A 72,089-nucleotide genomic window follows, 5' to 3' on the forward strand; every position below is an offset into this window, starting at 1 on the left:
CCAGCCTCTCCTTGTAACTCAGACCATCAAGTCCTGGTAGCATCCTCATAAATCTCTTCTGCACTCTTTCTAGTTTAACAATATAATAGGGTGACCAGAACTGAACACAGTATTCCATGTGTGGTCTTACCAATGTCTTGTACAACATCAACAAGAATTCCCAGCTCCTGTATTCACTATTATGGCCAATAAAACCTAGCATGCCGAATGCCTTTGACACCAACCTGTCCACCTGCGACTCCACCTTCAAGGAGCTATGAACCGGTACTCCTAAATCTTTTTGTTCTGTAACTCTCCCCATCTCCCTACCATTAACTGAGTAACTGACATAGTAGAACAGCTGACGATGGATGCAAGTTGTAAATATAAGTCTCGTACAGCGCTAAATGTATCAGGGCTTGGTAAAGTGCCTGAATTTCAGGTTCAAATACTGATTGACACATTGGTAGTAGATTGTGATGGGGTGTAAAGAACTGAATGGGTGAGGCTTTTTGGTGCCGCTTCATGCTCTCGTCTGGACCTTGAAAAATTCATCAACTTTGCTTCCAGTTTCCATCCCTCCATCACTTTCTCCTGGTCCATCTCAGACACTTCCCTTCCCTTCCTTGATCTTTCTGTCTCCATTTCCAGCAATAGACTATCTACTAATACCCACTACAAGCCCACTGACCCCCACAGCTATCTGGACTACAGCTCTTCGCACCCCACACCCTGTAATGACTCCATCCCTTTTTCTCAGCTCCTTCGCCTCCGTCGCATTTGTTCCGATGATTCCACTTTCTAAAATGGTGCTTCGAAAATGTGTTCCTTCTTCCTCAACCGTGATTTCCCACCTACAGTTGCTGACAGGGCCCTCAACAGTGTGCAGTCCATTCCCCGCGCCACGACCCTCACCCCCTCCCCTCCCTCCCAGAACAAGGATAGAGTCCCCCTCGTCCTCACATTTCATCCCACCAGCCTCCTTATGCAAAGCCATGTTCACCAACTCCAGCGTGATGCCACCACCAAACACATCTTCCCTTCACTCCCTCTGTCAGCATTGCGCAGAGACCGTTCCCTCTGAGATAATCTAGTCCACTCCTCCACCTTACCTGACACCTTTCCCATCACCCATGGCACCTTCCCATGCAATCGCAAAAGGTGTAACACCTGCACCTTTACCTCTTCCATGCTTAACATCCCAGGCCCACAACACACATTCCAGGTTAAGCAGCGTTTCACTTGCACCACTTCCAATTTGGTCTATTGCATTGCTGCTCCCAATGTGGTCTCTATCGGAGAGACCAAACGCAGAATGAGTGATCGCTTTGCTGAGCACCTTCGGTCTGTGCGCATTCAAGTCTCTGACCATCCCGTTGTTTGCCATTTTAACACAAGACCCTACTCCCATGCCCACATGTCTGTCCTTGGCCCGCTGCAATGTTCCAGTGAAGCTCAACGCAAACTGGAGGAACAACATCTCATCTTCCGGTGAGGCACGCTACAGCCTTCCGGTCCCAACATCGAATTCAACAACTTCAGATGATGAGCTCTACCCCACCTCGACCCATTTGTTTTCATCCCATTTCATTTTAACTGTTTTTTTTACCATTTCTTTCTCTCTTGTCTTTCTTTATATATATTCACCCCACCCATCGTATCCACTCCTCCAACATACCCAACACCTTTCCCATCATTTTCCCACATTTTGTTACCCTTTCTCCCCTTTGCCTCCCCCTTTGCTTCCCCCTTCCCCTGCCCCACATCTTCATCAGTCACAGTTTACCCTCTGATGTTAGCTTCTCTGCAGTTTGGCCTTTCACACCTTTTGTTCTCTCTGGGGACTGCCATTAACACTCTTTCCCCTTGCTTTCTGTGGCTATTAGAATAAAGAACAAAGAAAAGTACAGCACAGGGACAGGCCCTACGGCCCTCCAAGCCTGCACCGACCATGCTGCCCATCTAAACTAAAATCTTCTACACTTCCGGGGTCCGTATCTCTCTATTCCCATCCTATTCATGTATTTGTCAAGATGCCCCTTAAACGTCACTATCGTCCCTGCTTCCACCACCTCCTCCGGCAGCAAGTTCCAGGCACCCACTACCCTCTGTGTAAAAAACTTGCCTCATACATCTCCTCTAAACCTTGCCCCTCACACCTTAAACCTATGCCCCCCAATAATTGACCCCTCTATCCTGGTAAAAAGTCTCTGACTATCCACTCTGTCTTTGCCCCTCATAATTTTGGAAAGCTCTATCAGGTCGCCCATCAACCATCGTCGTACCAGTGAGAACAAACCAAGTTTATTCAACCTCTCCTCATAGCTAATGCCCTCCATACCAGGCAACATCCTAGTAAATCTCTTCTGCACCCTCTCTAAAGCCTCCACATCCTTCTGGTAGTGTGGCGACCAGAATTGAACACTATACTCCAAGTGTAGTCTAACTAAGGTTCTATACAGCTGCAACATTGCCAATTTTTATACTCAATGCCCCGGCCAATGAAGGCAAGCAAGCCATATGCCTTCTTGACTACCTTCTCCACCTATGTTGCTCCTTTCAGTGACCTGTGGACCTGTACACCTAGATCTCTCTTACTGTCAATGCACTTGAGGGTTCTACCATTCACTGTATATTCCCTATTTGTCTTAGACCTTCCAAAATGCATTATCTCACATTTGTCCGGATTAAACTCCATCTGCCATCTCTCCGCCCAAGTCTCCAAACGATCTAAATCCTGCTGTATCCTCTGACAGTCCTCATCGCTATCCGCAATTCCACCAAGCTTTGTGTTGTCCGCAAATTTACTAATCAGATTAGGTACATTTTCCTCCAAATCATTTATATATACTATGAACAGCAAAGGTCCCAGCACTGATCCCTGTAGAACACCACTAGTCACAGCCCTCCAATTAGAAAAGCACCCTTCCATTGCTACTTCTGCCTTCGATGACCTAGCCAGTTCTGTATCCACCTTGCCAGCTCACCTCTGATCCTGTGTGATTTCACCTTTTGTACCAGTCTGCCATGAGGGACTTTGTCAAAGACCTTACTGAAGTCCATATAGACAACATCCACTGCCCTTCCTGCATCAACCAACTTTGTGACCTCCCATAAAAACTCAAGTTAGTGAGACACGACCTCTCCTTCACGAAACTGTGCTGCCAAATGGGAGTAGATCCTGTCTCAAAGAATTCTCTCCAGTAATTTCCCTACCACTGCCGTAAGGTTCACTGACCTGTAGTTCCCTGGATTATCCTTCCTACCTTTATAAACAAAGGAACAACATTGGCTATTCTCCAGTCTGCTGGGACATCACCGGAAGATAGTGAGGATCCAAAGATTTCTGTCAAGGCCTCAGCAATTTCCTCTCTTGCCTCCTTCAGTATTCTGGGGTAGATCCTATCAGGCCCTGGGGACTTATCCACCTTAATATTTTTCAAGACTCCCAACACCTCATCTTTTTGGATCTCAATGTGACCCAGGCTATCTACACACCCTTCTCCATACTCAACATTCACCAATTCCTTCTCTTTGGTGAATGCTGATGTAAAGTATTCATTTAGTACTTTGCCCATTTCCTCTGGCTCCACACATAGATCCCCTCCCTTGTCCTTCAGTGGGCCAACCCTTTGCCTGGCTACCCCTTTCCCTGGGTTTCTGTGGCTATGATTCATCTTTCATTCTTACTCTACAATATAAATATCTCCCACTTTCTCTGTCTTTAGCTTTGACAAAGGGTCATCTGGAGTAGAAACATTAGCTCTTTTCTCTCGCTACAGATGCTGCCAGACCTGCTGAGATTTTCCAGCATGTTCTTTTTGGTTTCAGATTCCAGCATCCGCAGTAATTTGCTTTTTTCCAGGTTGAGGCTATTGGTCCAGTTGGTAGAGTGTGCCATTTAAAGATGAATTCATATGAGGTCGTTAAAATTTTGCCTGCACTATTTCCATTTTCTTTCACCATTACCAGTAAGTAAAAACAACAGGGTTGTGGTGATGGGAGACTTCAACTTCCCCAATATTGACTGGGACTCACTTAGTGCCAGGGGCTTAGACGGGGCGGAGTTTGTAAGGAGCATCCAGGAGGGCTTCTTAAAACAATATGTAAACAGTCCAATTAGGGAAGGGGCGGTACTGGACCTGGTATTGGGGAATGAGCCCGGCCAGGTGGTAGATGTTTCAATAGGGGAGCATTTCGGTAACAGTGACCACAATTCAGTAAGTTTTAAAGTACTGGTGGACAAGGATAAGAGTGGTCCGAGGATGAATGTGCTAAATTGGGGGAAGGCTAATTATAACAATATTAGGTGGGAACTGAAGAACATAGATTGGGGGCGGATGTTTGAGGGCAAATCAACATCTGACATGTGGGAGGCTTTCAAGTGTCAGTTGAAAGGAATACAGGACAGGCATGTTCCTGTGAGGAAGAAAGATAAATACGGCAATTTCCGGGAACCTTGGATGACGAGTGATATTGTAGGCCTCGTCAAAAAGAAAAAGGAGGCATTTGTCAGGGCTAAAAGGCTGGGAACAGACGAAGCCTGTGTGGCATATAAGGAAAGTAGGAAGGAACTTAAGCAAGGAGTCAGGAGGGCTAGAAGGGGTCATGAAAAGTCATTGGCAAATAGGGTTAAGGAAAATCCCAAGGCTTTTTACACGTACATAAAAAGCAAGAGGGTAGCCAGGGAAAGGGTTGGCCCACTGAAGGATAGGCAAGGGAATCTATGTGTGGAGCCAGAGGAAATGGGCGAGGTACTAAATGAATACTTTGCATCAGTATTCACCAAAGAGAAGGAATTGGTAGATGTTGAGTCTGGAGAAGGGGGTGTAGATAGCCTGGGTCACATTGTGATCCAAAAAGACGAGGTGTTGGGTGTCTTAAAAAATATTAAGGTAGATAAGTCCCCAGGGCCTGATGGGATCTACCCCAGAATACTGAAGGAGGCTGGAGAGGAAATTGCTGAGGCCTTGACAGAAATCTTTGGATCCTCGCTGTCTTCAGGGGATGTCCCGGAGGACTGGAGAATAGCCAATGTTGTTCCTTTGTTTAAGAAGGGTAGCAAGGATAATCCCGGGAACTACAGGCCGGTGAGCCTTACTTCAGTGGTAGGGAAATTACTGGAGAGAATTCTTCGAGACAGGATCTACTCCCATTTGGAAGCAAATGGACGTATTAGTGAGAGGCAGCACGGTTTTGTGAAGGGGAGGTCGTGTCTCACTAACTTGATAGAGTTTTTCGAGGAGGTCACTAAGATGATTGATGCAGGTAGGGCAGTAGATGTTGTCTATATGGACTTCAGTAAGGCCTTTGACAAGGTCCCTCATGGTAGACTAGTACAAAAGGTGAAGTCACACGGGATGAGGGGTGAACTGGCAAGGTGGATACAGAACTGGCTAGGCCATAGAAGGCAGAGGGTAGCAATGGAGGGGTGCTTTTCTAATTGGAGGGCTGTGACCAGTGGTGTTCCACAGGGATCAGTGCTGGGACCTTTGCTCTTTGTAGTATATATAAATGATTTGGAGGAAAATGTAACTGGTCTGATTAGTAAGTTTGCAGACGACACAAAGGTTGGTGGAATTGCGGATAGCGATGAGGACTGTCTGAGGATACAGCAGGATTTAGATTGTCTGGAGACTTGGGCGGAGAGATGGCAGATGGAGTTTAATCCAGACAAATGTGAGGTAATGCATTTTGGAAGGGCTAATGCAGGTAGGGAATATACAGTGAATGGTAGAACCCTCAAGAGTATTGAAAGTCAAAGAGATCTAGGAGTACAGGTCCACAGTTCATTGAAAGGGGCAACACAGGTGGAGAAGGTAGTCAAGAAGGCATACGGCATGCTTGCCTTCATTGGCCGGGGCATTGAGTATAAGAATTGGCAAGTCATGTTGCAGCTGTATAGAACCTTAGTTAGGCCACACTTGGAGTATAGTGTTCAATTCTGGTCGCCACACTACCAGAAGGATGTGGAGGCTTTAGAGAGGGTGCAGAAGAGATTTACCAGAATGTTGCCTGGTATGGAGGGCATAAGCTATGAGGAGCGATTGAATAAACTCGGTTTGTTCTCACTGGAACGAAGGAGGTTGAGGGGCGACCTGATAGAGGTATACAAAATTATGAGGGGCATAGACAGAGTGGATAGTCAGAGGCTTCTCCCCAGGGTAGAGGGGTCAATTACTAGGGGGCATAGGTTTAAGGTGAGAGGGGCAAGGTTTAGAGTAGATGTACGAGGCAAGTTTTTTACGCAGAGGGTAGTGGGTGCCTGGAACTCACTACCGGAGGAGGTAGTGGAAGCAGGGACGATAGGGACATTTAAGGGGCATCTTGACAAATATATGAATAGGATGGGAATAGAAGGATACGGACCCAGGAAGTGTAGAAGATTGTAGTTTAGTCGGGCAGTATGGTCGGCACGGGCTTGGAGGGCCGAAGGGCCTGTTCCTGTGCTGTACATTTCTTTGTTCTTTGTTGTTCTTTGTACTCCTCCCATTAACCTCCAGTGCTACTTGTTACTGAGCATTTAACTAGGGAGGCCTCCTACCCTCCTGTGGGCATAGATCAACTCTCCTTATTGCTACATTACAAATATGACCTCCTGTGAGCATCTCAGAATCTTAGTCCATGCTCTGTCACATATTCAGTCAATGCTCCACATAGATTCAGGTTTCAAATGCACTTCTCCTTTAAGAGATTTCAGCTGTCTGTAAGTAACACAAACTTTCGATATTGGGCTGAGGTTTGCAGCCAATGAATGGTACAGGGAGCACTGACGTCATGTAACAATAATGCAAGGCAGCAGGCAGTGCATATTTACCATGCTACTTGCAATGTTAATCCTTCACCATGGTCCTTATTCATGTTTCAGAGGGTTAGTTGCAGATGCACCTCAATTTACAACATTTGTAACGAGAGTACGCATGTCCTTTGTCGCTCAACGCAACTCCTGACACATCAATGACACATAAACACTCAGCGTTACATCCTGATCCATTTCAAAACTGTAAGCATTTAAGAACTCCAATAATGCGGGTTTTTGATATAAGTGTCTGATGCCTGGAATTATAGACCCAAAAAATTCACATGGCGCAGGTAATTCACAAATTCACATGGCATACACATGACAGAGTATTTAAAGCACCAAAACGGCCCATGTATTCAAATAGATCCATGCCTGGTGTTATTGCTCCACACAAACCTCCTCCCACCATTTTTTATCCGACCCAATTAACATATCCTTCTAGTTCTTTGTCCCTCAGTTATTATTGAGCTTCCACTTAAACCACATTTAAGCTTATCACCTCAGTTGTTTCTTGTGGTAATGGGTTTCGTATTCTAAACACTCTGGGTAAAAATTTATCGATTGGTAAACCCCAGATTTGTATTCATTCACAGAAGGCATGGCTAGCATTTATTGCTTCTCTGTAATTACCTTTGCGAAGATAGAGGTGGGACACATTCTTGAACTACTGCGGTCTGTGTGTTAAGTAATTGGTTAAGAGACATTGCAATTAGTTGTCTCATTTATGTTAAGTATCCATTAATTGACACTGATATGTAAAGGGGCTTCAGGTGGCCTCTGTCAGGTGGTGTGTTGTTTTGTGCAGAGGCTATGGAAGTGAAATAAATGGTGTTTGGTGAAAAGGAACAAGAACTTTAGACTCTTCATTTCACAGCAACTAAAACGTCTAACAATGGTAGCAGAGGATGGTTGCTGTGCAAATGCGAAGGTTTGAACGATACAACTTTTCCTGATCAAACCAAGGAATGAGTGAGAAGAGGAAAAAAAAGATACATGGCTGAACCCAGGATAAAAATGGCTGGATATGACTATCCTCCCTTATTTTCTGGAAGGGAACCGTACGACCAATGGAGAAGTGCAGTAGTTATGTGGACTAAAGTAACTGCTTTGGGAAAGAGAAAACAAGGTATGGCATTGGCTCTTTCTCTATCATATCGCAGTAAAATCCGAAACAAAGTGCTTTCTGAGCTGGAATTGGAAGAGTTAGACTCAGAAGAAGGTCTGGAGACTTTATTACATTATATGGATAAGATTTATCAGAAGGATGACTTGTTAAGTGCGTATTAAGCATGGTCGGATTTTGATAAGTTCTGGAAAATGGAAGATGTCTCCATGGAAGATTATATAATGGAATTTGGCAGACTATATAAAAGACTGCAGAAACACAATCTGGAATTTCCACAGTCTGTGTTGGCCTTTAAATTACTTGACTGTGCTAGAGTGAGCAACATGGATAGGCTCCTGGTTTTGACAGGAATTCAGTTTCCTGATAAGGATACCTTATTCGAACAGATGACAAAAGCTTTACAAACATTTCTGGGGAAACATTCGATTCCGATGGCTCTGATGACCCAAATAGGTCAGCCTGCAATAAGGCAGAATATGGAAGATACACTAGTAACAGGATGGCGAAATCGTATGGCTACGAACAGGGCTCAAGACAATAGACGGAGACCGAGACAAGGAAGTTATGAAGACAGAAACCCAGTTAGAACCTACAATAGGAAGATGAACCCCAGAAATGCACGGGGCATGATAAATCGATGTTTTCGATGTGACTCTTAATACCATTATGCTTTCAACTGTCCAACTCATTACGATAGAGTGTTTGAAGCGACACATGACACGGAAGAGTCAGAAGGGGAAAAAGATAGTGACCAGAAAGAAGTCATTGTCCTATTGACAAGCAGTTTTACGCCGGTAATGAGGGTGTTGGTTGCAGAATCCTTCAACTGTGCTGTATTGGACAGTGGCTGCACATCTACTGTGTGTGGAATTGACTGGTTAAAATGTTACCTGGACTCTTTGAATGCTAAAAATCGTAACAAGGTTAAGGAATTTGAAAGTCCCACAAGTTTCAGGTTTGGGGATGATAATACTCTGAAGTCGCTGAAAAGAGTGGTGATCCCTTGCAATATTGCCAGAGTGAATCATTTCATTAGCACGGATGTTGTATCAAGTGAGATACCTTTGCTTCTGAGCAGATGAAGAAAGCATGCATGAAACTGGATATGGCACAGGATAAGGCAACAGTTTTTGGAAAGACTGTGGACTTACAATTTACACAGTCGGGACACTATTGTATTCCATTACTGACAAATAATTTTTCAAGTAGAGTGGTTAAGGATGTGTTAATGCCAGTTGAAAATGGGACTTTACTGATAAAAAGCTTGTGGTATTAAAACTGCATAGGCAATTTGCACATCCGTCTCCTCGGAGGCTGAGAAATGTATTAAAGGATGCAGGGGTAAGGGATGACGACTATACTAAACTGATAGAACAGGTTAGTGACCGCTGTGAAGTTTGTAGGAAGTACAGAAGGACACCAGCACAACCAATAGTAACCCTACCTTTGGCCAGGGATTTTAACGACATTGTGGCCATGGACCATAAGATCTGGGAAAAAGCAAATAATATATTTATTTTGCATTTTGTAGATTTAGCAACCAGATTTAGTCAATCAACGATTGTACGAAGTAAAGAAAAGAGAGTAATTCTGGATCAAATCGTGGAAAAATGGATAGGGACAGGAATGGGTCCACCGGCAAAATTCCTTACGGACAATGGGGGAGAATTTGCTGATGATGAATTTAGGGATATGTGTGAAAACATGAATATCAGAGTTCTGAATACGGCTGCCGAAAGCCCATTTAGTGATGGTGTCTGTGAAAGAAATCATGCTGTCATCGATGACATGCTTCGGAAAATTTTGGCAGATCGACCAAATTGCAGGCTAAATTCAGCTTTAGCATGGGCAGTACATGCAAACAATTCATTGCAAATGGTTGGGGGCTATAGCCATTATCAATTAGTGTTGGGTAGAAATCCTAAAATACCATCCATTTTGGATGACCAGCCTCCAGCTTGGGAGGGGACTACAATTGGCTCTGGTTTTGCTGAACATTTAAATGCATTACATAGCAGTAGAAAAGCTTTTTTGGAAGCAGAAGTCTCTGAAAGAATTCGCAGAGCTTTAAGACATAACGTACGGCCATCAGATGCTGTTTTTCAGCAAGGAGACATGGTATACTATAAGATATTCCAGACACGCAAAGTAGGCAGCTCGGTAGCATTGTGGTTAGCACAATTGCTTCACAGCTCCAGGGTCCCAGGTTCGATTCCGGCTTGGGTCACTGTCTGTGCGGAGTCTGCACATCCTCCCCGTGTCTGCATGGGTTTCCTCTGGGTGCTCCAGTTTCCTCCCACAGTCCAAAGATGTGCAGGTTAGGTGGATTGGCCATGCTAAATTGCCCTTAGTGTCCAAAATTGCCCTTAGTGTTGGGTTGGGTTACTGGGTTATGGGGATAGGGTGGAGGTGTTGACCTTGGGTAGGTTGCTCTTTCCAAGAGCTGGTGCAGACTCGCTGGGCCGAACGGCCTTCTTCTGCACTGTAAATTCTATGATAATGCTCTTTGGACCCCGGTTCGAATCCCACCATTCCAATGGTGAAATTTGTTGATAGCTGCAAAAACCCATCTGATTCACGAAGGACCTTACCCGGTCTGGCCTACATGTGACTCCAGATCATGTGGGCAGCACGGTAGTACAGTGGTTAGCACTGTTGCTTCACAGTTCCAGAGTCCCAGGTTCGATTCCCGGCTTTGGTCACTGTCTGTGTGGAGTCTGCACGTTCTCCCCGTGTCTGCGTGGGTTTCCTCCGGGTGCTCCAGTTTCCTCCTCCAAGTCCCGAAAGACGTGCTGTTAGGTAATTTGGACATTATGAATTCGCCCTCCGTGTACCCGAACAGGCGGCGGAATGTGGCGACTAGGGGCTTTTCACAATAACTTCAATGCAGTGTTAATGTAAGCCTACTTGTGACAATAAAGACATTATTATTATTAGATCCACAGCAATGTGGTTAATTCTTAAAATGCCACTCATTTTGAGGGCTATTAGGGAAGGGCAACAAATGCTGGCCTTGCCTGTGACACCCACATCCCATGAAAGAATTAAAAGAAAAGACAAGTGTGCGGTGAGTGGGGGTTGGTGGTGTCACAGTGGGATCTGAGAAGGAGGATTGTGTATGAGAATACTGTCATCTTCAGCTTCACCACTGGTTACAGCCTTGGCAATGGCCATCCCAATAATGACCGATTACGTCTGCTCCATGGGATAGGGACAGCAGGTGTGTAAACTTCTTCTGCCTCCTGTTGTACACCACCTTGTTCTGCAAGAGAGAGGAGAGAGTGTTAGTTAATTTGGTTTGTACGTTTGCATGATGTGGGTGTTCTGATTGAGTAGCTGGCAGCGTTTGGAAACTGTGAGATGTGTGTGTGTGCAGCAATGCTAATTGTGTGAAGGCGAGATAAAGAATATGTTTGGAATGAGGCCTAATTGAAAGAGATTGTTTTGCAGGTGAGTAATAGGGTGATTGGATAAGTGGATGAGGCCGCTGCTGCAGTTATTTTCGGATGCATTCACTGACGTTGACTACTCATGTGAGGCCAGTGAACCCCTTGTGGAGCCACTTCCAGGTCATCAGATTTTGAATCCAGGCATTGGCCTCCATGGTAATCTGCTCCCACTACCATTTGACCATGTGTAGAGGGCCTCATTTCCACCCTATCCTCCCCTGATCATAAACCCCTCCATTGAGGATACAAAACGGCTTTCTTGTTTTCCACCTCCTCCATCAAGACCTGGATTGCTGGGCCTGGAACCTTGGAACCTGCTCTTTGCTACGTTTTCGCAGAATAGGTTTTTTGATTATGATGTCCAGCACCTAGTCCAACCACACTGCATCTCCCCTTTAATACGTGCAGGCTGGATTTAAGTTGTGTAGGCTAGCTTTAAGTGTTACAGCTTTTCTTGGTAAAAATCTCTGATGATGCTGGCCCCTGGCTGATGTGTCCAACCAATGAACAGCATGGTTAGCACCACTTGGACGCAGACATTATTCAAATAAACAAGCAGCAACGAGTTAGTATGGTCCCTGTATTTCAGTGAACAGATGAACGTATTTTGGAGTCTGCAATTTTGCATTATATCTGTCTTTATCTGACAATAATAATCTTTATTAGTTTCACTAGTCGCCACATTCCGGCACGTGTTCGGGTACACAGAGGGAGAATCCAGAATGTCCAATCCAACTAACAACAACGTCTTTCGGGAGGAAACCGGAGCACCCGGAGGAAACCCACGCAGACACGGGGAGAACATATGAATTAAGAACAGGATTAGCCATTTGGCCACTTGAATCTATTCCACCATTTAATAAGGTCATGGCTGATCAGATTGTATCCTCGACTCCGCATCTCCATTCACCTTACAGCCTTTCACCCTCTTGTTTATCAAGAATCTATTTACCTCTGTCTTTAAACCATTCAAAGATTCTGCTCCAACTGTTTTTTGAGGAAGAAAGTTCCCGAGACTCACGACCCTCTGAGAGAAAGCATCTCTCCTCATCTCGATGTTCAATGAGTTTAAACAGTGACCCCTATTTGTAGATTCCCCCACAAGAAGAAACATCCCCTTCACATCCATCACTCTTTCACAACAGCGCAGGAGTCATAGGTTGTGTCTGCAACACGGCAAGTTGCAGCAGAAGGCAGCACAGGAAAAAGAACTTCCAAGTGAAACTGACAAGCTCAGAAGGCCTTGAGGAGTTACGCTGAGGAACTGAGGAGTTACACTGTGGAGTTTCACTGAGGAACTGAGGAGTTACACTGAGGAACTGAGGAGTTACACTGAGGAGTTACACTGAGGAGTTACACTGAGGAACAGAAGAGTTACATTGAGGAGCTACACTGAGGAACAAGGAGTTACACTGAGGACTTACACTGAGGAGTTACACTGAGGAGTTACACTGAGGAGTTACACTGAGGAACAGAAGAGTTACATTGAGGAGTTACACTGAGGAACAAGGAGTTAGACTGAGGAGTTACACTGAGGAACTGAGGAATTACACTGAGGAGTTACACTGAGGAGTTACACTGAGGAGTTACACTGAGGAGTTACACTGAGGAACTGAGGAGTTACACTGAGGAACTGAGGAGTTACGCTGAGGAACTGAGGAGTTACACTGAGGAACTGAGGAGTTACACTGAGGAACTGAGGAGTTACACTGAGGAACTGAGGAGTTACACTGAGGAACTGAGGAGTTACATTGAGGAACTGAGGAGTTACACTGAGGAACTGAGGAGTTACGCTGAGGAACTGAGGAGTTGCACTGAGGAGTTACACTGAGGACCTGAGGAGTTACACTGAGGAAATGAGGAGTTAAACTGAAACGTTACACTGAGGGACTGAGGAGTTACACTGAGGAATTACACTGAGGAACTGAGGAGTTTCACTGAGGAGTTACACTGAGGAACTGAGGAGTTACACTGAGGAGTTACACTGAGGAATTGAGGAGTTACAATGAGGAGTTACACTGAGGAACTGAGGAGTTACACTGAGGAACTGAGGAGTTACACTGAGGAGTTACACTGAGGAATTGAGGAGTTACAATGAGGAGTTACACTGAGGACCTGAGGAGTTTCACTGAGGAAATGAGGAGTTAAACTGAAACATTACACTGAGGGACTGAGGAGTTACACTGAGGAGTTACACTGAGGAACTGAGGAGTTTCACTGAGGAGTTACACTGAGGAACTGAGGAGTTACACTGAGGAGTTACACTGAGGAATTGAGGAGTTACAATGAGGAGTTACACTGAGGAACTGAGGAGTTGCACTGAGGAACTGAGGAGTTACACTGAGGAACTGAGGAGTTACACTGAGGAGTTACACTGAGGAACTGAGGAGTTACACTGAGGAGTTACACTGAGGAATTGAGGAGTTACACTGAGGAACTGAGGAGTTACACTGAGGAGTTACACTGAGGAACAGAGGAGTTACACTGAGGAGTTACACTGAGGAACTGAGGAGTTACATTGAGGAGTTACACTGAGGAACAGAGGAGTTACACTGAGTAGTTACACTGAGGAACTGAGGAGTTTCACTGAGGAGTTACACTGAGGAACTGAGGAGTTACACTGAGGAGTTACACTGAGGAATTGAGGAGTTACAATGAGGAGTTACACTGAGGAACTGAGGAGTTACACTGAGGAATTACACTGAGGAGTTACACTGAGGAGTTACACTGAGGAACTGAGGAGTTACATTGAGGAGTTACACTGAGGAACAGAGGAGTTGCACTGAGGAGTTACACTGAGGAACTGAGGAGTTACACTGAGGAACTGAGGAGTTACATTGAGGAGTTACACTGAGGAACAGAGGAGTTACACTGAGGAACTGAGGAGTTACATTGAGGAGTTACACTGAGGAACTGAGGAGTTACAATGAGGAACTGAAGAGTTACAGTGAGGAGTTACACTGAGGACCTGAGGAGTTACACTGAGGAAATGAGGAGTTAAACTGAAACGTTACACTGAGGGACTGAGGAGTTACACTGAGGATTACACTGAGGAACTGAGGAGTTACACTGAGGAGTTACACTGAGGACCTGAGGAGTTACACTGAGGAAATGAGGAGTTAAACTGAAACGTTACACTGAGGGACTGAGGAGTTACACTGAGGAGTTACACTGAGGAACTGAGGAGTTTCACTGAGGAGTTACACTGAGGAACTGAGGAGTTACACTGAGGAGTTACACTGAGGAATTGAGGAGTTACAATGAGGAGTTACACTGAGGAACTGAGGAATTACACTGAGGATTTAGACTGAGGAATTGAGGAGTTACATTGAGGAGTTACACTGAGGAACAGAGGAGTTACACTGAGGAGTTACACTGAGGGACTGAGGAGTTACACTGAGGATTACACTGAGGAACTGAGGAGTTACACTGAGGAGTTACACTGAGGACATGAGGAGTTACACTGAGGAAATGAGGAGTTAAACTGAAACGTTACACTGAGGGACTGAGGAGTTACACTGAGGAGTTACACTGAGGAACTGAGGAGTTTCACTGAGGAGTTACACTGAGGAACTGAGGAGTTACACTGAGGAGTTACACTGAGGAAATGAGGAGTTACAATGAGGAGTTACACTGAGGAACAGAGGAGTTACAATGAGGAGTTACACTGAGGAACTGAGGAGTTACACTGAGTAGTTACACTGAGGAACTGAGGAGTTACATTGAGGAGTTACACTGAGGAACAGAGGAGTTACACTGAGGAGTTACACTGAGGAACTGAGGAGTTACACTGAGGAACTGAGGAGTTACATTGAGGAGTTACACTGAGGAACAGAGGAGTTACATTGAGGAGTTACACTGAGGAACTGAGGAGTTACACTGAGTAGTTACACTGAGGAACTGAGGAGTTACACTGAGGAGTTACACTGAGGAACTGAGGAGTTACACTGAGGAGTTACACTGAGGAACTGAGGAGTTACATTGAGGAGTTACACTGAGGAACAGAGGAGTTACACTGAGGAGTTACACTGAGGAACTGAGGAGTTACACTGAGGAACTGAGGAGTTACATTGAGGAGTTACACTGAGGAACAGAGGAGTTACACTGAGTAGTTACACTGAGGAACTGAGGAGTTACACTGAGGAACTGAGGCGTTACACTGAGGAACTGAGGAGTTACACTGAGGAGTTACACTGAGAAACTGAGGAGTTACACTGAGGTGCTACACTGAGGAACCGAGGAGCTACATTGAGGAGTTACACTGAGGAACTGAGGAGTTACATTGAGGAGTTACACTGAGGAACAGAGGAGTTACACTGAGGAACTGAGGAGTTACACTGAGGAACTGAGGAGTTACACTGAGGAACTGAGGAGTTATGCTGAGGAACTGAGGAGTTACACTGAGGAACTGAGGAGTTACGCTTAGGAACTGAGGAGTTGCACTGAGGAACTGAGGAGTTACATTGAGGAGTTACACTGAGGAACTGAGGAGTTACACTGAGGAGTTATGCTGAGGAACTGAGGAGTTACACTGAGGAACTGAGGAGTTACACTGAGGAACTGAGGAGTTACATTGAGGAGTTACACTGAGGAACTGAGGAGTTACACTGAGGAGTTACACTGAGGAACTGAGGAGTTTCACTGAGGAGTTACACTGAGGAACTGAGGAGTTACACTGAGGAGTTACACTGAGGAATTGAGGAGTTACAATGAGGAGTTACACTGAGGAACTGAGGAGTTACACTGAGGATTTAGACTGAGGAACTGAGGAGTTACATTGAGGAGTTACACTGAGGAACAGAGGAGTTACACTGAGGAGTTACACTGAGGGACTGAGGAGTTACACTGAGGATTACACTGAGGAACTGAGGAGTTACACTGAGGAGTTACACTGAGGACATGAGGAGTTACACTGAGGAAATGAGGAGTTAAACTGAAACGTTACACTGAGGGACTGAGGAGTTACACTGAGGAGTTACACTGAGGAACTGAGGAGTTTCACTGAGGAGTTACACTGAGGAACTGAGGAGTTACACTGAGGAGTTACACTGAGGAATTGAGGAGTTACAATGAGGATTTACACTGAGGAACAGAGGAGTTACAATGAGGAGTTACACTGAGGAACTGAGGAGTTACACTGAGTAGTTACACTGAGGAACTGAGGAGTTACATTGAGGAGTTACACTGAGGAACAGAGGAGTTACACTGAGGAGTTACACTGAGGAACTGAGGAGTTACACTGAGGAACTGAGGAGTTACATTGAGGAGTTACACTGAGGAACAGAGGAGTTACATTGAGGAGTTACACTGAGGAACTGAGGAGTTACACTGAGTAGTTACACTGAGGAACTGAGGAGTTACACTGAGGAGTTACACTGAGGAACTGAGGAGTTACACTGAGGAGTTACACTGAGGAACTGAGGAGTTACATTGAGGAGTTACACTGAGGAACAGAGGTGTTACACTGAGGAGTTACACTGAGGAACTGAGGAGTTACACTGAGGAACTGAGGAGTTACATTGAGGAGTTACACTGAGGAACAGAGGAGTTACACTGAGTAGTTACACTGAGGAACTGAGGAGTTACACTGAGGAACTGAGGCGTTACACTGAGGAACTGAGGAGTTACACTGAGGAGTTACACTGAGGAACTGAGGAGTTACACTGAGGTGCTACACTGAGGAACCGAGGAGCTACATTGAGGAGTTACACTGAGGAACTGAGGAGTTACATTGAGGAGTTACACTGAGGAACAGAGGAGTTACACTGAGGAGTTACACTGAGGAACTGAGGAGTTACACTGAGGAACTGAGGAGTTACACTGAGGAACTGAGGAGTTACACTGAGGAACTGAGGAGTTATGCTGAGGAACTGAGGAGTTACACTGAGGAACTGAGGAGTTACGCTTAGGAACTGAGGAGTTGCACTGAGGAACTGAGGAGTTACATTGAGGAGTTACACTGAGGAACTGAGGAGTTACACTGAGGAGTTATGCTGAGGAACTGAGGAGTTACACTGAGGAACTGAGGAGTTACACTGAGGAACTGAGGAGTTACATTGAGGAGTTACACTGAGGAACTGAGGAGTTACACTGAGGAGTTACACTGAGGAACTGAGGAGTTACACTGAGGAACTGAGGAGTTACACTGTGGAACTGAGGAGTTACGCTGAGGAACTGAGGAGTTACACTGAGGAACTGAGGAGTTACACTGAGGATTTACACTGAGGAATTGAGGAGTTACAATGAGGAGTTACACTGAGGACCTGAGGAGTTACACTGAGGAAATGAGGAGTTAAACTGAGGAGTTACACTGAGGAACTGAGGAGTTTCACTGAGGAACTGAGGAGTTACACTGAGGAGTTACACTGAGGAACTGAGGTGTTACACTGAGGAGTTACACTGAGGAATTGAGGAGTTACAATGAGGAGTTACACTGAGGAACTGAGGAGTTACACTGAGGAGTTACACTGAGGAACTGAGGAGTTACACTGAGGAGTTACACTGAGGAACTGAGGAGTTACATTGAGGAGTTACACTGAGGAACAGAGGAGTTACACTGAGGAGTTACACTGAGGAACTGAGGAGTTACACTGAGGAACTGAGGAGTTACATTGAGGAGTTACACTGAGGAACTGAGGAGTTACACTGAGTAGTTACACTGAGGAACTGAGGAGTTTCACTGAGGGGTTACACTGAGGAACTGAGGAGTTACACTGAGGAGGTACACTGAGGAATTGAGGAGATACATTGAGGAGTTACACTGAGGAACTGAGGAGTTACACTGAGGAGTTACACTGAGGAACTGAGGAGTTACACTGAGGAGTTACAGTGAGGAACTGAGGAGTTACACTGTGGAACTGAGGAGTTACGCTGAGGAACTGAGGAGTTACACTGAGGAACTGAGGAGTTACACTGAGGAGTTACACTGAGGAATTGAGGAGTTACAATGAGGAGTTACACTGAGGACCTGAGGAGTTACACTGAGGAAATGAGGAGTTAAACTGAGGAGTTACACTGAGGAACTGAGGAGTTTCACTGAGGAACTGAGGAGTTACACTGAGGAGTTACACTGAGGAACTGAGGTGTTACACTGAGGAGTTACACTGAGGAATTGAGGAGTTACAATGAGGAGTTACACTGAGGAACTGAGGAGTTACACTGAGGAGTTACACTGAGGAACTGAGGAGTTACACTGAGGAGTTACACTGAGGAACTGAGGAGTTACATTGAGGAGTTACACTGAGGAACAGAGGAGTTACACTGAGGAGTTACACTGAGGAACTGAGGAGTTACACTAAGGAACTGAGGAGTTACATTGAGGAGTTACACTGAGGAACAGAGGAGTTACACTGAGTAGTTACACTGAGGAACTGAGGAGTTTCACTGAGGAGTTACACTGAGGAACTGAGGAGTTACACTGAGGAGTTACACTGAGGAATTGAGGAGTTACAATGAGGAGTTACACTGAGGAACTGAGGAGTTACACTGAGGAGTTACACTGAGGAACTGAGGAGTTACACTGAGGAGTTACACTGAGGAACTGAGGAGTTACACTGAGGAGTTACACTGAGGAACTGAGGAGTTACATTGAGGAGTTACACTGAGGAACGGAGGAGTTACACTGAGGAGTTACACTGAGGAACTGAGGAGTTACACTGAGGAGTTACACTGAGGAACAGAGGAGTTACACTGAGGAGTTATACTGAGGAACTGATGAGTTACACTGAGGAACTGAGGAGTTACATTGAGGAGTTACACTGAGGAACAGAGGAGTTACACTGAGTAGTTACACTGAGGAACTGAGGAGTTACAATGTGGAACTGATGAGTTACACTGAGGAGTTACAATAGGGAACAGAGGAGTTACACTGAGGAGTTACACTGAGGAACTGAGGACTTACACTGAGGAACTGAGGAGTTACATTGAGGAGTTACACTGAAAACAGAGGAGTTACACTGAGGAGTTACACTGAGGAGCTACGCTGAGGAACTGAGGAGTTACACTGAGGAACTGAGGAGTTACACTGAGGAGTTGCACTGAGGAACTGAGGAGTTACACTGAGGAGTTACACTGAGGAGCTACGCTGAGGAACTGAGGAGTTACACTGAGGAACTGAGGAGTTACATTGAGGAGTTACACTGAGGAACTGAGGAGTTACACTGAGGAACTGAGGAGTTACACTGAGGAGTTACACTGAGAAACTGAGGAGTTACACTGAGGTGCTACACTGAGGAACCGAGGAGCTACATTGAGGAGTTACACTGAGGAACTGAGGAGTTACATTGAGGAGTTACACTGAGGAACAGAGGAGTTACACTGAGGAACTGAGGAGTTACACTGAGGAACTGAGGAGTTACACTGAGGAACTGAGGAGTTATGCTGAGGAACTGAGGAGTTACACTGAGGAACTGAGGAGTTACGCTTAGGAACTGAGGAGTTGCACTGAGGAACTGAGGAGTTACATTGAGGAGTTACACTGAGGAACTGAGGAGTTACACTGAGGAGTTATGCTGAGGAACTGAGGAGTTACACTGAGGAACTGAGGAGTTACACTGAGGAACTGAGGAGTTACATTGAGGAGTTACACTGAGGAACTGAGGAGTTACACTGAGGAGTTACACTGAGGAACTGAGGAGTTTCACTGAGGAGTTACACTGAGGAACTGAGGAGTTACACTGAGGAGTTACACTGAGGAATTGAGGAGTTACAATGAGGAGTTACACTGAGGAACTGAGGAGTTACACTGAGGATTTAGACTGAGGAACTGAGGAGTTACATTGAGGAGTTACACTGAGGAACAGAGGAGTTACACTGAGGAGTTACACTGAGGGACTGAGGAGTTACACTGAGGATTACACTGAGGAACTGAGGAGTTACACTGAGGAGTTACACTGAGGACATGAGGAGTTACACTGAGGAAATGAGGAGTTAAACTGAAACGTTACACTGAGGGACTGAGGAGTTACACTGAGGAGTTACACTGAGGAACTGAGGAGTTTCACTGAGGAGTTACACTGAGGAACTGAGGAGTTACACTGAGGAGTTACACTGAGGAATTGAGGAGTTACAATGAGGATTTACACTGAGGAACAGAGGAGTTACAATGAGGAGTTACACTGAGGAACTGAGGAGTTACACTGAGTAGTTACACTGAGGAACTGAGGAGTTACATTGAGGAGTTACACTGAGGAACAGAGGAGTTACACTGAGGAGTTACACTGAGGAACTGAGGAGTTACACTGAGGAACTGAGGAGTTACATTGAGGAGTTACACTGAGGAACAGAGGAGTTACATTGAGGAGTTACACTGAGGAACTGAGGAGTTACACTGAGTAGTTACACTGAGGAACTGAGGAGTTACACTGAGGAGTTACACTGAGGAACTGAGGAGTTACACTGAGGAGTTACACTGAGGAACTGAGGAGTTACATTGAGGAGTTACACTGAGGAACAGAGGTGTTACACTGAGGAGTTACACTGAGGAACTGAGGAGTTACACTGAGGAACTGAGGAGTTACATTGAGGAGTTACACTGAGGAACAGAGGAGTTACACTGAGTAGTTACACTGAGGAACTGAGGAGTTACACTGAGGAACTGAGGCGTTACACTGAGGAACTGAGGAGTTACACTGAGGAGTTACACTGAGGAACTGAGGAGTTACACTGAGGTGCTACACTGAGGAACCGAGGAGCTACATTGAGGAGTTACACTGAGGAACTGAGGAGTTACATTGAGGAGTTACACTGAGGAACAGAGGAGTTACACTGAGGAGTTACACTGAGGAACTGAGGAGTTACACTGAGGAACTGAGGAGTTACACTGAGGAACTGAGGAGTTACACTGAGGAACTGAGGAGTTATGCTGAGGAACTGAGGAGTTACACTGAGGAACTGAGGAGTTACGCTTAGGAACTGAGGAGTTGCACTGAGGAACTGAGGAGTTACATTGAGGAGTTACACTGAGGAACTGAGGAGTTACACTGAGGAGTTATGCTGAGGAACTGAGGAGTTACACTGAGGAACTGAGGAGTTACACTGAGGAACTGAGGAGTTACATTGAGGAGTTACACTGAGGAACTGAGGAGTTACACTGAGGAGTTACACTGAGGAACTGAGGAGTTACACTGAGGAACTGAGGAGTTACACTGTGGAACTGAGGAGTTACGCTGAGGAACTGAGGAGTTACACTGAGGAACTGAGGAGTTACACTGAGGATTTACACTGAGGAATTGAGGAGTTACAATGAGGAGTTACACTGAGGACCTGAGGAGTTACACTGAGGAAATGAGGAGTTAAACTGAGGAGTTACACTGAGGAACTGAGGAGTTTCACTGAGGAACTGAGGAGTTACACTGAGGAGTTACACTGAGGAACTGAGGTGTTACACTGAGGAGTTACACTGAGGAATTGAGGAGTTACAATGAGGAGTTACACTGAGGAACTGAGGAGTTACACTGAGGAGTTACACTGAGGAACTGAGGAGTTACACTGAGGAGTTACACTGAGGAACTGAGGAGTTACATTGAGGAGTTACACTGAGGAACAGAGGAGTTACACTGAGGAGTTACACTGAGGAACTGAGGAGTTACACTGAGGAACTGAGGAGTTACATTGAGGAGTTACACTGAGGAACTGAGGAGTTACACTGAGTAGTTACACTGAGGAACTGAGGAGTTTCACTGAGGGGTTACACTGAGGAACTGAGGAGTTACACTGAGGAGGTACACTGAGGAATTGAGGAGATACATTGAGGAGTTACACTGAGGAACTGAGGAGTTACACTGAGGAGTTACACTGAGGAACTGAGGAGTTACACTGAGGAGTTACAGTGAGGAACTGAGGAGTTACACTGTGGAACTGAGGAGTTACGCTGAGGAACTGAGGAGTTACACTGAGGAACTGAGGAGTTACACTGAGGAGTTACACTGAGGAATTGAGGAGTTACAATGAGGAGTTACACTGAGGACCTGAGGAGTTACACTGAGGAAATGAGGAGTTAAACTGAGGAGTTACACTGAGGAACTGAGGAGTTTCACTGAGGAACTGAGGAGTTACACTGAGGAGTTACACTGAGGAACTGAGGTGTTACACTGAGGAGTTACACTGAGGAATTGAGGAGTTACAATGAGGAGTTACACTGAGGAACTGAGGAGTTACACTGAGGAGTTACACTGAGGAACTGAGGAGTTACACTGAGGAGTTACACTGAGGAACTGAGGAGTTACATTGAGGAGTTACACTGAGGAACAGAGGAGTTACACTGAGGAGTTACACTGAGGAACTGAGGAGTTACACTAAGGAACTGAGGAGTTACATTGAGGAGTTACACTGAGGAACAGAGGAGTTACACTGAGTAGTTACACTGAGGAACTGAGGAGTTTCACTGAGGAGTTACACTGAGGAACTGAGGAGTTACACTGAGGAGTTACACTGAGGAATTGAGGAGTTACAATGAGGAGTTACACTGAGGAACTGAGGAGTTACACTGAGGAGTTACACTGAGGAACTGAGGAGTTACACTGAGGAGTTACACTGAGGAACTGAGGAGTTACACTGAGGAGTTACACTGAGGAACTGAGGAGTTACATTGAGGAGTTACACTGAGGAACGGAGGAGTTACACTGAGGAGTTACACTGAGGAACTGAGGAGTTACACTGAGGAGTTACACTGAGGAACAGAGGAGTTACACTGAGGAGTTATACTGAGGAACTGATGAGTTACACTGAGGAACTGAGGAGTTACATTGAGGAGTTACACTGAGGAACAGAGGAGTTACACTGAGTAGTTACACTGAGGAACTGAGGAGTTACAATGTGGAACTGATGAGTTACACTGAGGAGTTACAATAGGGAACAGAGGAGTTACACTGAGGAGTTACACTGAGGAACTGAGGACTTACACTGAGGAACTGAGGAGTTACATTGAGGAGTTACACTGAAAACAGAGGAGTTACACTGAGGAGTTACACTGAGGAGCTACGCTGAGGAACTGAGGAGTTACACTGAGGAACTGAGGAGTTACACTGAGGAGTTGCACTGAGGAACTGAGGAGTTACACTGAGGAGTTACACTGAGGAGCTACGCTGAGGAACTGAGGAGTTACACTGAGGAACTGAGGAGTTACATTGAGGAGTTACACTGAGGAACTGAGGAGTTACACTGAGTAGTTACACTGAGGAACTGAGGAGTTTCACTGAGGGGTTACACTGAGGAACTGAGGAGTTACACTGAGGAGGTACACTGAGGAATTGAGGAGTTACATTGAGGAGTTACACTGAGGAACTGAGGAGTTACACTGAGGAGTTACACTGAGGAACTGAGGAGTTACACTGAGGAGTTACACTGAGGAACTGAGGAGTTACACTGTGGAACTGAGGAGTTACGCTGAGGAACTGAGGAGTTACACTGAGGAACTGAGGAGTTACACTGAGGAGTTACACTGAGGAATTGAGGAGTTACAATGAGGAGTTACACTGAGGACCTGAGGAGTTACACTGAGGAAATGAGGAGTTAAACTGAGGAGTTACACTGAGGAACTGAGGAGTTTCACTGAGGAACTGAGGAGTTACACTGAGGAGTTACACTGAGGAACTGAGGTGTTACACTGAGGAGTTACACTGAGGAATTGAGGAGTTACAATGAGGAGTTACACTGAGGAACTGAGGAGTTACACTGAGGAGTTACACTGAGGAACTGAGGAGTTACACTGAGGAGTTACACTGAGGAACTGAGGAGTTACATTGAGGAGTTACACTGAGGAACAGAGGAGTTACACTGAGGAGTTACACTGAGGAACTGAGGAGTTACACTGAGGAACTGAGGAGTTACATTGAGGAGTTACACTGAGGAACAGAGGAGTTACACTGAGTAGTTACACTGAGGAACTGAGGAGTTTCACTGAGGAGTTACACTGAGGAACTGAGGAGTTACACTGAGGAGTTACACTGAGGAATTGAGGAGTTACAATGAGGAGTTACACTGAGGAACTGAGGAGTTACACTGAGGAGTTACACTGAGGAACTGAGGAGTTACACTGAGGAGTTACACTGAGGAACTGAGGAGTTACACTGAGGAGTTACACTGAGGAACTGAGGAGTTACATTGAGGAGTTACACTGAGGAACAGAGGAGTTACACTGAGGAGTTACACTGAGGAACTGAGGAGTTACACTGAGGAACAGAGGAGTTACACTGAGGAGTTACACTGAGGAACTGAGGAGTTACACTGAGGAACTGAGGAGTTACATTGAGGAGTTACACTGAGGAACAGAGGAGTTACACTGAGTAGTTACACTGAGGAACTGAGGAGTTACAATGTGGAACTGATGAGTTACACTGAGGAGTTACAATAGGGAACAGAGGAGTTACACTGAGGAGTTACACTGAGGAACTGAGGACTTACACTGAGGAACTGAGGAGTTACATTGAGGAGTTACACTGAAAACAGAGGAGTTACACTGAGGAGTTACACTGAGGAGCTACGCTGAGGAACTGAGGAGTTACACTGAGGAACTGAGGAGTTACACTGAGGAGTTGCACTGAGGAACTGAGGAGTTACACTGAGGAGTTACACTGAGGAGCTACGCTGAGGAACTGAGGAGTTACGCTGAGGAACTGAGGAGTTACGCTGAGGAACTGAGGAGTTACATTGAGGAGTTACACTGAGGAAAAGAGAAGTTACATTGAGGAGTTACACTGAGGAGTTACACTGAGGAACTGAGGAGTTACGCTGAGGAACTGAGGAGTTACACTGAGGAGTTACACTGAGGAGCTACGCTGAGGAACTGAGGAGTTACGCTGATGAACTGAGGAGTTACGCTGAGGAGTTACACTGAGGAACTGAGGAGTTACACTGAGGAGTTACACTGAGGAGTTACACTGAGGAACTGAGGAGTTACACTGAGGAGTTACACTGAGGAGTTACGCTGAGGAACTGAGGAGTTACACTGTGGAACTGAGGAGTAACACTGAGGAGTTACACTAAGGAGTTACACTGAGGAGTTACACTGAGGAACTGAGGAGTTACACTCAGGAACTGAAGAGTTACACTGAGGAGTTACACTGAGGAACTGAGGAGTTACACTGAGGAACTGAGGATTTACACTGCGGAACTGAAGAGTTACACTGAGGAGTTATACTGAGGAGTTACACTGCGGAACTGAAGAGTTACACTGAGGAGTTACACTGAGGAGTTACACTGCGGAATTGAGTAGTTACACTGAGGAACTGAGGAGTTACACTGAGGAGTTACACTGCGGAACTGAAGAGTTACGCTGAGGAGTTACACTGCGGAACTGAAGAGTTACACTGAGGAGTTACGCTGAGGAGTTACACTGAGGAACTGAGGAGTTACACTGAGGAACTGAAGAGTTACACTGAGGAGTTACACTGAGGAACTGAGGAGTTACACTGAGGAACTGAGGAGTTACACTGAGGAGTTACACTGTGGAACTGAGGAGTTACGCTGAGGAGTTACACCGAGGAACTGAGGAGTTACACTGAGGAACTGAAGAGTTACACTGAGGAGTTACACTGAGGAACTGAGGAGTTACACTGAGGAACTGAGGAGTTACACTGAGGAGTTACACTGAGGAACTGAAGAGTTACACTGAGGAGTTACGCTGAGGAACTGAGGAGTTAAACTGAGGAACTGAAGAGTTACACTGAGGAACTGAGGAGTTACACTGAGGAGTTACACTGAGGAACTGAGGAGTTACACTGAGGAACTGAGGAGTTACACTGTGGAGTTACACTGAGGAACTGAGGAGTTACACTGAGGAGTTACACTGAGGAACTGAGGAGTTACACTGAGGAACAGAGGAGTTACACTGAGGAGTTACACTGAGGAGTTACACTGAGGAACTGAGGAGTTACACTGAGGAACTGAAGAGTTACACTGAGGAGTTACACTGAGGAACTGAGGAGTTACACTGAGGAACTGAGGAGTTACACTGAGGAATTACACTGAGGAACTGAGGAGTTACACTGAGGAGTTACACTGAGGAACTGAGGAGTTACTCTGAGGAACTAAAGAGTTACACTGAGGAGTTACGCTGAGGAACTGAGGAGTTACACTGAGGAGTTACACTGAGGAGTTACACTGAGGAGTTACACTGAGGAACTGAGGGGTTACACTGAGGAGTTACACTGAGGAACTGAGGAGTTACACTGAGGAACTGAGGAGTTACACTGAGGAACTGAGGAGTTACACTGAGGAGTTACACTGAGGAACTGAGGAGTTTCACTGAGGAACTGAAGAGTTACACTGAGGAGTTACGCTGAGGAACTGAGGAGTTACACTGAGGAGTTACACTGAGGAGTTACACTGAGGAACTGAGGGGTTACACTGAGGAACTGAGGGGTTACACTGAGGAACTGAAGAGTTACACTGAGGAACTGAAGAGTTACACTGAGGAGTTACACTGAGGAACTGAGGAGTTACACTGAGGAACTGAGGAGTTACACTGAGGAACTGAGGAGTTACATTGAGGAGTTACACTGAGGAACAGAGGAGTTACACTGAGGAGTTACACTGAGGAGCTACGCTGAGGAACTGAGAAGTTACACTGAGGAACTGAGGAGTTACACTGAGGAGTTGCACTGAGGAACTGAGGAGTTACACTGAGGAGTTACACTGAGGAGCTACGCTGAGGAACTGAGGAGTTACGCTGAGGAACTGAGGAGTTACGCTGAGGAACTGAGGTGTTACATTGAGGAGTTACACTGAGGAAAAGAGAAGTTACACTGAGGAGTTACACTGAGGAGTTACACTGAGGAACTGAGGAGTTACGCTGAGGAACTGAGGAGTTACACTGAGGAGTTACACTGAGGAGCTACGCTGAGGAACTGAGGAGTTACGCTGAGGAACTGAGGAGTTACGCTGAGGAACTGAGGAGTTACATTGCGGAGTTACACTGAGGAAAAGAGAAGTTACACTGAGGAGTTACACTGAGGAGTTACACTGAGGAACTGAGGAGTTATGCTGAGGAACTGAGGAGTTACGCTGAGGAACTGAGGAGTTACACTGAGGAACTGAGGAGTTACACTGAGGAACTGAGGAGTTACACTGAGCAGTTACACTGAGGAACTGAGGAGTTACGCTGCGGAACTGAGGAGTTACACTGAGGAGTTACACTGAGGAGTTACACTGAGGAACTGAGGAGTTACACTGAGGAGTTACACTGAGGAGTTACGCTGAGCAACTGAGGAGTTACACTGTGGAACTGAGGAGTTACACTGAGGAGTTACACTAAGGAGTTACACTGAGGAGTTACACTGAGGAACTGAGGAGTTACACTGAGGAACTGAAGAGTTACACTGAGGAGTTACACTGAGGAACTAAGGAGTTACACTGAGGAACTGAGGAGTTACACTGCGGAACTGAAGAGTTACACTGAGGAGTTATACTGAGGAGTTACACTGCGGAACTGAAGAGTTACACTGAGGAGTTACACTGAGGAGTTACACTGCGGAATTGAGTAGTTACACTGAGGAACTGAGGAGTTACACTGAGGAGTTACACTGCGGAACTGAAGAGTTACGCTGAGGAGTTACACCGCGGAACTGAAGAGTTACACTGAGGAGTTACGCTGAGGAGTTACACTGAGGAACTGAGGAGTTACACTGGGGAACTGAAGAGTTACACTGAGGAGTTACACTGAGGAACTGAGGAGTTACCCTGAGGAACTGAAGAGTTACACTGAGGAGTTACACTGTGGAACTGAGGAGTTACACTGAGGAGTTACACCGAGGAACTGAGGAGTTACACTGAGGAACTGAAGAGTTACACTGAGGAGTTACACTGAGGAACTGAGGAGTTACACTGAGGAACTGAGGAGTTACACTGAGGAGTTACACTGAGGAACTGAAGAGTTACACTGAGGAGTTACACTGAGGAACTGAGGAGTTACGCTGAGGAACTGAGGAGTTACACTGAGGAGTTACACTGAGGAGCTACGCTGAGGAACTGAGGAGTTACGCTGAGGAACTGAGGAGTTACGCTGAGGAGTTACACTGAGGAACTGAGGAGTTACACTGAGGAGTTACACTGAGGAGTTACACTGAGGAACTGAGGAGTTACACTGAGGAGTTACACTGAGGAGTTACGCTGAGGAACTGAGGAGTTACACTGTGGAACTGAGGAGTAACACTGAGGAGTTACACTAAGGAGTTACACTGAGGAGTTACACTGAGGAACTGAGGAGTTACACTCAGGAACTGAAGAGTTACACTGAGGAGTTACACTGAGGAACTGAGGAGTTACACTGAGGAACTGAGGAGTTACACTGCGGAACTGAAGAGTTACACTGAGGAGTTATACTGAGGAGTTACACTGCGGAACTGAAGAGTTACACTGAGGAGTTACACTGAGGAGTTACACTGCGGAATTGAGTAGTTACACTGAGGAACTGAGGAGTTACACTGAGGAGTTACACTGCGGAACTGAAGAGTTACGCTGAGGAGTTACACTGCGGAACTGAAGAGTTAAACTGAGGAGTTACGCTGAGGAGTTACACTGAGGAACTGAGGAGTTACACTGAGGAACTGAAGAGTTACACTGAGGAGTTACACTGAGGAACTGAGGAGTTACACTGAGGAACTGAGGAGTTACACTGAGGAGTTACACTGTGGAACTGAGGAGTTACGCTGAGGAGTTACACCGAGGAACTGAGGAGTTACACTGAGGAACTGAAGAGTTACACTGAGGAGTTACACTGAGGAACTGAGGAGTTACACTGAGGAACTGAGGAGTTACACTGAGGAGTTACACTGAGGAACTGAAGAGTTACACTGAGGAGTTACGCTGAGGAACTGAGGAGTTAAACTGAGGAACTGAAGAGTTACACTGAGGAACTGAGGAGTTACACTGAGGAGTTACACTGAGGAACTGAGGAGTTACACTGAGGAACTGAGGAGTTACACTGTGGAGTTACACTGAGGAACTGAGGAGTTACACTGAGGAGTTACACTGAGGAACTGAGGAGTTACACTGAGGAACAGAGGAGTTACACTGAGGAGTTACACTGAGGAGTTACACTGAGGAACTGAGGAGTTACACTGAGGAACTGAAGAGTTACACTGAGGAGTTACACTGAGGAACTGAGGAGTTACACTGAGGAACTGAGGAGTTACACTGAGGAATTACACTGAGGAACTGAGGAGTTACACTGAGGAGTTACACTGAGGAACTGAGGAGTTACTCTGAGGAACTGAAGAGTTACACTGAGGAGTTACGCTGAGGAACTGAGGAGTTACACTGAGGAGTTACACTGAGGAACTGAGGTGTTACACTGAGGAGATACACTGAGGAATTGAGGAGTTACAATGAGGAGTTACACTGAGGAACTGAGGAGTTACACTGAGGAGTTACACTGAGGAACTGAGGAGTTACACTGAGGAGTTACACTGAGGAACTGAGGAGTTACATTGAGGAGTTACACTGAGGAACAGAGGAGTTACACTGAGGAGTTACACTGAGGAACTGAGGAGTTACACTGAGGAACTGAGGAGTTACATTGAGGAGTTACACTGAGGAACAGAGGAGTTACACTGAGTAGTTACACTGAGGAACTGAGGAGTTTCACTGAGGAGTTACACTGAGGAACTGAGGAGTTACACTGAGGAGTTACACTGAGGAATTGAGGAGTTACAATGAGGAGTTACACTGAGGAACTGAGGAGTTACACTGAGGAGTTACACTGAGGAACTGAGGAGTTACACTGAGGAGTTACACTGAGGAACTGAGGAGTTACACTGAGGAGTTACACTGAGGAACTGAGGAGTTACATTGAGGAGTTACACTGAGGAACAGAGGAGTTACACTGAGGAGTTACACTGAGGAACTGAGGAGTTACACTGAGGAACAGAGGAGTTACACTGAGGAGTTACACTGAGGAACTGAGGAGTTACACTGAGGAACTGAGGAGTTACATTGAGGAGTTACACTGAGGAACAGAGGAGTTACACTGAGTAGTTACACTGAGGAACTGAGGAGTTACAATGTGGAACTGATGAGTTACACTGAGGAGTTACAATAGGGAACAGAGGAGTTACACTGAGGAGTTACACTGAGGAACTGAGGACTTACACTGAGGAACTGAGGAGTTACATTGAGGAGTTACACTGAAAACAGAGGAGTTACACTGAGGAGTTACACTGAGGAGCTACGCTGAGGAACTGAGGAGTTACACTGAGGAACTGAGGAGTTACACTGAGGAGTTGCACTGAGGAACTGAGGAGTTACACTGAGGAGTTACACTGAGGAGCTACGCTGAGGAACTGAGGAGTTACGCTGAGGAACTGAGGAGTTATGCTGAGGAACTGAGGAGTTACATTGAGGAGTTACACTGAGGAAAAGAGAAGTTACACTGAGGAGTTACACTGAGGAGTTACACTGAGGAACTGAGGAGTTACGCTGAGGAACTGAGGAGTTACACTGAGGAGTTACACTGAGGAGCTACGCTGAGGAACTGAGGAGTTACGCTGAGGAACTGAGGAGTTACGCTGAGGAGTTACACTGAGGAACTGAGGAGTTACACTGAGGAGTTACACTGAGGAGTTACACTGAGGAACTGAGGAGTTACACTGAGGAGTTACACTGAGGAGTTACGCTGAGGAACTGAGGAGTTACACTGTGGAACTGAGGAGTAACACTGAGGAGTTACACTAAGGAGTTACACTGAGGAGTTACACTGAGGAACTGAGGAGTTACACTCAGGAACTGAAGAGTTACACTGAGGAGTTACACTGAGGAACTGAGGAGTTACACTGCGGAACTGAAGAGTTACACTGAGGAGTTATACTGAGGAGTTACACTGCGGAACTGAAGAGTTACACTGAGGAGTTACACTGAGGAGTTACACTGCGGAATTGAGTAGTTACACTGAGGAACTGAGGAGTTACACTGAGGAGTTACACTGCGGAACTGAAGAGTTACGCTGAGGAGTTACACTGCGGAACTGAAGAGTTACACTGAGGGGTTACGCTGAGGAGTTACACTGAGGAACTGAGGAGTTACACTGAGGAACTGAAGAGTTACACTGAGGAGTTACACTGAGGAACTGAGGAGTTACACTGAGGAACTGAGGAGTTACACTGAGGAGTTACACTGTGGAACTGAGGAGTTACACTGTGGAGTTACACTGAGGAACTGAGGAGTTACACTGAGGAGTTACACTGAGGAACTGAGGAGTTACACTGAGGAACAGAGGAGTTACACTGAGGAGTTACACTGAGGAGTTACACTGAGGAACTGAGGAGTTACACTGAGGAACTGAAGAGTTACACTGAGGAGTTACACTGAGGAACTGAGGAGTTACACTGAGGAACTGAGGAGTTACACTGAGGAATTACACTGAGGAACTGAGGAGTTACACTGAGGAGTTACACTGAGGAACTGAGGAGTTACTCTGAGGAACTAAAGAGTTACACTGAGGAGTTACGCTGAGGAACTGAGGAGTTACACTGAGGAGTTACACTGAGGAGTTACACTGAGGAGTTACACTGAGGAACTGAGGGGTTACACTGAGGAGTTACACTGAGGAACTGAGGAGTTACACTGAGGAACTGAGGAGTTACACTGAGGAACTGAGGAGTTACACTGAGGAGTTACACTGAGGAACTGAGGAGTTTCACTGAGGAACTGAAGAGTTACACTGAGGAGTTACGCTGAGGAACTGAGGAGTTACACTGAGGAGTTACACTGAGGAGTTACACTGAGGAACTGAGGGGTTACACTGAGGAACTGAGGGGTTACACTGAGGAACTGAAGAGTTACACTGAGGAACTGAAGAGTTACACTGAGGAGTTACACTGAGGAACTGAGGAGTTACACTGAGGAACTGAGGAGTTACACTGAGGAACTGAGGAGTTACATTGAGGAGTTACACTGAGGAACAGAGGAGTTACACTGAGGAGTTACACTGAGGAGCTACGCTGAGGAACTGAGAAGTTACACTGAGGAACTGAGGAGTTACACTGAGGAGTTGCACTGAGGAACTGAGGAGTTACACTGAGGAGTTACACTGAGGAGCTACGCTGAGGAACTGAGGAGTTACGCTGAGGAACTGAGGAGTTACGCTGAGGAACTGAGGTGTTACATTGAGGAGTTACACTGAGGAAAAGAGAAGTTACACTGAGGAGTTACACTGAGGAGTTACACTGAGGAACTGAGGAGTTACGCTGAGGAACTGAGGAGTTACACTGAGGAGTTACACTGAGGAGCTACGCTGAGGAACTGAGGAGTTACGCTGAGGAACTGAGGAGTTACGCTGAGGAACTGAGGAGTTACATTGCGGAGTTACACTGAGGAAAAGAGAAGTTACACTGAGGAGTTACACTGAGGAGTTACACTGAGGAACTGAGGAGTTATGCTGAGGAACTGAGGAGTTACGCTGAGGAACTGAGGAGTTACACTGAGGAACTGAGGAGTTACACTGAGGAACTGAGGAGTTACACTGAGCAGTTACACTGAGGAACTGAGGAGTTACGCTGCGGAACTGAGGAGTTACACTGAGGAGTTACACTGAGGAGTTACACTGAGGAACTGAGGAGTTACACTGAGGAGTTACACTGAGGAGTTACGCTGAGCAACTGAGGAGTTACACTGTGGAACTGAGGAGTTACACTGAGGAGTTACACTAAGGAGTTACACTGAGGAGTTACACTGAGGAACTGAGGAGTTACACTGAGGAACTGAAGAGTTACACTGAGGAGTTACACTGAGGAACTAAGGAGTTACACTGAGGAACTGAGGAGTTACACTGCGGAACTGAAGAGTTACACTGAGGAGTTATACTGAGGAGTTACACTGCGGAACTGAAGAGTTACACTGAGGAGTTACACTGAGGAGTTACACTGCGGAATTGAGTAGTTACACTGAGGAACTGAGGAGTTACACTGAGGAGTTACACTGCGGAACTGAAGAGTTACGCTGAGGAGTTACACCGCGGAACTGAAGAGTTACACTGAGGAGTTACGCTGAGGAGTTACACTGAGGAACTGAGGAGTTACGCTGAGGAACTGAGGAGTTACACTGAGGAGTTACACTGAGGAGCTACGCTGAGGAACTGAGGAGTTACGCTGAGGAACTGAGGAGTTACGCTGAGGAGTTACACTGAGGAACTGAGGAGTTACACTGAGGAGTTACACTGAGGAGTTACACTGAGGAACTGAGGAGTTACACTGAGGAGTTACACTGAGGAGTTACGCTGAGGAACTGAGGAGTTACACTGTGGAACTGAGGAGTAACACTGAGGAGTTACACTAAGGAGTTACACTGAGGAGTTACACTGAGGAACTGAGGAGTTACACTCAGGAACTGAAGAGTTACACTGAGGAGTTACACTGAGGAACTGAGGAGTTACACTGCGGAACTGAAGAGTTACACTGAGGAGTTATACTGAGGAGTTACACTGCGGAACTGAAGAGTTACACTGAGGAGTTACACTGAGGAGTTACACTGCGGAATTGAGTAGTTACACTGAGGAACTGAGGAGTTACACTGAGGAGTTACACTGCGGAACTGAAGAGTTACGCTGAGGAGTTACACTGCGGAACTGAAGAGTTACACTGAGGGGTTACGCTGAGGAGTTACACTGAGGAACTGAGGAGTTACACTGAGGAACTGAAGAGTTACACTGAGGAGTTACACTGAGGAACTGAGGAGTTACACTGAGGAACTGAGGAGTTACACTGAGGAGTTACACTGTGGAACTGAGGAGTTACACTGTGGAGTTACACTGAGGAACTGAGGAGTTACACTGAGGAGTTACACTGAGGAACTGAGGAGTTACACTGAGGAACAGAGGAGTTACACTGAGGAGTTACACTGAGGAGTTACACTGAGGAACTGAGGAGTTACACTGAGGAACTGAAGAGTTACACTGAGGAGTTACACTGAGGAACTGAGGAGTTACACTGAGGAACTGAGGAGTTACACTGAGGAATTACACTGAGGAACTGAGGAGTTACACTGAGGAGTTACACTGAGGAACTGAGGAGTTACTCTGAGGAACTAAAGAGTTACACTGAGGAGTTACGCTGAGGAACTGAGGAGTTACACTGAGGAGTTACACTGAGGAGTTACACTGAGGAGTTACACTGAGGAACTGAGGGGTTACACTGAGGAGTTACACTGAGGAACTGAGGAGTTACACTGAGGAACTGAGGAGTTACACTGAGGAACTGAGGAGTTACACTGAGGAGTTACACTGAGGAACTGAGGAGTTTCACTGAGGAACTGAAGAGTTACACTGAGGAGTTACGCTGAGGAACTGAGGAGTTACACTGAGGAGTTACACTGAGGAGTTACACTGAGGAACTGAGGGGTTACACTGAGGAACTGAGGGGTTACACTGAGGAACTGAAGAGTTACACTGAGGAACTGAAGAGTTACACTGAGGAGTTACACTGAGGAACTGAGGAGTTACACTGAGGAACTGAGGAGTTACACTGAGGAACTGAGGAGTTACATTGAGGAGTTACACTGAGGAACAGAGGAGTTACACTGAGGAGTTACACTGAGGAGCTACGCTGAGGAACTGAGAAGTTACACTGAGGAACTGAGGAGTTACACTGAGGAGTTGCACTGAGGAACTGAGGAGTTACACTGAGGAGTTACACTGAGGAGCTACGCTGAGGAACTGAGGAGTTACGCTGAGGAACTGAGGAGTTACGCTGAGGAACTGAGGTGTTACATTGAGGAGTTACACTGAGGAAAAGAGAAGTTACACTGAGGAGTTACACTGAGGAGTTACACTGAGGAACTGAGGAGTTACGCTGAGGAACTGAGGAGTTACACTGAGGAGTTACACTGAGGAGCTACGCTGAGGAACTGAGGAGTTACGCTGAGGAACTGAGGAGTTACGCTGAGGAACTGAGGAGTTACATTGCGGAGTTACACTGAGGAAAAGAGAAGTTACACTGAGGAGTTACACTGAGGAGTTACACTGAGGAACTGAGGAGTTATGCTGAGGAACTGAGGAGTTACGCTGAGGAACTGAGGAGTTACACTGAGGAACTGAGGAGTTACACTGAGGAACTGAGGAGTTACACTGAGCAGTTACACTGAGGAACTGAGGAGTTACGCTGCGGAACTGAGGAGTTACACTGAGGAGTTACACTGAGGAGTTACACTGAGGAACTGAGGAGTTACACTGAGGAGTTACACTGAGGAGTTACGCTGAGCAACTGAGGAGTTACACTGTGGAACTGAGGAGTTACACTGAGGAGTTACACTAAGGAGTTACACTGAGGAGTTACACTGAGGAACTGAGGAGTTACACTGAGGAACTGAAGAGTTACACTGAGGAGTTACACTGAGGAACTAAGGAGTTACACTGAGGAACTGAGGAGTTACACTGCGGAACTGAAGAGTTACACTGAGGAGTTATACTGAGGAGTTACACTGCGGAACTGAAGAGTTACACTGAGGAGTTACACTGAGGAGTTACACTGCGGAATTGAGTAGTTACACTGAGGAACTGAGGAGTTACACTGAGGAGTTACACTGCGGAACTGAAGAGTTACGCTGAGGAGTTACACCGCGGAACTGAAGAGTTACACTGAGGAGTTACGCTGAGGAGTTACACTGAGGAACTGAGGAGTTACACTGGGGAACTGAAGAGTTACACTGAGGAGTTACACTGAGGAACTGAGGAGTTACCCTGAGGAACTGAAGAGTTACACTGAGGAGTTACACTGTGGAACTGAGGAGTTACACTGAGGAGTTACACCGAGGAACTGAGGAGTTACACTGAGGAACTGAAGAGTTACACTGAGGAGTTACACTGAGGAACTGAGGAGTTACACTGAGGAACTGAGGAGTTACACTGAGGAGTTACACTGAGGAACTGAAGAGTTACACTGAGGAGTTACACTGAGGAACTGAGGAGTTACGCTGAGGAACTGAGGAGTTACACTGAGGAGTTACACTGAGGAGCTACGCTGAGGAACTGAGGAGTTACGCTGAGGAACTGAGGAGTTACGCTGAGGAGTTACACTGAGGAACTGAGGAGTTACACTGAGGAGTTACACTGAGGAGTTACACTGAGGAACTGAGGAGTTACACTGAGGAGTTACACTGAGGAGTTACGCTGAGGAACTGAGGAGTTACACTGTGGAACTGAGGAGTAACACTGAGGAGTTACACTAAGGAGTTACACTGAGGAGTTACACTGAGGAACTGAGGAGTTACTCTCAGGAACTGAAGAGTTACACTGAGGAGTTACACTGAGGAACTGAGGAGTTACACTGAGGAACTGAGGAGTTACACTGCGGAACTGAAGAGTTACACTGTGGAGTTATACTGAGGAGTTACACTGCGGAACTGAAGAGTTACACTGAGGAGTTACACTGAGGAGTTACACTGCGGAATTGAGTAGTTACACTGAGGAACTGAGGAGTTACACTGAGGAGTTACACTGCGGAACTGAAGAGTTACGCTGAGGAGTTACACTGCGGAACTGAAGAGTTAAACTGAGGAGTTACGCTGAGGAGTTACACTGAGGAACTGAGGAGTTACACTGAGGAACTGAAGAGTTACACTGAGGAGTTACACTGAGGAACTGAGGAGTTACACTGAGGAACTGAGGAGTTACACTGAGGAGTTACACTGTGGAACTGAGGAGTTACGCTGAGGAGTTACACCGAGGAACTGAGGAGTTACACTGAGGAACTGAAGAGTTACACTGAGGAGTTACACTGAGGAACTGAGGAGTTACACTGAGGAACTGAGGAGTTACACTGAGGAGTTACACTGAGGAACTGAAGAGTTACACTGAGGAGTTACGCTGAGGAACTGAGGAGTTAAACTGAGGAACTGAAGAGTTACACTGAGGAACTGAGGAGTTACACTGAGGAGTTACACTGAGGAACTGAGGAGTTACACTGAGGAACTGAGGAGTTACACTGTGGAGTTACACTGAGGAACTGAGGAGTTACACTGAGGAGTTACACTGAGGAACTGAGGAGTTACACTGAGGAACAGAGGAGTTACACTGAGGAGTTACACTGAGGAGTTACACTGAGGAACTGAGGAGTTACACTGAGGAACTGAAGAGTTACACTGAGGAGTTACACTGAGGAACTGAGGAGTTACACTGAGGAACTGAGGAGTTACACTGAGGAATTACACTGAGGAACTGAGGAGTTACACTGAGGAGTTACACTGAGGAACTGAGGTGTTACACTGAGGAGATACACTGAGGAATTGAGGAGTTACAATGAGGAGTTACACTGAGGAACTGAGGAGTTACACTGAGGAGTTACACTGAGGAACTGAGGAGTTACACTGAGGAGTTACACTGAGGAACTGAGGAGTTACATTGAGGAGTTACACTGAGGAACAGAGGAGTTACACTGAGGAGTTACACTGAGGAACTGAGGAGTTACATTGAGGAGTTACACTGAGGAACAGAGGAGTTACACTGAGTAGTTACACTGAGGAACTGAGGAGTTTCACTGAGGAGTTACACTGAGGAACTGAGGAGTTACACTGAGGAGTTACACTGAGGAATTGAGGAGTTACAATGAGGAGTTACACTGAGGAACTGAGGAGTTACACTGAGGAGTTACACTGAGGAACTGAGGAGTTACACTGAGGAGTTACACTGAGGAACTGAGGAGTTACACTGAGGAGTTACACTGAGGAACTGAGGAGTTACATTGAGGAGTTACACTGAGGAACAGAGGAGTTACACTGAGGAGTTACACTGAGGAACTGAGGAGTTACACTGAGGAACAGAGGAGTTACACTGAGGAGTTACACTGAGGAACTGAGGAGTTACACTGAGGAACTGAGGAGTTACATTGAGGAGTTACACTGAGGAACAGAGGAGTTACACTGAGTAGTTACACTGAGGAACTGAGGAGTTACAATGTGGAACTGATGAGTTACACTGAGGAGTTACAATAGGGAACAGAGGAGTTACACTGAGGAGTTACACTGAGGAACTGAGGACTTACACTGAGGAACTGAGGAGTTACATTGAGGAGTTACACTGAAAACAGAGGAGTTACACTGAGGAGTTACACTGAGGAGCTACGCTGAGGAACTGAGGAGTTACAATGAGGAACTGAGGAGTTACACTGAGGAGTTGCACTGAGGAACTGAGGAGTTACACTGAGGAGTTACACTGAGGAGCTACGCTGAGGAACTGAGGAGTTACGCTGAGGAACTGAGGAGTTACGCTGAGGAACTGAGGAGTTACATTGAGGAGTTACACTGAGGAAAAGAGAAGTTACACTGAGGAGTTACACTGAGGAGTTACACTGAGGAACTGAGGAGTTACGCTGAGGAACTGAGGAGTTACACTGAGGAGTTACACTGAGGAGCTACGCTGAGGAACTGAGGAGTTACGCTGAGGAACTGAGGAGTTACGCTGAGGAGTTACACTGAGGAACTGAGGAGTTACACTGAGGAGTTACACTGAGGAGTTACACTGAGGAACTGAGGAGTTACACTGAGGAGTTACACTGAGGAGTTACGCTGAGGAACTGAGGAGTTACACTGTGGAACTGAGGAGTAACACTGAGGAGTTACACTAAGGAGTTACACTGAGGAGTTACACTGAGGAACTGAGGAGTTACACTCAGGAACTGAAGAGTTACACTGAGGAGTTACACTGAGGAACTGAGGAGTTACACTGAGGAACTGAGGAGTTACACTGCGGAACTGAAGAGTTACACTGAGGAGTTATACTGAGGAGTTACACTGCGGAACTGAAGAGTTACACTGAGGAGTTACACTGAGGAGTTACACTGCGGAATTGAGTAGTTACACTGAGGAACTGAGGAGTTACACTGAGGAGTTACACTGCGGAACTGAAGAGTTACGCTGAGGAGTTACACTGCGGAACTGAAGAGTTACACTGAGGGGTTACGCTGAGGAGTTACACTGAGGAACTGAGGAGTTACACTGAGGAACTGAAGAGTTACACTGAGGAGTTACACTGAGGAACTGAGGAGTTACACTGAGGAACTGAGGAGTTACACTGAGGAGTTACACTGTGGAACTGAGGAGTTACGCTGAGGAGTTACACCGAGGAACTGAGGAGTTACACTGAGGAACTGAAGAGTTACACTGAGGAGTTACACTGAGGAACTGAGGAGTTACACTGAGGAACTGAGGAGTTACACTGAGGAGTTACACTGAGGAACTGAAGAGTTACACTGAGGAGTTACGCTGAGGAACTGAGGAGTTAAACTGAGGAACTGAAGAGTTACACTGAGGAACTGAGGTGTTACACTGAGGAGTTACACTGAGGAACTGAGGTGTTACACTGAGGAACTGAGGAGTTACACTGTGGAGTTACACTGAGGAACTGAGGAGTTACACTGAGGAGTTACACTGAGGAACTGAGGAGTTACACTGAGGAACAGAGGAGTTACACTGAGGAGTTACACTGAGGAGTTACACTGTGGAACTGAGGAGTTACACTGAGGAACTGAAGAGTTACACTGAGGAGTTACACTGAGGAACTGAGGAGTTACACTGAGGAACTGAGGAGTTACACTGAGGAATTACACTGAGGAACTGAGGAGTTACACTGAGGAGTTACACTGAGGAACTGAGGAGTTACTCTGAGGAACTGAAGAGTTACACTGAGGAGTTACGCTGAGGAACTGAGGAGTTACACTGAGGAGTTACACTGAGGAGTTACACTGAGGAGTTACACTGAGGAACTGAGGGGTTACACTGAGGAGTTACACTGAGGAACTGAGGAGTTACACTGAGGAACTGAGGAGTTACACTGAGGAACTGAGGAGTTACACTGAGGAGTTACACTGAGGAACTGAGGAGTTTCACTGAGGAACTGAAGAGTTACACTGAGGAGTTACGCTGAGGAACTGAGGAGTTACACTGAGGAGTTACACTGAGGAGTTACACTGAGGAACTGAGGGGTTACACTGAGGAACTGAGGGGTTACACTGAGGAACTGAAGAGTTACACTGAGGAACTGAAGAGTTACACTGAGGAGTTACACTGAGGAACTGAGGAGTTACACTGAGGAACTGAGGAGTTACACTGAGGAACTGAGGAGTTACATTGAGGAGTTACACTGAGGAACAGAGGAGTTACACTGAGGAGTTACACTGAGGAGCTACGCTGAGGAACTGAGAAGTTACACTGAGGAACTGAGGAGTTACACTGAGGAGTTGCACTGAGGAACTGAGGAGTTACACTGAGGAGTTACACTGAGGAGCTACGCTGAGGAACTGAGGAGTTACGCTGAGGAACTGAGGAGTTACGCTGAGGAACTGAGGAGTTACATTGAGGAGTTACACTGAGGAAAAGAGAAGTTACACTGAGGAGTTACACTGAGGAGTTACACTGAGGAACTGAGGAGTTACGCTGAGGAACTGAGGAGTTACACTGAGGAGTTACACTGAGGAGCTACGCTGAGGAACTGAGGAGTTACGCTGAGGAACTGAGGAGTTACGCTGAGGAACTGAGGAGTTACATTGCGGAGTTACACGGAGGAAAAGAGAAGTTACACTGAGGAGTTACACTGAGGAGTTACACTGAGGAACTGAGGAGTTACGCTGAGGAACTGAGGAGTTACGCTGAGGAACTGAGGAGTTACACTGAGGAACTGAGGAGTTACACTGAGGAACTGAGGAGTTACACTGAGCAGTTACACTGAGGAACTGAGGAGTTACGCTGCGGAACTGAGGAGTTACACTGAGGAGTTACACTGAGGAGTTACACTGAGGAACTGAGGAGTTACACTGAGGAGTTACACTGAGGAGTTACGCTGAGCAACTGAGGAGTTACACTGTGGAACTGAGGAGTTACACTGAGGAGTTACACTAAGGAGTTACACTGAGGAGTTACACTGAGGAACTGAGGAGTTACACTGAGGAACTGAAGAGTTACACTGAGGAGTTACACTGAGGAACTAAGGAGTTACACTGAGGAACTGAGGAGTTACACTGCGGAACTGAAGAGTTACACTGAGGAGTTATACTGAGGAGTTACACTGCGGAACTGAAGAGTTACACTGAGGAGTTACACTGAGGAGTTACACTGCGGAATTGAGTAGTTACACTGAGGAACTGAGGAGTTACACTGAGGAGTTACACTGCGGAACTGAAGAGTTACGCTGAGGAGTTACACCGCGGAACTGAAGAGTTACACTGAGGAGTTACGCTGAGGAGTTACACTGAGGAACTGAGGAGTTACACTGGGGAACTGAAGAGTTACACTGAGGAGTTACACTGAGGAACTGAGGAGTTACCCTGAGGAACTGAAGAGTTACACTGAGGAGTTACACTGTGGAACTGAGGAGTTACACTGAGGAGTTACACCGAGGAACTGAGGAGTTACACTGAGGAACTGAAGAGTTACACTGAGGAGTTTCACTGAGGAACTGAGGAGTTACACTGAGGAACTGAGGAGTTACACTGAGGAGTTACACTGAGGAATTGAAGAGTTACACTGAGGAGTTACACTGAGGAACTGAGGAGTTACGCTGAGGAACTGAGGAGTTACACTGAGGAGTTACACTGAGGAGCTACGCTGAGGAACTGAGGAGATACGCTGAGGAACTGAGGAGTTACGCTGAGGAGTTACACTGAGGAACTGAGGAGTTACACTGAGGAGTTACACTGAGGAGTTACACTGAGGAACTGAGGAGTTACACTGAGGAGTTACACTGAGGAGTTACGCTGAGGAACTGAGGAGTTACACTGTGGAACTGAGGAGTAACACTGAGGAGTTACACTAAGGAGTTACACTGAGGAGTTACACTGAGGAACTGAGGAGTTACACTCAGGAACTGAAGAGTTACACTGAGGAGTTACACTGAGGAACTGAGGAGTTACACTGAGGAACTGAGGAGTTACACTGCGGAACTGAAGAGTTACACTGAGGAGTTATACTGAGGAGTTACACTGCGGAACTGAAGAGTTACACTGAGGAGTTACACTGAGGAGTTACACTGCGGAATTGAGTAGTTACACTGAGGAACTGAGGAGTTACACTGAGGAGTTACACTGCGGAACTGAAGAGTTACGCTGAGGAGTTACACTGCGGAACTGAAGAGTTACACTGAGGAGTTACGCTGAGGAGTTACACTGAGGAACTGAGGAGTTACACTGAGGAACTGAAGAGTTACACTGAGGAGTTACACTGAGGAACTGAGGAGTTACACTGAGGAACTGAGGAGTTACACTGAGGAGTTACACTAAGGAGTTACACTGAGGAGTTACACTGAGGAACTGAGGAGTTACACTCAGGAACTGAAGAGTTACACTGAGGAGTTACACTGAGGAACTGAGGAGTTACACTGAGGAACTGAGGAGTTACACTGCGGAACTGAAGAGTTACACTGAGGAGTTATACTGAGGAGTTACACTGCGGAACTGAAGAGTTACACTGAGGAGTTACACTGAGGAGTTACACTGCGGAATTGAGTAGTTACACTGAGGAACTGAGGAGTTACACTGAGGAGTTACACTGCGGAACTGAAGAGTTACGCTGAGGAGTTACACTGCGGAACTGAAGAGTTACACTGAGGGGTTACGCTGAGGAGTTACACTGAGGAACTGAGGAGTTACACTGAGGAACTGAAGAGTTACACTGAGGAGTTACACTGAGGAACTGAGGAGTTACACTGAGGAACTGAGGAGTTACACTGAGGAGTTACACTGTGGAACTGAGGAGTTACGCTGAGGAGTTACACCGAGGAACTGAGGAGTTACACTGAGGAACTGAAGAGTTACACTGAGGAGTTACACTGAGGAACTGAGGAGTTACACTGAGGAACTGAGGAGTTACACTGAGGAGTTACACTGAGGAACTGAAGAGTTACACTGAGGAGTTACGCTGAGGAACTGAGGAGTTAAACTGAGGAACTGAAGAGTTACACTGAGGAACTGAGGTGTTACACTGAGGAGTTACACTGAGGAACTGAGGTGTTACACTGAGGAACTGAGGAGTTACACTGTGGAGTTACACTGAGGAACTGAGGAGTTACACTGAGGAGTTACACTGAGGAACTGAGGAGTTACACTGAGGAACAGAGGAGTTACACTGAGGAGTTACACTGAGGAGTTACACTGTGGAACTGAGGAGTTACACTGAGGAACTGAAGAGTTACACTGAGGAGTTACACTGAGGAACTGAGGAGTTACACTGAGGAACTGAGGAGTTACACTGAGGAATTACACTGAGGAACTGAGGAGTTACACTGAGGAGTTACACTGAGGAACTGAGGAGTTACTCTGAGGAACTGAAGAGTTACACTGAGGAGTTACGCTGAGGAACTGAGGAGTTACACTGAGGAGTTACACTGAGGAGTTACACTGAGGAGTTACACTGAGGAACTGAGGGGTTACACTGAGGAGTTACACTGAGGAACTGAGGAGTTACACTGAGGAACTGAGGAGTTACACTGAGGAACTGAGGAGTTACACTGAGGAGTTACACTGAGGAACTGAGGAGTTTCACTGAGGAACTGAAGAGTTACACTGAGGAGTTACGCTGAGGAACTGAGGAGTTACACTGAGGAGTTACACTGAGGAGTTACACTGAGGAACTGAGGGGTTACACTGAGGAACTGAGGGGTTACACTGAGGAACTGAAGAGTTACACTGAGGAACTGAAGAGTTACACTGAGGAGTTACACTGAGGAACTGAGGAGTTACACTGAGGAACTGAGGAGTTACACTGAGGAACTGAGGAGTTACATTGAGGAGTTACACTGAGGAACAGAGGAGTTACACTGAGGAGTTACACTGAGGAGCTACGCTGAGGAACTGAGAAGTTACACTGAGGAACTGAGGAGTTACACTGAGGAGTTGCACTGAGGAACTGAGGAGTTACACTGAGGAGTTACACTGAGGAGCTACGCTGAGGAACTGAGGAGTTACGCTGAGGAACTGAGGAGTTACGCTGAGGAACTGAGGAGTTACATTGAGGAGTTACACTGAGGAAAAGAGAAGTTACACTGAGGAGTTACACTGAGGAGTTACACTGAGGAACTGAGGAGTTACGCTGAGGAACTGAGGAGTTACACTGAGGAGTTACACTGAGGAGCTACGCTGAGGAACTGAGGAGTTACGCTGAGGAACTGAGGAGTTACGCTGAGGAACTGAGGAGTTACATTGCGGAGTTACACGGAGGAAAAGAGAAGTTACACTGAGGAGTTACACTGAGGAGTTACACTGAGGAACTGAGGAGTTACGCTGAGGAACTGAGGAGTTACGCTGAGGAACTGAGGAGTTACACTGAGGAACTGAGGAGTTACACTGAGGAACTGAGGAGTTACACTGAGCAGTTACACTGAGGAACTGAGGAGTTACGCTGCGGAACTGAGGAGTTACACTGAGGAGTTACACTGAGGAGTTACACTGAGGAACTGAGGAGTTACACTGAGGAGTTACACTGAGGAGTTACGCTGAGCAACTGAGGAGTTACACTGTGGAACTGAGGAGTTACACTGAGGAGTTACACTAAGGAGTTACACTGAGGAGTTACACTGAGGAACTGAGGAGTTACACTGAGGAACTGAAGAGTTACACTGAGGAGTTACACTGAGGAACTAAGGAGTTACACTGAGGAACTGAGGAGTTACACTGCGGAACTGAAGAGTTACACTGAGGAGTTATACTGAGGAGTTACACTGCGGAACTGAAGAGTTACACTGAGGAGTTACACTGAGGAGTTACACTGCGGAATTGAGTAGTTACACTGAGGAACTGAGGAGTTACACTGAGGAGTTACACTGCGGAACTGAAGAGTTACGCTGAGGAGTTACACCGCGGAACTGAAGAGTTACACTGAGGAGTTACGCTGAGGAGTTACACTGAGGAACTGAGGAGTTACACTGGGGAACTGAAGAGTTACACTGAGGAGTTACACTGAGGAACTGAGGAGTTACCCTGAGGAACTGAAGAGTTACACTGAGGAGTTACACTGTGGAACTGAGGAGTTACACTGAGGAGTTACACCGAGGAACTGAGGAGTTACACTGAGGAACTGAAGAGTTACACTGAGGAGTTTCACTGAGGAACTGAGGAGTTACACTGAGGAACTGAGGAGTTACACTGAGGAGTTACACTGAGGAATTGAAGAGTTACACTGAGGAGTTACACTGAGGAACTGAGGAGTTACGCTGAGGAACTGAGGAGTTACACTGAGGAGTTACACTGAGGAGCTACGCTGAGGAACTGAGGAGATACGCTGAGGAACTGAGGAGTTACGCTGAGGAGTTACACTGAGGAACTGAGGAGTTACACTGAGGAGTTACACTGAGGAGTTACACTGAGGAACTGAGGAGTTACACTGAGGAGTTACACTGAGGAGTTACGCTGAGGAACTGAGGAGTTACACTGTGGAACTGAGGAGTAACACTGAGGAGTTACACTAAGGAGTTACACTGAGGAGTTACACTGAGGAACTGAGGAGTTACACTCAGGAACTGAAGAGTTACACTGAGGAGTTACACTGAGGAACTGAGGAGTTACACTGAGGAACTGAGGAGTTACACTGCGGAACTGAAGAGTTACACTGAGGAGTTATACTGAGGAGTTACACTGCGGAACTGAAGAGTTACACTGAGGAGTTACACTGAGGAGTTACACTGCGGAATTGAGTAGTTACACTGAGGAACTGAGGAGTTACACTGAGGAGTTACACTGCGGAACTGAAGAGTTACGCTGAGGAGTTACACTGCGGAACTGAAGAGTTACACTGAGGAGTTACGCTGAGGAGTTACACTGAGGAACTGAGGAGTTACACTGAGGAACTGAAGAGTTACACTGAGGAGTTACACTGAGGAACTGAGGAGTTACACTGAGGAACTGAGGAGTTACACTGAGGAGTTACACTGTGGAACTGAGGAGTTACGCTGAGGAGTTACACCGAGGAACTGAGGAGTTACACTGAGGAACTGAAGAGTTACACTGAGGAGTTACACTGAGGAACTGAGGAGTTACACTGAGGAACTGAGGAGTTACACTGAGGAGTTACACTGAGGAACTGAAGAGTTACACTGAGGAGTTACGCTGAGGAACTGAGGAGTTAAACTGAGGAACTGAAGAGTTACACTGAGGAACTGAGGAGTTACACTGAGGAGTTACACTGAGGAACTGAGGAGTTACACTGAGGAACTGAGGAGTTACACTGTGGAGTTACACTGAGGAACTGAGGAGTTACACTGAGGAGTTACACTGAGGAACTGAGGAGTTACACTGAGGAACAGAGGAGTTACACTGAGGAGTTACACTGAGGAGTTACACTGAGGAACTGAGGAGTTACACTGAGGAACTGAAGAGTTACACTGAGGAGTTACACTGAGGAACTGAGGAGTTACACTGAGGAACTGAGGAGTTACACTGAGGAATTACACTGAGGAACTGAGGAGTTACACTGAGGAGTTACACTGAGGAACTGAGGAGTTACTCTGAGGAACTGAAGAGTTACACTGAGGAGTTACGCTGAGGAACTGAGGAGTTACACTGAGGAGTTACACTGAGGAGTTACACTGAGGAGTTACACTGAGGAACTGAGGGGTTACACTGAGGAGTTACACTGAGGAACTGAGGAGTTACACTGAGGAACTGAGGAGTTACACTGAGGAACTGAGGAGTTACACTGAGGAACTGAGGAGTTACACTGAGGAACTGAGGAGTTACACTGAGGAGTTACACTGAGGAACTGAGGAGTTTCACTGAGGAACTGAAGAGTTACACTGAGGAGTTACGCTGAGGAACTGAGGAGTTACACTGAGGAGTTACACTGAGGAGTTACACTGAGGAACTGAGGGGTTACACTGAGGAACTGAGGGGTTACACTGAGGAACTGAAGAGTTACACTGAGGAACTGAAGAGTTACACTGAGGAGTTACACTGAGGAACTGAGGAGTTACACTGAGGAACTGAGGAGTTACACTGAGGAACTGAGGAGTTACATTGAGGAGTTACACTGAGGAACAGAGGAGTTACACTGAGGAGTTACACTGAGGAGCTACGCTGAGGAACTGAGAAGTTACACTGAGGAACTGAGGAGTTACACTGAGGAGTTGCACTGAGGAACTGAGGAGTTACACTGAGGAGTTACACTGAGGAGCTACGCTGAGGAACTGAGGAGTTACGCTGAGGAACTGAGGAGTTACGCTGAGGAACTGAGGAGTTACATTGAGGAGTTACACTGAGGAAAAGAGAAGTTACACTGAGGAGTTACACTGAGGAGTTACACTGAGGAACTGAGGAGTTCCGCTGAGGAACTGAGGAGTTACACTGAGGAGTTACACTGAGGAGCTACGCTGAGGAACTGAGGAGTTACGCTGAGGAACTGAGGAGTTACGCTGAGGAACTGAGGAGTTACATTGCGGAGTTACACTGAGGAAAAGAGAAGTTACACTGAGGAGTTACACTGAGGAGTTACACTGAGGAACTGAGGAGTTACGCTGAGGAACTGAGGAGTTACGCTGAGGAACTGAGGAGTTACACTGAGGAACTGAGGAGTTACACTGAGGAACTGAGGAGTTACACTGAGCAGTTACACTGAGGAACTGAGGAGTTACGCTGCGGAACTGAGGAGTTACACTGAGGAGTTACACTGAGGAGTTACACTGAGGAACTGAGGAGTTACACTGAGGAGTTACACTGAGGAGTTACGCTGAGCAACTGAGGAGTTACACTGTGGAACTGAGGAGTTACACTGAGGAGTTACACTAAGGAGTTACACTGAGGAGTTACACTGAGGAACTGAGGAGTTACACTGAGGAACTGAAGAGTTACACTGAGGAGTTACACTGAGGAACTAAGGAGTTACACTGAGGAACTGAGGAGTTACACTGCGGAACTGAAGAGTTACACTGAGGAGTTATACTGAGGAGTTACACTGCGGAACTGAAGAGTTACACTGAGGAGTTACACTGAGGAGTTACACTGCGGAATTGAGTAGTTACACTGAGGAACTGAGGAGTTACACTGAGGAGTTACACTGCGGAACTGAAGAGTTACGCTGAGGAGTTACACTGCGGAACTGAAGAGTTACACTGAGGAGTTACGCTGAGGAGTTACACTGAGGAACTGAGGAGTTACACTGAGGAACTGAAGAGTTACACTGAGGAGTTACACTGAGGAACTGAGGAGTTACCCTGAGGAACTGAAGAGTTACACTGAGGAGTTACACTGTGGAACTGAGGAGTTACACTGAGGAGTTACACCGAGGAACTGAGGAGTTACACTGAGGAACTGAAGAGTTACACTGAGGAGTTACACTGAGGAACTGAGGAGTTACACTGAGGAACTGAGGAGTTACACTGAGGAGTTACACTGAGGAACTGAAGAGTTACACTGAGGAGTTACGCTGAGGAACTGAGGAGTTAAACTGAGGAACTGAGGAGTTACACTGTGGAGTTACACTGAGGAACTGAGGAGTTACACTGAGGAGTTACACTGAGGAACTGAGGAGTTACACTGAGGAACAGAGGAGTTACACTGAGGAGTTACACTGAGGAGTTACACTGAGGAACTGAGGAGTTACACTGAGGAACTGAAGTGTTACACTGAGGAGTTACACTGAGGAACTGAGGAGTTACACTGAGGAGTTACACTGAGGAACTGAGGAGTTACACTGAGGAGTTACACTGAGGAACTGAGGAGTTACTCTGAGGAACTGAAGAGTTACACTGAGGAGTTACGCTGAGGAACTGAGGAGTTACACTGAGGAGTTACACTGAGGAGTTACACTGAGGAACTGAGGGGTTACACTGAGGAGTTACACTGAGGAACTGAGGAGTTACACTGAGGAACTGAGGCGTTATACTGAGGAATTGAGGAGTTTTACTGAGGAGTTACACTGAGGAACTGAGGAGTTTCACTGAGGAACTGAAGAGTTACACTGAGGAGTTACGCTGAGGAACTGAGGAGTTACACTGAGGAGTTACACTGAGGAGTTACACTGAGGAACTGAGGGGTTACACTGAGGAACTGAAGAGTTACACTGAGGAGTTACGCTGAGGAACTGAGGAGTTACACTGAGGAACTGAGGAGTTACACTGAGGAGTTACACTGAGGAGTTACACTGAGGAACTGAGGGGTTACACTGAGGAACTGAAGAGTTACACTGAGGAGTTACACTGAGGAACTGAGGAGTTACACTGAGGAACTGAGGAGTTACACTGAGGAACTGAGGAGTTACACTGAGGAGTTACACTGAGGAGCTACGCTGAGGAACTGAGAAGTTACACTGAGGAACTGAGGAGTTACACTGAGGAGTTGCACTGAGGAACTGAGGTGTTACACTGAGGAGTTACACTGAGGAACTGAGGAGTTACACTGAGGAGTTACACTGAGGAGCTACGCTGAGGAACTGAGGAGTTACGCTGAGGAACTGAGGAGTTACGCTGAGGAACTGAGGAGTTACACTGAGGAACTGAGGAGTTACACTGAGGAGTTGCACTGAGGAACTGAGGAGTTACACTGAGGAGTTACACTGAGGAGCTACGCTGAGGAACTGAGGAGTTACGCTGAGGAACTGAGGAGTTACGCTGAGGAACTGAGGAGTTACATTGAGGAGTTACACTGAGGAAAAGAGAAGTTACACTGAGGAGTTACACTGAGGAGTTACACTGAGGAACTGAGGAGTTACGCTGAGGAACTGAGGAGTTACACTGAGGAGTTACACTGAGGAGCTACGCTGAGGAACTGAGGAGTTACGCTGAGGAACTGAGGAGTTACGCTGAGGAACTGAGGAGTTACATTGCGGAGTTACACTGAGGAAAAGAGAAGTTACACTGAGGAGTTACACTGAGGAGTTACACTGAGGAACTGAGGAGTTACGCTGAGGAACTGAGGAGTTACGCTGAGGAACTGAGGAGTTACACTGAGGAACTGAGGAGTTACACTGAGGAACTGAGGAGTTACACTGAGCAGTTACACTGAGGAACTGAGGAGTTACGCTGCGGAACTGAGGAGTTACACTGAGGAGTTACACTGAGGAGTTACACTGAGGAACTGAGGAGTTACACTGAGGAGTTACACTAAGGAGTTACACTGAGGAGTTACACTGAGGAACTGAGGAGTTACACTGTGGAACTGAGGAGTTACACTGAGGAGTTACACTAAGGAGTTACACTGAGGAGTTACACTGAGGAACTGAGGAGTTACACTGAGGAACTGAAGAGTTACACTGAGGAGTTACACTGAGGAACTGAGGAGTTACACTGAGGAACTGAGGAGTTACACTGCGGAACTGAAGAGTTACACTGAGGAGTTATACTGAGGAGTTACACTGCGGAACTGAAGAGTTACACTGAGGAGTTACACTGAGGAGTTACACTGCGGAATTGAGTAGTTACACTGAGGAACTGAGGAGTTACACTGAGGAGTTACACTGCGGAACTGAAGAGTTACGCTGAGGAGTTACACTGCGGAACTGAAGAGTTATACTGAGGAGTTACGCTGAGGAGTTACACTGAGGAACTGAGGAGTTACACTGAGGAACTGAAGAGTTACACTGAGGAGTTACACTGAGGAACTGAGGAGTTACCCTGAGGAACTGAAGAGTTACACTGAGGAGTTACACTGTGGAACTGAGGAGTTACACTGAGGAGTTACACCGAGGAACTGAGGAGTTACACTGAGGAACTGAAGAGTTACACTGAGGAGTTACACTGAGGAACTGAGGAGTTACACTGAGGAACTGAGGAGTTACACTGAGGAGTTACACTGAGGAACTGAAGAGTTACACTGAGGAGTTACGCTGAGGAACTGAGGAGTTAAACTGAGGAACTGAAGAGTTACACTGAGGAACTGAGGAGTTACACTGAGGAGTTACACTGAGGAACTGAGGAGTTACACTGAGGAACTGAGGAGTTACACTGTGGAGTTACACTGAGGAACTGAGGAGTTACACTGAGGAGTTACACTGAGGAACTGAGGAGTTACACTGAGGAACAGAGGAGTTACACTGAGGAGTTACACTGAGGAGTTACACTGAGGAACTGAGGAGTTACACTGAGGAACTGAAGTGTTACACTGAGGAGTTACACTGAGGAACTGAGGAGTTACACTGAGGAGTTACACTGAGGAACTGAGGAGTTACACTGAGGAGTTACACTGAGGAACTGAGGAGTTACTCTGAGGAACTGAAGAGTTACACTGAGGAGTTACGCTGAGGAACTGAGGAGTTACACTGAGGAGTTACACTGAGGAGTTACACTGAGTAACTGAGGGGTTACACTGAGGAGTTACACTGAGGAACTGAGGAGTTACACTGAGGAACTGAGGCGTTATACTGAGGAACTGAGGAGTTACCCTGAGGAGTTACACTGAGGAACTGAGGAGTTTCACTGAGGAACTGAAGAGTTACACTGAGGAGTTACGCTGAGGAACTGAGGAGTTACACTGAGGAGTTACACTGAGGAGTTACACTGAGGAACTGAGGGGTTACACTGAGCAACTGAATAGTTACACTGAGGAGTTACACTGAGGAACTGAGGAGTTACACTGAGGAACTGAGGAGTTACACTGAGGAACTGAGGAGTTACACTGAGGAGTTACACTGAGGAACTGAGGAGTTACACTGAGGAACTGAGGAGTTACACTGAGGAGTTACACTGAGGAACTGAGGAGTTACACTGACGAACTGAAGAGTTACACTGAGGAGTTACACTGAGGAACTGAGGAGTTACACTGAGGAGTTACACTGAGGAACTGAGGAGTTACACTGAGGAGTTACACTGAGGAACTGAGGAGTTACACTGAGGAACTGAGGAGTTACACTGAGGAGTTACACTGAGGAACTGAGGAGTTACACTGAGGAGTTACACTGAGGAACTGAGGAGTTACACTGAGGAACTGAGGAGTTACACTGAGGAGTTACACTGAGGAACTGAGGAGTTACACTGAGGAGTTACACTGAGGAGTTACACTGAGGAGCTCCAGACACGCTCGCATTATACTCCACCTGCCAAATTTTACCCACTCACTTAACCTCTGTATTTCTCAATAGACTCTTTACCTCCTCTTTACCACTTACTGGATCCTCGACTTTCTGACCCGTAGACTACAATCAGTAAAGGTAAACAACAAGAGCTCCGGGACCCCGAAAGGCTGCATACTTTATCCCCTAATATACTTCCTATACACACGACTGTGTTGCAAAATTTGGCTCCAACTCCACCTACAAGTTTGCTGACTACACAACCATAGTGGGTCAGACCTCAAACAACAATGAGTCAGAATACAGGAGGGAGATAGAGAACCTAGTGGAGTGGTGCAACGACAACAATTTCTCCCTCAATGTCAGCAAAACTAAAGAGCCGGTTATTGACTTCAGGAAGCAAAGTATCGTACACACCCCTGTCTGCATCAATGGGGTCGAAGTGGAGATGGTCGATTGCTTCAAATTCCTGAGTGTGCACATCGCCAACAATCTGCCCTGGTCAACCCACTTTGACGCTACGACCAAGAAAGCACAACAGCGCCTTTCCTTCCCAGGAAACTAAGGAAATTCGGCATGTGCACATTGACTCTTACCAACCTTTACAGATGTACCATAGAAAGCATCCTATCTGGCTGCATCACAGCCTGGTATGGCAACTGCTCGGCCTAGGTCCGCAAGAAACTTCAGAGAGTCGTGAACACCGCTCAGTTCATCACACGAACCCGTCTCCCGTCCATTGACTCAGTCTACACTTCCTGCTGCCTTGGGAAAGTGGGCAGCAATAATCAAAGACCCCTCCAACCCGGCTTATTCACTCTTCCATCTTCTTCCATCGGGCAGGAGATACAAAAGTCTGAGAACATGCGCTAACCGATTCATAAACAGCTTCTTCCCCACTGTTACCAGACCCCTAGACGACCCTCTTATAGACTGATCTTCACACATCTTCTATGCCGAGTAGTATTACATTCCTGTATGCTTCACCTGATGCATGTGTTTATGTAATTACATTGTGTATTTTATGTTTGCCCAATGTATTTTCTATTAATGTATGAACGATCTGTCTAAACTGCACGCAGAACAATACTTTTCATTGTACCTTGGTACACGTAACAATAAACAAATCCAATCCATTCCAATCCAACTTTCCCACCTCTCTTGGTATCATCAGCAAATTTAGCTACCATACAATTGGCCCTCCATCCATGTCAATGATATAGCTTGTAAATAGTTAAGGCCTCAGCATTTACCCCTGAGGCCCTCCACTAGTTTCAGCTTGAGACCCCCCTAAAGACCCATCTATCCCCACTCTCTGCTTCTAGTTAGCTAAGCTATCCTTTACTCACTCCAATATACTGCCACCTACACCATGAGTTCTTATGTTGTGCAGTAACATTTGATGTGGCATCATGCCAAAGGTCTTTTAGAAATCCAAGTACACCACATCTACATTCCCCTTTATCCACCTTGCATGTTGCTTCCTCAAAGAATTCTGATAAATTAGTTAAACACTACTTCCATTTGGCAAAGCCATGTGGACTCTCCCTGATACCATTATGATTTTACAAACTTTCTCTGCATTCTTTCACAGGAATATACACATCACTGGTTTGGTCAGCATTTATTGCTCATCTCTAGTTTGCCTTGAGAAGGTGATGTTGAGTTTCCTTCCTGAACTACTACTGTTCAAGTGGTGTAGTACACTGACAGTGCTGTTAGGAAGGTAAGGCTTCCTTCATAATGAATTTTAGCAATTTCCCTACAAGAGATGATATGCTAACTGGATGATAGGTTCCTGCTTTCTGTCTGCCTCCTTCCTTAAATAAAGGTGTTACATTTCCCATTTTTCTGAGGAACTTCAGAAAATTAACCAATGACTCTTCTATCTCTGCGACCACTTTGTTTGAGACCCGAGGATGCAGGCTATCAGGTCCTGGGGACTTGTCAGCTTTTAAGTTGAATAATTTTCCCAGTACCTTTTAACCTGGTGTAGGTTTTTGTTTTAAATTGCTTGCTCCCTTTCATCTCTTGATTTTCAAGTTTCTTTGTGAAGTTTTCAAAACCTTCCAGAGTGAAATTAGGCACAAAATACCAATTTAACACTTTTATTAATTTCTTGTTTTCTATTATTAATTCCCCAGACTCTCTCCAGAGGACCAACATTATGTTTAGTTGCTCTTTTCCTAGTTCAATTCTTACATGAACTGTTATAGTCTTTATGTTTCTAATTACATTTCTTGCAGATTCTTAATTTCTCCTTCTTTATTTTTTCATTTCCAGGAGTAAAATATGTCCAATCTCGGACCTATCACTAATATTCACAGATTTGTACACCGTTTCTTTCAATTCCACACTATTCTTAACTTCCTCAGTGATGATGATCCTTCTCAAATAACCACCCTTCCTCCCTGGGCTACATTTTGCTGAGGTGTTAAGTATCTCCTTAAAAGTCTGCTGCTGCATCTCTACTTTCCTACATTTTAATCTAGTTTCCCAGTTCACTTTAGCCAAATCCGCCTTTGCATTCTTATAATGACCTTTATTTAGATTTAAAACATTAGGCTTAGACCCACAATTCTCACCTTCAAACCGATTGCGAAAATGTATCCTGTTCTGATTTTTTATGCTGTTTTGCAGTAAGGTTTTGCCTTCTTGTATATTGTCAGGTCTAGAATAGCCTGGTCCCTGGTTGACACCAGAAGCACTGCTTCAAGAAATTATTCCAAAGACACTCTTTGTTACATTTTCTAGGCTACCTTTGCCAGCCTGATTTGTCAAATCATCGATGATCATTGCAGTACATGCCCCTCATTTCTCCCTGTATACTCTGTTCTAAAGTATAACAACTGTCAGGGAGTCTTTGAACTACTCACACAAGTGACATTTTACCTTTCCTATTTCTTATCTCTACGCACCCTGATTCTACATCTTGCTATTCTTTCACTACTGTAACTAATGCTACCATCAATTAACAGAGCTACCCCATCACCTTTTCCTCGATCTGTGACTTCACAAACTGTCAAATACCCTTCAATATTTCTGTCCCAGCCTTGGTCACCTTGCAACCATGTCTCCATAATGGCTATCAGGGCATGCAGATTTATTTAAATCTGAGTTGATAATTCACCCATTTTGTTGCAACTGCTGTCCACTTTCAGATACAGAGCATTTAACTTTGTCTTTTTACCAATTTTGCAATCTTAGGCCTTATATGCTGGTGCATTGTGATGTTTATACACTCAGAACCTTCCTGCTACACTTTGGTTATCATTACCCAAATCATTACCCTGCTTTATTATCTTGTTATTTCATTTCAATTTACATCTCCCCTCACATAATCTTTCCCATCCTATTTAGATTAAAGCCCTCTCGGCTACCCTAATTTCTGGTGACTCACCAGAATACTGGTCTCAACACAATTCAGGTGTCGACCATTCCAATGTACAGACTCCACTTTTTCCGGTATTGGTGTCGGCGCTCCATGAATCGAAACCCATTTCTCTCACAGCTCTAGCTGAGCCATGCCATGGGAGGTGGTAGTGGTATTGTCGCTGGACTAGTAAACAAGGCAAAAACATATTTAACACGGTGGCACATTAGTTAGCACTGCTGCCTCATGACCCAGCAGGGACCTTGGGTGACTGTGTGATGTTTTTACATTCTCCCCGTGCCTCCACGGGTTCCCATGGAATAGAACCATAGAGTTCCTACAGTGCAGAAGGAGGCCATTTAGCCTATCAGGTCTGCACCAATCCTCTGAAAGAGTATCCGACCTGGGTCCACTCCTCCGCCAGATGCCCAAACCCTAACCCATAAATCCATGGACACTAAGGGGTAACTTAGCATGGCTAATCCACCTAACTTGCACATCTTTGGACTGTGGGAGGAAACCGGAGCACCCGGAAGAAACCCACACAGACGCTGAGAGAATCTACAAACTCAACACAGACAGTCACGCAAGGCCAGAATTGAACCCGGGTCTCTGGCGCAGTGAGGCCGCAGTATTAGCCACTGTGCCATCGTGCCACTGCCGTTTCCTCTGGGTGATTCGGTTTCCTCCCACAGTCCAAAGATGTGCAGGTTAAGTGGATTGGCCATGTTAAATTGCCCTTCATGTCCAAAGGTTAGGTGAGGTTATGGGGATAGGGCAGGGGCAGGCCTGCTTAGGGTAAAATTTCGGAGTTTCAGTGCAGACTTGATGGCCCGAATGGTTTTCTTCTGCACTGCAGTTATTTTATAAACACTAATCAAAAAATTCAGATGTGTTCTGATGTTTCAGTAAAACATTTGTAGAAGCTTGTAAAGTTTAATGCAAAATATTTATTAATGAAAATTATTTTATAAATACAAAACTTTGAAACTAGTTAACATTTTACTTAACGTTGAACTTTATCAAATGAATAATGACATAAACTGCCTCAACTTCTACAAATTTCTTACAATAAAATATATTTTCTCACTTGGACAACGGTTCTGCCTATTTGTAAAGGGGAGGGTTGGAAGGGGGGAGGGAGGGAAGGGGGAGAGAAGGAGGAGAAAGGGGGGAAGGTGAGGCAGGGAAGAAGGGGGGGAAGGGAAGGTTTTGACAACTTAATTGACAAGCTCAACATTTGAAAACAGCAGCTGCTGATGTGCAGTGTTGTGGCATCTCCTCTGACATCATTTTGTGATGTCCTTTGGTAGTACACTCCTAGGGGTGGGCGATTAATTCACCTCAATACCTTCAAGCAGATAGTTCACATTAGGTCACAGGAGACTTGCAAATAACAACTGAGGCATTTATCCTTGTTCAAGTATTTGAAGTAATCAATGAGACTCGTAAACTTTGACAAAGGGTCATCTGGACTTGAAACGTTAGCTTTTTTCTTTCCTTACAGATGCTGCCAGACCTGCTGAGATTTTCCAGCATTTTCTCTTTTGGTTTTATTTAGACTCGTAAATAACTCAGCTAAAAATACATTGCAAAATCCAAATGTACTTCAGCTCTGAATAAACTGGGAGGACAGGCGTGCACCAGTATCGAGGGCATGATCATCAGAAACCAACTCCGCTGGGCTGCCCATATGATTTGGATGTCATAGTCCTGACTGCCAAAGCAAATCTTCTTCACCCAGCTCCAGGAAGAATCCCAAACAAGAGGAGGACAAAGGAAACTCTTCAAAGACACCTTGTAGGCTTACCTCAAGAAATGGAGTATAGACGTCAATGCCTGGGGGACTTTTGCTCAGATGAGGCCTACTTGGAGGAACCTCCTGGTTGAAGGGGCATAATTTTTCGAGAACATCTGAAAGCAAGCAGTGACCTGGAAAAGGAGCCTGAGAAAGGAATACCCGCTAAGTGTCCAAAGACCAATTCCACCTTTTGGAAACTTCTGCCAAATGAGTGACTGAAGATGCGGCACTAGGATGAGGCTCATCAGCCATGCAAGGACCCACAGAACCATGGTCAGTAACACTGAGTATCTGAGGCGGATAATCTACCTGTTAGCAAGTGATCACCGCATGCTATCCATTACAGTTCCTTTAATGGAATTAACATCCTGATGGCAAACCAAAGTTTAAGAAAAATAATTAGTTCGCCTTCGATGACTTCAAACTCACTTCATACAGTAAAGTCCTCCTTTAATGGAATTAACAGCCTTAAAAAACATAAAAATATATCTTCCTTTCATGTTATTTGCATTTTAAACATATTTATAAACACTGAGCACTAATATAATAACATTTTATCCTACCAAACAAATGTCCCCCGATGTCTCCTGCCTCTGCTGGACCGAAACATTTCTGTGTAAATAAAAAGGTATAAAAGCTCACCATATATCCAAGTAATTGGCCCAATTTAGCGCTGCAGTTGGATTGTTCATTCAATAGCGCAGGACTTCAAGCAGGGGAAAACAAAAATCAGCCGGGAGTTTGAACGCCGCACGCTTTAAGTGGCATGCCTGAACGCTCGCACTTCTGGGGCGTCACGCCGTGCATGTGGTTGGAACAGTGATTTAAAGTAGCAAATCCTGCTAGAGGTTACCAGCCATTACATTTGAAGTTCTGCTTTCTAATATCGCTCCTAACTGCTCTTTATCCTAAGTAGAACCCTTTTCCTCGTCCTACCTATTTCATTTGTGCCCACTTAGACCACAACAACTGAATCCTCCTCCTTCTACTTTCTGTTTCTGCTAGCTTGGAGCAGGTGTCCCAAATCCAGGCATCTCACAGACCATTTCAAGAGAAACTAAGGAGGTAGGTTTCTCAACTTTACTGAATTACTGAAATCTCTCAGTCCAAATATCAATATAAATATACCGGTAGATTTCTGGTCCTGCCCACCACAAGAATTGTCACAGGTGGAATGGAAAATTTGACAGACCTTTGACCTCGGGTGTAAATTTCCAGTCTTGGGGCGGGCAGGGCTGGAAGATACCGCACATAGAATAAAATGCACTTGCACGGTTTCATTCCTGACAGTTGTACTGGAGAGTTATAGTTACACGTCTGGGTTTATGCATGTCAGGCTCCAACATTGTACAAAATTGGAATTATCCTCTTCTCCATTATATATCTTCAGGACATTAGAACTTGTCAGCAGAATTTAATCTGCATAATTTTTCCCTATGGATTTCTTTTTGCAGATGTTCCATGGATAAAATATGTGTTTGGTAAGGGATAGCAATTACACTTACGTAAAATGTTCTAATGTTTTACTGCAGGAAACAGCAAAGCTTGGTTGTTATTCATATATTTTATCTCACATCCAACATTTTTCTCCCATTCGGTGGTGGCAGAATGAATTCAACGTGGTCCAAATGTTTCCTGTGTAAATGTTAATCATTTCGCGGCAGTTGCTTTTCTATCTCTCTCCCCAATTTAATCTCCTTCCTCTTTCATTCCCTTTATTTTCCTTACTCTTTCATTCCCTCTTTGTATCTCTTCATTCCTGTACCGTATCCTTGGATTTCTATGATCAGCAGTGGATCCTTGGTACATCCTGGCATAAAGACAAAAACTATTGTGAGGATACCAGACCAGACCCCAGCTTTTGTTAGGATTCCAGACGAGGGAAGTCCAAACAATTTTCCTATTTCTAAAACTGTGACAGAAGGATACTTCAGCCCAAGAGCAATGACTCTTGACTATTTTATCTTTTATGTTGAAACAAACTTAAATTTAAGTACAGAATTAACCACATTAACAGCAAAGAAATAGCTTTACAATTATCAGTTAAACAGCTCTCAAAATAAAAGGAAAAGCTTGAACTTGCTATCTACACTGTTATATTATGATTTTGTAATATTTATCTTACTCTTTTCTCTAGCAGTTGTTGAAATATAGATGTAGTCTTCCAGGTGATGACAAAATAAGTTAATGAGTAATATGAAGTAAGCTAGTGAGTTCTTTTTACTTCAGTACTGAATTAGTGAATAAACAAATAACTATAGATTAAACTATTAAATAAGATAATGCTATATCCTAAGATCTGTTAACTTCTTCTCTCTAGCTGTTTCTCTTCTGTACTCTCCACACTCCTAACACACTCTCCTTGAGGAAAGAGCGGGGAAACCTTTTTATAGGTCTTGGTGGTGTGGCCATCTAGTAATCATTTGTCTGTACTTGCTTAACATTACTTGATCATGTATTACATCCCCCTTTTTTAAACATTTTTCCTGTGTACACAAAATAAAATTGTACATTAGAAATGCAGTGGTTTACATTAGAAATGCAGTGGTTTATGCATAATACAGCACATACTTGAATCACTTCAAAGTTCACAGATTGAGTCTATTCGGTTTGCGTCCACTTCTGGTAGATCTTCTCAATTTTAACGTTGAGGTAGAAGCTTTTATGTTCTTGCTCTCTGGTCGAATAGAATGTTGTTGTTGAACATGTCTTGAGACGGATTGATGTAAATCAAGATCAGGAAAAACTGATGCGAGAACCTTAACTTGTAGAAGATCATGACTATTTCTTCTGATGAGTACATCATCTGATGTTTTGCCAGATATGATCGAGGTGATACATGTCTGAGAACGCGAGCAGTGTCTGACCAACCTCCATGAGGAAGTCTGATGTGAACAGTATCATCTGCTTCAAGAGGTTTCAGATTCTTGGCATGTTGACCATAGTACTCTTTCTGTTTTTGACGTTGGTGATGAAGTTTTTGTACAACATCATGTTGATCTGGATCAGTAACACGCACTTAACGTAATGTTGTCCTAATGTTTCTATTAAACAACATTTGTCACGGTGCTAATCCTGAGGTCAGTGGTGATGATCGGTAAGATAACAAAGCTAAGTCGAAATCAGTTTGTTAGTCTCTAGCCTTACTTAATAATCGTTTGATAATATGCATACCTTTTTCAACCTTTCCATTGGACTGCGGGAAATGAGGGCTTGAGGTGATATGGCAGAAATTGTATGTCGTTGCGAATTCCATCCATTGCCAGCTGGTAAAGCACGCACCGTTGTCAGACATTATGTTTTGCGGTATTCCATGTCTCGCAAAGATGTCTTTGCCTGCTTTAATGACAGCTGTGGATGTGAGATCAGTCAATTTCATGACTTCTGGAAAGTTCGAATAATAGTCAATGACTAAAAGTAATCTTTACCATACGAATGACAAAGGTTGACACCTACTTTCACCCATGGTGACGTGGTAATGTCATGCTGCTGCAATTTCTCTTTACACTGCTGCTTTTGGTGTTTTTGGCAAGTAGAACATGACATTATCATGTCTGTGATATCTTGGATAATACCTGGCCAGTATACAGCTTGCCTTGCTCTTTGTTTGCACTTCTCGAGGCCAAGATGTCCTTCATGAAGTTTGCTTAGTATTTCGGCTTAGACTCTCTGGCATGTCGCAGTAGAATACCATCTAATATTGTCAGTTCGGACAGTATACTCTAGTATTGTGGAGAGTGATCTTTTGGCCATCCATTCTGCAAGTGGTGGATTACTGTGCTCAAAGTGGCATCCTTCTGTGTCTCATCACATACCTGTTGAAGTTTGTGATCGGACGTAGGAAGTGATTCTCTAAACAGTTGTCGATGAGCATCAATATCATTGATTGATTCTGTTTGTGTAATGTCTGTGTCAATCAGTCCTCACAGAGTGTCTGCTATGATTGACTCTTTATCTGGAGTATAGATAAGGTTAAAATCATATCTTTGCAGTTTCATCATGAGCCGCCGCTCATCAGGGAAACTGAAGGCCCAGAGATTGCAGGTCTACCTGTATGTCAATGACCTCACACTATTAACAAACCATGTAATAGTCAGGATCACAAGGCAGATCAAACTCAGAAACTATTACTATCATCTCAGTTTATGACCCAACATCAAAATATCCAGAATGTTTCAACATGATTTTCAGTTTCAAGAGAGCTGCAATATTACAATTGTAGGAAAATACAAGTCCATCAATTGAGCCACTACTTAGTGCAGCATCCACACACAAGACAAATCGAAGGTCAAACTAGGCAAAAGGGAGCAAAATGGCAACATTGGAAGAATACAAGAGCATCCAGAATGGTGCAGCTCAATCACATGTCTCATAAAGAAAGACAGAGCATCGAGAGTATGCCTCAGTCCGTGGCATTTAAATGCAGCTAGGACACCCTGTCTTTCCAAAATACCCACATTAGAAGAGTAAATCAGAGAATAGCTGGTGCAAATTTCTTCCTGAAGCTTAATGCTGAGCATAGTTACTGGCCTGTATATCTCATGAAGAAATCTTTGGAGCTTACAACATTATCTCAGCTGCTTTAGTGTGATAGTAAAACACTTAGCAGGGTGAAGTAGCGTGATATGATGCATGAGTAGTTGAAAGTGAGAACTGGGTATAATATGGAGGCCATGAAAGGCTGTCAATGATGGAACTGCGAAAAGATTAGCAACTCTAGTGCCACACAAGCTTTCCAAGCTAAATATGGAAACTGGTACTGTAAGGATTCTATTAAATTGAAACATTTGGTCCTCATCGTATCCCCATACTTTTTGGCAGGGTTTTGGGACAGTGATTATGAATGGAGACCATGATGACCTTAACACTCCTCAAACTAGAGATACTGAAACAATAGCAAAACCTTTATTACAGCACTGGTTGAGGTTAGTTAACTCAGTACAGACCAGGGCCTGGTGTTATGACACCTTGGCTTAGTGCACAGTAGATTCCAGCCCCACAGACCCCAGAGTCCCAACACAAGTGGATTAACCAATAATTCGCACAAAGTTGAGGAGATACTTGGCCCTTGACTGCTGCAATGTCTTACAGGCACCAGATTTGTAAATGAAACACAACAACCGTTTATTTATAGCATAAATAGAGATATGACACAATATATTTATAATAGAATAACAGCCAGCTAATCTACTAAACTCCCCTATTCCCATCCCACCCTCTACCCATACACACACAAGACAGACACACACAAAGGGAGGGGGAGGGGTAAAATAATAGGAATTAAAATCTGAAATGGAAGATGAGTGCCCTTTCTGAGATAAGAGCAAAGTTCCCAACACACATTTCAAAAAGGACCCTGCCTGCAGCAACTGCTGGATTAGATTTCTGCAGCCCAAACTGGATGAGCATAGGGAAAGGTCTTTACTCTGGTCCTTCAGAATTAATCCATCAGGTCAGGGAGAGAAATCAGAACTGTGGCCCTCCAGCTTCTGTTCAAACAAAACTAAAAGTAAAACACATCCCCACAGAGGAAGGAACATTCCAGAACAGTCAGTACCAATCAGCATTGATTATCAGCTGAGCCCCAGCAATCTGAAGCAGCTCATTGGCCACCAGCCAAGTCCATCAAGGGATGTCACCACTGATGTCAGACTAAAGACTTAGTGGGCAGCACGGTAGCACAAGTGGATAGCACTGTGGCTTCACAGCACCAGGGTCCCAGGTTCGATTCCCCGCTGGGTCACTGTCTGTGTGGAGTCTGCACGTTCTCCCCGTGTCTGCGTAGGTTTCCTCTGGGTTCTCCTGTTTCCTCCCACAGTCCGAAGACATGCAGGTTAGGTGTATTGGCCTTAATAAATTGCCCTTCGTGACCAAAAAGGGTAGGAGGGGTTATTGGGTTACGGGGATAGGGTGGAAGTGATGGTTTAAGTGGATTGGTGCAGACTCGATGGGCCGAATGGCCTCCTTCTGCAGTGTACGTTCTATCTTCTAAACTGCACATCCTATTGCTGACCCCTTTAATTTTAATTAAAGGTGAAGTGCATCTTAAAAACATAGGTCCCATGCATCGTCCAGATACAAAAATTATAAAAACAAAAGAAACTAAAGGGAATAAACAGGGATTAACAGGAGGATCCTTGTACTGGCTTTTGACTAGACTGGGATGACTTGTGATCGCTTTAAAAATGGTGGTTAGCTCCCGACTCCGGGATTCCTGATACCCATTCCCATGGTGTGCAATTTTTGGGAGTGCATTTAGAGAGTGTGGCTGGCTCCTGTCAAAAGCTCCCATTCGGCACTCCCAGCTTGGCTTGCTCCATTGCCGAGATAGGCATCTGCTACTCCTCCACATGTTCATGGACTGTGACTAGTTTTTAAACATGGTTCACGGCCCCCACAGAAGTATGATGCAGCCTCATTATGTATGCTTGACTAGGAGCCCAGACAACTCTTATAATGGAAGAACACCTGTGCACCGGAGAAAACATTGATTGATTGACAGCTGAGGCTCTGTAATCTCTGCTGTCAATTTCTCAGTGTCTGTTTACAAACGTTAAGGGGCCGGATTCTCCGTCCCTCCAGCCCTGCTTTCTGGCAGGCCTGCCCCCTCCGGCAGCGGGACTCTCCATTCCCACATCTGGTCAGTGGGGTTTCCCATTGTGGCCACACCATGGCATTGCGAAACCCATGGGCATGGGTACGCTGCCAGCGAAGCAGAGGATCCCACCAACAGAGAATCCCGCAGAAGTTGTTTCAAGGATTTGTGGATTTTGAAACCTCAAGGGGTCGGAATGATTGATAGTTTTACTAACTTGCTGTACAGATATTTTTTCAAGCAAAGGAGAAATTTATCAATGGATTACTTTTTCAAAACTATTTTTTGACTCTGTGTACTACAGGATTAATTCGTTTAAGAAAGTGTACAGTGGATCAATGGGAATGGAAGTGCCACAGCTTGGCAGAGCAGACATGAGGGGCCTGTGGAGGTGGATTGAAGGACAGAGTTTTGCATGGGAGTATGAGGGGATATAGGGGGTGGGGGGGCAGAGCTTGACCTGGGGGCATGGATGTGGCATGGGGAATGTTTGATTTGTGAAGGGAGTGTGATGGGTAGGGCTGGAGGGCCTATGTGTTTTTTTTTCACTGGGACAAAGTCCCACCGCACCCAGGCAGGCCTTTAAACACATTGCTTCTGCAACTCGCAGCTGGACAGCTGTCCTGACTCCAGCCCACACCCAGCCCCCAGCAATGAAGGTCTTGCTTTTGCTGGCACTCTCTCCCAAGGTGTGTGGGCCGAGCCGGGAATTCTCCTGACTTCCTCTACCTGTCTTGAAGATGAAAATCCAGGCCCAGGATCTGAACTTAGAATGTTCATCTTGGCAAATGAAGAAGTCAAACTTGCTAGTGAAGGAGTCTGATAGGTTTTTTTATATTAGGGCTGGCTTTAACTTACTTTCACCAGCAGCAGGAGTGGCATCCAAAAACCTATAATGCATGTCAACCCATTCCCAATTTATTCCCCCTCATTGGTATGTTCCTCAGGACCTTCCTTCGGGTTAGCGTAGATATGTATATGAAGTAGGAGAGAGCATCATTTAAGAATTAAAATCCATCCTATATTATCAGAAAGACACTAGCACCGTTTGCTTTAGGTGGAAATAACACACAGTGCAGGAGCCAGTCAGTTATCTTGTAGTTCACCGGCTAGATTACTTAACAGGTTTTTCAATTATTAAATGTCATGCTTTCTTCTGCTTCAAAATCTTCAAGAAAGTTGGTGGGGGTACAAAGTGTCCGTGGGGCAGTTGCACAGTGTTCAAGATGGGAGTTACTGGGCCAAAATACACTTGATGGGAAAGAGGAGGAAGAGTAGCAGCAGCAATTTGGGGGACCCGGGCTGGATTCTCCGACCCCCTGCCGGGTCGGAGAATCGCTGGGGGACGGCATGAATTCCGCCCCCGCCGGTGATTTGACGGGGGCGGGAATCGTGCTGGTCGACGGCCGCTGGCAGCAGCTCCGCTGGCGATTCTCCGGTCCGCGATGGGCCGAGTGGCCGCCCGTTTTTTTTGCTGGTCCCGCCGGCGTAAATTAGAGTAGGGCCTTACCGGCAGGACTTGGCGGCGCAGGCGGCCTCCGGGGTTCTCGGGGGAGCGCGGGGGGATCTGGCCCCGGGAGGTGCCCCCACGGTGGCCTGGCCCGCGATCGGGGCCCACCGATCCGCGCGCGGGCCTGTGCCATCGGGGCACTCTATTCTTCCGCACCGGCGGCTGTAGCGGACCGCGATGGCCCGTGCAGAGATGAAGCCCTCTGTGCATGCGCTGGGATGACACCAGCACATGCTGGCGCTCCCACGCATGCGCCAACTCGCGTCGGCCGGCCGAGGCCCTTCGGCGCCGGTTGGCATGGCGCCAAGCCCCTTCCCCGCCAGCCGGCGCGCGCAAACCACTCCGGGACCGGCCTAGCCCCTGAAGGTGTGGAGGATTTTGCACCTTTGGGGTGGCCCGACGCCGGAGTGGTTCACGCCACTCCTTCCCGTCGGAGTTGCCCGCCCCGCCGATTACGGCAGAATCCCGCAGTGTTTGGACCTTTGAAGATGGAAATCCACAAATGTCCTTACCCTAAGCCTCTGGATCAATGGCATGGTTGAAATTGCCTCCAGCTTTCCAGGAAGCAGTTAGCCAAGGCTTTACTGCCAGAATGTTGATTGTCCTGTGCATTCTCATACAGCAGGACCTGCAACCCACTCTGTCAGCTGCTTTGCCTGTGGCAGTATAAGTAACTATGTCCCTTAATCTTTCCACCTTAGGCTTTTTGTGACTGATAGAATCTACCTTTTTAGTAAAGGATCTACCTTTTAGTATAGAACAAATTAAAGGAATAAATGGCCCAAGATTTAAAATGGCTTCTTGTAAAATACCAGACAGTGAGAGATGCTGTCTCCCATTTGAATAATCAAGATAATAAACCTAGCCAGACCAAGGACATATTTGGCCAAGTCAACGATTTTGGGCAACGCTCACAGAAACTGTTTTCATAGCAACCGATAAGATTCATAAGAAAGGCATATTTCAAATCACCTCATGTTAAAATTTGATGGACAAATACATATCAAATTGAATTAACTATGAAAGAACTTTAACCCAATCACAGCCAAAAAGGGGAGAGACATTATTGACAACAAGAATCTTTAAAGAATACGTGCCGGTTTGAACAAGCCATTCTGGAATCACTGACTTTAATCTCGAAAGCTACTTATCTGCTCTGTCGCTTTGAACAGCTATTTTGTTCTTATTTTCAACTTTTTGTATTGTGTATTCAATGAGAAGAACCATTCGAGCTGTGATTTGTATTAAATACAGCTCAGCGCTCTGTATTTGCCTGGACAAAACAATCTTTAAAAGGACTCTATTTATTGCAAGTACAAAATACTGATCAAGAGATATCTGAGTCAAACTGAATAAAAGCAATTTACTTCATAGAACGAAGCTCTGTTTCATAATCTGACGAGTAGTGCATATCGTGCGGCGACATATAAGATACACTAACCAAAGTTCAGATCTAAAAGTGACTGTCATATTAGTCAGTCTGCAGTCTGCACCTGCATCATCAGTTAACTGACGCCACCTATGCCCTCCCACTTCTGTTCAATCTTTGCTTAAGGGCTCACTTTCAGCAACTGATTGTCGAACAGACAAGGGGATAAAAATAAAAAACAAAAATAGCTGGAAAGGCTCAGCAGGTTTGGCACCACCTGTGAAGAGAGAAACAAATTTAACATTGTGAGTCTGCATGACTCTTCTTCTGGGCTGAAGAGATTTAGAAATATGATGAATTATAGAGTTGGAGAGGGGGGATGGAGAAGATGGAGGAGATGGAAGGTCAGGGATAGGTGGGAGCTCAGGATAGATCGACAAAGATGTCATGGACACAGGACAAAGGGAGAGTTAACGGTAGAGTTAAAGGCTAAAGAAGGTGCCAAGAATGGCATGAAGGTTAGGTAGCAGAATGTGTTAGCAGCAGAACAAACGTCAGCACTCTGTGAAAGCAAAACAAGTAATAGATTATCATAGAATTTAGAGTGCAGAAGGACACCATTCGGCCCATCAGGTCTGCACTGACCCTTGGAAAGTGTACCCTTCTTTAAGACCACACCTCCACCATATCCCCGCAACCCAGTGACCCCACATAACCTTATTTTTTGGACAGTAAGGGCAATTTAGCATGGCCAGTCCACCTAACCTGCACATCTTTGGACTGTGGGAGGAAACCGGAGCACCCAGAGGAAACCTGTGCAGGCACGGGGAAAACGTGCAGACTCCGTACAGACAGTGACCCAAGCTGGGAAGAGAACCTGGGACCCTGGAGCTGTGAAGCAACAGTGCTAAGCACTGGGCTACCATGTTGCCCTGTTGATGGCCCTGTTGAGGAAGAGGTTGGGGAAAATATATAAAAATGGGGGAGACAGTTCATGGCCTGAAGTTGTTCAACATAATTCAGTCCAAAAGGCTGTAACGTGCCGAAGTGGAAGATGATGTTCTGTTCCTCCTGTTTGCACTGGGCTCCATTGGAACATTGCAGCAGGCCAATGATGGAAATGTGGGCATGGGAACAAGATGGTAAATTGAAATGGCAAACAACAGGAAGATCGGGGGTCATGCTTGCGGACTAAGCGATGGTGTCCTGCAAAGCGTTCATCCAGTCTGCATTTAGTAATGTAGAGGAGATCTCCTTGGTCCGGAGTTTAGTGCTACACTGCAGACAAAGTCAAAAGCTTTAATAGCTGATAGCAGAGCCATAACATTTGTACATGGGACTTAGTTTTCTTCAATGTCTTTCGCACCATTGCTTCATCATCTTTCATCAGTTGAGAGAATTACATGCAGGTTTTCTGGTTAGGGTAATTTACACTTGAAAGAAGAGTAAAGTGTCAGGTCACTTTAACCTAATATGCTAAGTGGAAGTTTCCTTAATTTATTTTCAGTTAGTTGGTTATTTCTTCACACTGGAGAGATCTTAAGAAAACTTCTTGCTAACTGCGTTGCTTCCCTTCTTTACCTTTTTGCACATGCAACGATACTTTTAATGCTGCCTGGCTGTTACTTGCACTTAGAAGGTCAACCTTGCCTGAGTCACTCCTGCATTGTCTATTGTTGGATTAATAGGTTAAAGGACAGAGAGTGGTGTGGACTGGCTTACCTCTGTATCATTGTACTTAGGTTAACAAGATTACTGGAAAATAGAGCTGTTGCTAGGATGGTTGAATATCTGGTTTACTCAGGTTCTTTTTGATGAACATTGCGGGATGCACTGTGCTGCCTGGCAGGATGGCAGCATATGTTATTTAGCTACCTACCAAAAGAATTTTATTCACTTTAGATATTACTTACACATCCAAAATAACAGTGGAATGGTAAACAGCATTCAGTCTTCGTTGATTCGTATTCCGGGCGGTTTGGACTGGGCTACATGCCAAACATGACAACAAACATGGTCATCATCAAGCTCAAGTCACTTTGCCACACACAACATCTTCCAGAGACTGATGACAGGCAATGCTTGCCAATTCGACTCTGCTGGATTTAGCAACTTTGCAAGCACATGGGGCAAAATTCTCCATTATCGGCGCAAAGTCCGCCGATCGGCGCAAAAAACGGCGCAAATCCGACTTGCGTCACGCCGCAAAAATCGTTGCGAAGTCTCCGGCCCGAAATGGGCTAGCAGCGACGTGACAGGATCCGCGCTTGCTCACGTGGTTCACGCCGTGCAGCGTCATACACGCCGCATGGCGTGACGGCTCATAATGACGCGCTGCTCCCCCCCACCCGACCGGAACACACGACCGGAACACCCGACCGGATGGCCGGCCGCCGCTCAGCCCCGAGGTTCCAGTCACGCGATGTGGAGGCATCCTGGACGCAGTGGAGCAGAGGAGGGACGCCCTGTATCCCGGGCATGGCCGCAGAGTTGCCCCATGCCACAGCCGGCGTCTGTGGAGGGAAGTGGCAGAGGCCGTCACCGCAGCGGCCCTGACACCACGGACAGGCACTCAGTGCCACAAGAAGGTGAACGACCTCGTCAGAGCAGGCAGGGTGAGCCTCCCCCCCCGCCCGATATCCATATCCCTCCTCCCCCATATCCCCCCTCCCCATATCCCCCATATCCCCCCACCCCCATATCCCCCCTCCCCCATATCCCCCCCACCCCCATATCCCCCATATCCCCCTCCCCATATCCCCCCTCCCCATATCCCCCATATCCGCTCTCCCCCATATCCCCCCTCCCCATATCCACCATATCCCCCTCCCCATCCCCCATATCCCCCCTCCCCCATATCCCCCAGATCCCCCTCCCCATATCCCCCCTCCCCCATATCCCCCATATCCCCCCTCCCCCATATCCCCCCCTCTCCCATATCCCCCATATCCCCAAGTGAATCCAGCCCTAACCTTAACCTCTGCAATACACGCGCAACCGATGGTGTGCATTCATATACCTGTCTAACACTGTTGCCTTTTACCCCTGCCACCCCCCCCCCCCGCCACAGGAGAAACGCGCACACAACACCAGGGAGCATGTGAGGACTGGAGGAGGCCCCGCTGATGAGAGGCCACTGACCGAACACGAGGAAAGGGCCCTGGAACTGGCTGGCGGACCTGAGGACCGTTAGGTTGCTGATACAGAGGTCGGGGGCGTACTAGCAAGTGAGCCACCGACAGCCCGTCCCCATATCCCCCCTCCCCTATATCCCCCTCCCCCATATCACCTGATCACTGCCTGCGTGTCTAACCATTCATGCTTCATTGTGTATCGCAGGAGCAAACGTTGAGGCACCCATCCCCGCAGATGCAGACCGCCCGCAGGATGCCCCTCGCACACCACGGGAGACGGAGAGACCCAGACTCTCCGGCATGTGACGCCCGCAGGATGTCCCTTGGAGACCACGGGAGACGGCGCCCCCGTCACGTGCGGGTGCGACGACGCAGGCGTGTGCCACCCAGCGACGAGAGGGGCAGCCACAGGCCCCCGTCACAGCCGAGCCAGGACACCACTACCCAGGACACCACTACCCAGGACACCACTACCCAGGACACCCCTACCCAGGACACCCCTACCCGGGACAGCACTACCCAGGAAGACGAAATACCGGACAGTGACACAGAGTGGATGGGTGGAGACGAACCCGCACCCCAAAGTGCCATGGACTCAGAGTGGGACGAAGAGCACGACACAACACCACTGCTGTCACCAACACCCTCCACCATCGCAGAAACACTCACCTCGGTTGGGCACTTTAGTGTTGAGGCGCCTGGTACACAACACAGCCATCCCGGTACAGCATGTGGAGGTAGGAGCAGCAGAGGGGCCGGGCGGTCGGAGGGCAGCCCAGCCCAAGCGAACATCTGCCGTCCAGATGGATCCCGGGTTCCTGGAGTTACCACACCCACCCATAGATCCGATGCAACCACCGACCCAGAGACGAGCGAAGAGAGTGACGGCCGGCTTGCGGCGGCTGCAGTCGCAGGTGGAGGAGTCCACCCGTGTCCAGGAGCTGGGAGTGGTGCCGGTCATATGTGCCACCCAGGCCCGACACCGCACGGGTGGCATCCGCGGTGGAGGCAATGGGTGCGACGGTGTCAGACATGGGGAACGGTTTGCGAGGCCTGGGGCTTTCCATGCATGCGGCGTCTGTGGCCCAGGACATGGCTGCCCTCTCACAGGAGGCCATGAGCCAGTGCCAGCGCCAGATGGCAGAGGCGCTCAACGCCATGGCCCAGTCTCTGCAGGCCATGGCCCAGTCTCTGCAGGCCATGGCCCAGTCTCAGCAGGCCATAGCCCAGTCTCAGCAGGCCATGGCCCAGTCTCAGCAGGCCATAGCCCAGTCTCTGCAGGCTATAGCCCAGTCTCAGCAGGCCATCGCTGAGGGCATCGGCGCCATTGGCCATGTGCGAGCCGGCGTCGCACAGAGGGTTTGCCAATCCCCTGGGCACCATGGCTGCAAACCTGCAGACCCCTGTCGATACCAGCACGGGCCTCCAGGACTGGCAGCGCCAGATGTCGGGGGGGGCGTCGGGTCGCCAGTCCGTACGCATCCCCCACCCATGTAGAGGCCTAGGGGCCATCGGGCACCCCGAGGGAGGAGGAGGTGGTGTGGTCCATCCCGGGTCCCCCTGTAGGGGAGGTCCCGGAACACCGCGACACCTCGGACTCCCCCCCTTCCGTCCCAGGTGCATCGGGTGGGCAACGGGCAGGACAGGCTGGCAGCTCGCCATCCCAGTCGCCCGGGCCGCAGCCTGGCCCATCTAGGCCAGGACGCCCCAGGAAACGGCCGCCAAAGGGATCCCGTGTCAGAGGGCAGGAATCACAGGAGTCCACCTCCAGTTCTGCTGTACCATCTGGGGAACCACGTAGACGTAGTCAAAGGGCCGGTAAGGCCAAACAATTAGACACTGAGTAAGTTGGCACGGGTGCAGGGCACAGATGAGTTTTAGGGGCTAGGGCACGTGCATTAACTCCTTTGGTTATTAAAGTCAATGTTACACCTACAGAAGCTGCCTTTGTGCTCTGTCCAAAGCGTGCGGGGGTGTCATGTACGTTGAGCGCAAGTGTGTGTGTGAGGGGTGGTCTTACCTCAGCCCCAGGTGAGTCTGCCCCTTCCCCCT

The sequence above is a fragment of the Scyliorhinus torazame genome, chromosome 2 (genome assembly GCF_047496885.1).
Source record: "Scyliorhinus torazame isolate Kashiwa2021f chromosome 2, sScyTor2.1, whole genome shotgun sequence".
NCBI classification, from domain to species: Eukaryota; Metazoa; Chordata; class Chondrichthyes; order Carcharhiniformes; family Scyliorhinidae; genus Scyliorhinus; species Scyliorhinus torazame.